The 72,089-nt window shown below is 41.0% G+C and overlaps 2 protein-coding genes and 1 pseudogene across 2 annotated transcripts; 2 read left to right on the top strand and 1 right to left on the bottom strand.

Moving 5' to 3' along the window:
* Window positions 1–23,022: 23,022 nt before the first annotated feature.
* Window positions 23,023–29,762, top strand: CRYBA1 (crystallin beta A1). The gene is made up of 6 exons (XM_029212200.1): window positions 23,023–23,058; window positions 24,434–24,498; window positions 25,513–25,631; window positions 26,879–27,020; window positions 29,065–29,207; window positions 29,479–29,762. Exons 1-6 carry the CDS (start codon window positions 23,028–23,030, stop codon window positions 29,624–29,626), a joined length of 648 nt encoding a protein of 215 aa, XP_029068033.1. The 5' UTR covers window positions 23,023–23,027; the 3' UTR covers window positions 29,627–29,762.
* A 673-nt stretch (window positions 29,763–30,435) lies between these two features.
* Window positions 30,436–59,348, bottom strand: NUFIP2 (nuclear FMR1 interacting protein 2). Its single transcript, XM_029211635.1, has 4 exons — window positions 58,980–59,348; window positions 52,114–53,838; window positions 40,626–40,658; window positions 30,436–38,852 (listed from the first exon to the last, which is right to left on the bottom strand). The coding sequence occupies exons 1-4, from the start codon at window positions 59,257–59,259 to the stop codon at window positions 38,800–38,802; spliced, it is 2,091 nt and encodes a 696-aa protein (XP_029067468.1). The 5' UTR covers window positions 59,260–59,348; the 3' UTR covers window positions 30,436–38,799.
* A 5,235-nt stretch (window positions 59,349–64,583) lies between these two features.
* On the top strand, window positions 64,584–65,356 carry LOC114889578 (annotated as a pseudogene).
* Window positions 65,357–72,089: the final 6,733 nt, after the last annotated feature.

Here is a 72,089-nt window from a genome sequence, read left to right as displayed (position 1 = left end):
GGGTAAACAAGATGCTGTGACAGGCTAGAAGTCAGGGAGTAGAGCAAAGATACCGTATCATAGGAAATAGTGATGCCCCAGCCAGCCAGCCAAGGTCATGTAACAAGGACCCTGCAGAGTCAAGAGTAGTGAATCCCCAGGTTTTCAGCAGCTACAGGCCTTATCATGCAAATCAGTTCCACCTCCAGTGTGTCCAGCTCCTCCTCTGAACTCAGATCTTCAGGGGTTGGGGGACACTGCTGGGTAGACTTCTCTGGGTGTTCCTTGGAACCACACAGATCATAGAGGCCTGCAAGAAGAACCAAGGCCTGGAAGGGTTTCCAGGTCCATATCTTAGGTATCTCTGCCCGCCCCAAAGCCCTAGAACACAGGGCCAGAGAGGGGCACTGCTGGCAGGGTTCTTAAGCTCCTCTAGTTCCAAATCAGTAGTACAGATTCTTCCTTTTGCCTCAGCCCCCCATGTGGCCTGGCACAATACCGTTACTGATCTTTTCTGTGTCAAAAACATTATTTTGTTCAACATGGATTTTTTTTTTTGCATCAGTTCAAATTTTTGAAAATATTCCAGTAAAATATTCTTTATCTTGATTAGTGAGGTTTTTAGCATTCCTTAAATTTTGTGCCTGAGGCTACTGCCTCCCTCACCTCATTCTCACCCCAGCCCTCCTCACTGGGTCCCCAGCAGGACAGTCCATGAGGCACATGTGAAGGCAGAGGTCACAAATGGAAGCCCACAGGCTGAATTCTGCACATAAATGTGTTTTGATTGGCTAGCACTGTGTTTTCAAAAATGTCTTGATTTATAGCCAATTTTTTTTAAGTCAAGAGATTCACATAAAAATCCACATTTCTGGTTTCTTTTGAAACCTTCGGTGATCTAGCAATGCTACATACCATGGTCAATAGCTGGCGGGACCTGCTTAGTGGTTTTCTGTTTAGAGTAGGGGGTGCTGTCCAATTTCCCTCAGCCACACTCACCCGGCTTCTCCTACTTACAAGACCCATCTGATCTCCTGTGCAGTGGTATGCTGGAGCTGGCTGGTACCCATTCACAAGAGTTGATTGTCACATTTCTAGAGTCAGTTGTTGAGCCATTATAAAAAAATTAAATTATATAAGCTTACAATTAAGTACATTAAATTGAAAACAAAACTCAACTTCCTAATGACTATTTTTACTATTATGTTTACTATTTTACTAATACATTTTACTATTATCTATGCTCTTGAGGTTATTTACATTTGTTGTGCCTATATGGTGGACATACTATATATTGGTGTGTTACTGCATCTCTTCCCAACACTGTGTTCAGTTTTGTCACACTGGAAGCATGAAACTGGCCACAGTAGGAGTATTTACACCATGGAAATCGGCAAACACCATAAAACGGGGCTTGATTCATTGTGTTGATGATTGTCTAGACTTAAGTTTTTTGGTTTTATTTTTTGGCCATGCTGCAAGGTATTGTGGGATCTTAGTTCCCTGACCAGGGATTGAACCCAGGCCCCCGGCAGTGAAAGCTCCGAGTCCTAACCACTGGACTGCCAGGAAATTCCCTAGAGTTAAGGTATTGATGGAGAAAATATTAATAACATCAATAAACTTAGTGTGTCGCATCTGTAGCTGTTACATTATGATTAGCACAAAAATTTGAGGAACTAGTCTTTCAGTATTTGAAAACTACCATGCAATTCAGCAAGGAAGTTGCTCAGTCATTGACTAACAAGTGAAGTTCAGACAAAAGAAAAAATCTTTATTGTTTCACTTTATCTTACGCCTTAACTTCAACAAAAATATCAACCAACATTCACGTCAAAAGTACACCTGTTTATCAGTTGTAACCTGAGGCTGATTACTGATACAAGCGGCCCTCAAAAATCAATGAAAGCATTTTGTGGGAATGAATTGGCTAAATGGAATTGACCATAAAGAGTATTGTATATTTTGTTATTATTTCTAAATTGTGTGCTACACATTCTTTATACAAATAAAACATTTTAATAACCTTATGTGTTTGCACACATCTTTCCAGGGAGCCAGTTTTTAAACGTTTACCAGCACACCCCTGTTGGCATCTGTTTGCCACTCTTGCTGTAAAGTTTCTGGGCTAAGAAGGCAGTTGCTTTCTCTTCTGTTTCTCCTCAATTCTTTGTGCCACATGGTCCCAGGGTGGGCACCCAGGAGTCCCCCAACAGAAAATCTCTCAGAAACCACCTTCCTTCCAGCAACCACCTGCTTCATGCCAGCCTTCTCACATGTGCTCGTATCAAAGTCCTCCAACAGCTAATTGAGATGGACGTGATTATCCCCATTTCACAGATGAGAAAACTGAATGGCAGAGCCAGGATTTCAATCTAGGTCTGCTGCCTCCAAAGCCTGTGCTCTTTGTACCATGCAGCCTCCCAAAGGAGAGAGAAACATGATTTAGAGCAAGCAGGGCACAGGAGAAATACCTATGTATCTCTCTGATCCCAGATTAAAAACAATGCCATTGAACCTGTACCATAGACGAGGGCTGCCCTGGAGCCTTCTCCTCCTTCTATCAGCAAGATATTCCTTCAGTCAATTCTAAATCCTTATTATGGCTCTGGATTCTGGAGACCCCTAGAGCCAGGCCCACAACTCTCTTACCTGGAAGGGAATAGTTGTTGCTGAGAGGTGGAGGCTGAAAGAAATCTGCTGCCTGCTCCGGGATGCTGCAGACCAGGAAACACGCAGAACATGGGCTTTTGTCCCCAAGCTGTGGGGGACTTGCAGGAGGAAAACTCAGAAAAGGGTGCCACCAAAGCTGAGACCCACAGTGTGTGTTCTTTGTGTTCAGAATCCTACACACTTGGCACAACTGAAGCCACGAGTATCCCCCTACCCTCCAGTGTTCAGGACCAAGCTGTGGCCATGGCCTGCCGGGTTCAGGAAATTCCCTCCTCAGGTATGGACACCCTGACGTAGTCACCCATGCAGAGGTGCAGGTGAAGCCTGGCTTGGAAACCACCTGGCTCCCAGGAGTGCTTGGTTGGCACTGACAGGAACGGATCAGGAGCTAGGGCTGTTCCGTTCCCAAGGCGGAAGTTCCTACCAGTGAAGCTCTTTTCTCCCAGCTTGGTGGAGGGGTCCCGGGGAAGCTTGGGAATGACGTTTAGGAGTGCCTCCCCAGGAGAAAGCCCTCTTCCCCAGAAAGACTTCCCAGTTTGTCTGGCCTTCCTGATGTCTCTCGGCATCTGAGTCTGAAATCAGGGGCCCCAGGCTCTATCGCTTCTTGTGTGACTTGGGGCAACTCACTCCACCTCTCTGGTCCTCATTTGTTTAACAGAACCAACAAATATTGGATGGCCAGGGCCAGACTCAGGAACATCACATTCCTTACCTCATTCATATCTTCTCTCCGACCCTGTGAGGTTAAGATTAGGATCCCTACGTTGTAGCAGAGGAAACAGAAGACCAGAGACGTTAGGTAGTTTAGCTGGGATCACTCAGCTAGAATTCAAACCCAGGTCTAGGTGACTCCAGCTCCACAGGTTCCTGTCATAAACTATAAAGTACTTGACACAGCATAGCAGGAATGACTCTGTTCTCTACTGCAGGGTATAAGAAAAAGATGAACTTTATATCTGTATTGAACCATAGAGTTTAGTTTAATCCCAGGCCATTTTAGCTTCCCCTTCCCTCTGCACACAGGCCTCTCACTGTTGTGGCCTCTCCCGTTGCAGAGCACAGGCTCCGGACGCGCAGGCTCAGCGGCCATGGCCTACGGGCCCAGCCGCTCCGGGGCATGTGGGATCTTCCCGGACCGGGGCACGAACCCGTGTCCCCTGCATCGGCAGGTGGACTCTCAACCACTGCGCCACCAGGGAAGCCCTGCACCAGCATTTTGTCAAGGTGTCCCAAGGCAAGTGTGCAAGCGCTCAGCCCTCTATGTCATCTGCCTCTATGTCAACTGATTGGTAGAACCGGGCCATTGGTTGTCCCACACTGGGTTACTGCTGAGATGTCCTTTATTTCTTGGCTTTCTCTGTTATGTCCATGCCAGGCTTGAGGGTCCAGGGTTCTTGGCAGCCAAGTTCCCATCTGCCCCACCTCCCCAGACCGCCGTTTCCTTTTTGCTGCCCCAGGCTCCAGCCCTAGTACACCGCAGGATCCCTCTGGCTAAGACTCAGGGCCACCTACAGAGTCATCCTTTCCTCTCCGTCTCTTCTCCCCCTTAGCCTGGAGGAAGCGTCTCCAGTTTCTGAAAGGAGCCCCACTCCTCTCAAACACCCCATCCGGCTTTCACGTATGATATTTTCCTCAAATATTCAGTCTCTATTCAGAGGTCTCTCTATTCCCCTGAAGACTAGATTTCTGGAGATGGAGGCCAGAAAGCAACTTTATTTCTGAGGTGTCATCCTCTGAGGCAATGAGCACAGGACAACCCAGCTCCTTGAAAAGCAGGAAGTGGTGGGGATGAGGTGTTAAAAATACCAACAGGAAGGAGAAAAAATGGGTAAGATCTCAAAAAATTGTACATCAATAATCTTGTACAAACTTACTATTCTTTCTCCCAATTCCCCTTTCCTTGGGGGCAGAGATACAGCCTTTCAGGGCTTGGTACTAGTAGTAGCAGTAATAATAATAATAATAGCTAATATATTTTGAGGCTTTTTTATGGGCCAGGCACTATGATAACTGCTACATCTATATTACTCCATTTAATTCTCATAAAAATTCTGTGAGGCAGTTCTTATTATCTCCATTTTACACATGAGGAAACTGACCCTCTGAGAGCTCTGCCCCAAGTTCTTACAACCTGTACGTGTGGAGCCCAGTTCTCACCCAGTTTTCCGACTCCAGAGACTGTGCAGCAACCACTGGGCCACACTGTAGTTGGCTGACCAGTATCACTCCGACTGCCCACTCACCAGCATCAAGAAATATTGTATACAAGCAAGTCAGGCACCTCCTCAGGTGAGGATGTAATGGAACTTTGGTGTGAATGGGTTTCACCTGCAGAAGCAGGAAGTTGGCGGGGAAGGAGGTTACTCCCAAGGACCAAAAGACCAGACTGTAAGTCCTTGGCCCACCTGGAAATGGGCTCCCCAGGCCAGACTCAGAAGCATTGCCTGGGGTTCCAGGCTGGACCCACCTCCAGCCTGTCTTCCCTCTTGTCTAGAGGATGCTGAGAAATCACTGCCCTAATCCAGGGTCCCCTCGTCCACCCAGAATGTGGGTACCAGAAGTGGTGCCAGATGAGGCAGGTACCAGCAGTCTGGCCCCGGGAGGTGAGGGGTCAGCCTGGGACCAGAGCTGCATGTTCCAGGTCCAGCTGCTCCCTGAATACACACACACACACACACACACCAGAGTGACAGACTGTTAATCTTCCCCTAATATGAGATTCCTTTTCTTCTATAGTGATAGAACTTTTTATTAATAGCTAGGCAGTATCTACCCAGAATAAAGACCTCATTTCCCAGCCTTCTTTTCAGGAAGGGTGGTCATATGACTATTTTCTGGTCAATGGATGTACATGGAAGTGTAAGTGCAACTTCCAGACAGGGCTCAGCTGGGTGATTTTCTTGCCCTTTGTGCCACTGACTGAGGTCACCTGGTGGTATTCAGCCGGTGCATGGGTTGGCTTGGAATGTCCAAGTCAGCTTCACTCACATGTCTAGCATCTTGGCATTGGCAGGGGCAGCTTTTGGTGAAAGGCTCAGCTGGGACAGTCAACTGTAGCACCCACGTGTGGTCTCTCGAGCATGATGGCCTCGCAAGAGTTGGACTTCTTATGTGGCAGCTCAGGGCTCCACGAGAAAGCGTTCCAATGATCAAGACAGACACTCCGTGGCCTTTCACAACCAAGCCTTGGAAGTCACTTGACATCACCTCTGCCTATGCTATTGGTCAAAGAAGTCACAAGCCCACCCAGAGTTGAGGAGAAGGGTCATAGACCTGCACTTCTCAATGGGAGGAGAGTCAAAGAATTTGCAACTTTGTTTTAAAAACACACCACCAGCCCTGGACCACTAGGTCTGGACTTGAAGTCAGAGAAAAAAGAAACTTCTATCTCATTTAAACCACTGTTATTTTGACTCTCTCTCATGCACAGCTGAATCCAACCCCAACAGACACACATATATACACAGACATATTCACAATATGCACAAGACACAGAGGGTGGGGGTGTGGGCAGATACTGAAATCTCACAGGATTAGGAGTATTCATTTACTCACATTTAGTCATTCAACAAACCAAGCTCAGCAGATGTCTTTCCCCAAAGCTCTTATCTCACTCCATACTTCCCCCGTCATAACACTTTCCATAACCTATTGTAATTACCCATTTATTTGTCCATATCATCCTTGCTCTGCTCATCTCTTGGACCATCTCTGTCTTGTTCATCATCATTCACTTATCACCAAGCACAGAACCTCAGTAAATATTTTCACAGGTTCATATTTTACAAACAGACAGTGGGTGATGCTTCAGACTGCTGGGGTCTGGAGATCAAGTGGAGAGAAGTGACACTGGTTAGGAGTCTGCATGGTGCCTGGAAATGATGAGTTCCCGGACTGAAGTGTCAAGCAGCTTCAGGGGGATGAAGTGAAGAGAGAGCAGGAGGTGGGACTGCCAGGCCTTGGTGATGACGGGTGAGGGAGAAGCAGGAGTCAAGAGTGGCACCCACAGGAGTTCCCTGGTGGCCTAGTGGTTAGAATTCCAGGCTTTCACTGCTGAGGGCCCGGGGTTCAATCCCTGGTGGGGGAACTGAGATCCTGTAAGCTGTGGGGTGCAGCCAAAAAAAAAAAAAAGAGTGGCACCCAGGTTTCTAATCTGAGTAATAGAATAATAAACAGTGGCATTGTTTGCTGAAAGAGAAAAACAGGAAAGGGAGGTAGAAGACTCAGGGAAGGTAATGAACTCAGTTTGGGCTATCTGCATTTCAAATGCCTGGGGGCCGTCCAGGCGGAGTCATGCAGGAGGCAGCTGGACACACAGAGTTGGACAAACCCAAAGACCGGTAAAGACATGAGCACACATTCAGAAACATTTCCACTTGTGTGCGTTCATCGTTCGTTTAAAAGTGCTGGAGGAAGCAGGGTCCGGAGCAAGGCCCTGGCATGGAACTTGGTAGACTCACACGCCCGTCTCCACCACAACCTGATGTGTCATCTTGGGAAGGAGCTCTGCCTTCCTGGCTCATAGTTTTCTGCTGTGTTGTGAAAATGGGAGGATTGTTTCTGACGTCTCTTTCCTTCTAGCTCTCCTGGGCCACGATTCTTAGTGAAATATTTGAAGGTCTACGACTTGCAGGCTATCGCGCTAGACATTGACCCCAGTCCTGCTTCTCACACACACAAAAAACAAATCGACAGCAGCAACGAAAAGAAGCTCACCTTCAGGAGGAGGGTGCCAGGTGAATTGCATTGTATCCCTGCACCCAGTTCTCTGGCCACTCAGTACTCACACCTGAATCCCACCTTGGCCTCCAGGCTCCTCCAGCCATTCTTGGCCTAATCCTACCCCAACAGCTGTTTTCTTAAAGACCAACTAGGATTAAAAATTATCCTAATTCCTCACATTTGTGTCACACTTTATATTTCTACTTTCTCAGTATAAATGATATTTATTGCACAGGAGCTATGTGGTAGGCAATGTGCCAGGCTCTGAGGCTCCAGGATGAAGAAGACATGGGCTCTGCCCTCCTCACAAAAGGCAGGGAAGAGAATTAGCAATGTAATCTGATGTGATACAATCACACAGGGGCTTGTAGGAACCACACAGGGGTGGTATAGGTGGTGTGTGTGTGTGTGTGTGTGTGTGTGTGTGTGTGTTTACGAGGATCCTCAAACCCTGTGAAATTTTCACAGAACATCGGCACTAGAAGGGATCTCACAGACCACTTAGTCCCACTTTCTCATTTTATTTGTGCAGAAACTGAGGCCCAGGGAAGTTAAGTGACTTGCCCAAGGACACACAGCTGGTGAGAGCAGCAAAGCCTACACTGGAAGCATATATCCCAGACTTCTTCCAGGTCTCATCCACTGTGCCCTTTCCCCCTCACCACACTCCCCCCTAAGATCATTCAATAATAATGATATATTTTTTAATTAATTAATTAATTTTTGGCTTTGTGGGTCTTTGTTGCTGTGCACGGGCTTTCTTTAGCTGTGGCGAGCGTGGGCTACTCTTCGTTGTGGTGCGCAGGCTTCTCATTGCGGTGGCTTCTCTTGTTGCGGAGCACGGGCTCTGGCACACGGGCTTCAGCAGTTGTGGCACGCGGGCTCAGTAGTTGTGGCATTTGGGCTCTAGAGCGCAGGCTCAGTCGTTGTGGTGCATGGGCTTAGTTGCTCCGTGGCATGTGGGATCTTCCCAGACCAGGGCTCGAACCCGTGTCCCCTGCATTGGCAGGCAGATTCTTAACTACTGAGCCACCAGGGAAGCCCCAGTAATGATATTTTAAGCTTTATAAGTGCTAAGACACTGTCCGGCACCATGCTAAGCTCTCTACATGAATTGTCTCATTTATTACTCACAGCAACTCTAAGAGTTAAGTCTGGTTTTATGATCCCCTTTTATGATAATATTGAGTCTTAGTTTAATTGACTTGCTCAAAGTCACCCAGTTAACATGTGAAAAAGTCAATATTTGAACACGGGTAGTCTGAACACAGAGCTATGTGCATGAAAAAAAAAAAAATCACCTGGTGACCTTGCTTAAGGTACAATTCCTAAGTTCTACCCGTGGAAAGTCTAATTCTATGGGTCTAGGGTGAATAAGCTGGAGCCTGCATTTTAGCCATGCACTCTAGGTGATTATGATTTGGTGGTCCTTGGACCACACCCGGAAAAACCCAATTCTCTTGTATCTTTTTTCTAAATTCAGAGTTTTCTGACAGATCCCTCTCTTCCCCAGGGAACTGGCTTTGGGAGAATGAGGGTGCTCTAGGGACAGAAGTGTGCCCCCTGGTGGTCAAAGATTAGAGGCCAGGAGCTGCAGCCAAGAGGGCCCCGGGTCAACATCACAAATGTGGATTTTTCTACAGTTCTGTTCAGCCAATGTTCCTGAGGTGCCACTATGTGCCAGCACTGAGCCAGTGTAACTCAAGGTACACTCGACAGAAGCAAGATTTCTGGGAGCAGAATTCTTCACGGTGACCACTCGTTTTTACCCGCTGATACAAAGGCATGGATTTCTGGTTGCAGGTGGGCAAATTTCATCTGCTCCAGGTAGTCATATCTGACAGTACATGGCTCTGTATTTTAGGTCTTTAGGGAGGTGCAAAAGAGGTTTTTGAAAAAAGCTGAGCCCACACTCTGGCAGGAGGATGCAGGAGCGTATTCGCTGTTCAGAGTGAAGAGGCCAGCCTTTGGAGTTAGGCTGCTGCAGCTCTGCTGCTTCAGGCTCTGGGGTCCTGGGACAGTTCTTTCATCTTCCTGAGTTGCAGCTGCCTCACCTGAAACATGAAGCCATAATAATGCCTACCTCATAGGGTCGTGACAAGGAGGAAACGGCTTCCTGGAACAGTGTCTGGCACATGGTAGAAGCTTGACAAACTGTAGTGTTTTTGATATACCTTGTAGTTATATATCATAAAGTATAAAAGAGATAAACCAGGGCTTCTGATATCGATCTTGATTTATTCTCCTTGAAAAGGAGCAGTAGTAATTCTCAATCCCGTGTAATTGAGAGAAAAGACCTACTCTAGTGCCAAATCCTCTAATATGTGCCCACAGATGTGAAAACTGCTCCACACTGTTTGTGGGAGTGTAAATTAGTACAACAACGTTGGAAAATTGTTTGACGATGTCTGCTAAAACTGAGCATATGTGTGACCCAGCAATTCCACCCCTAGGTATCTTCCCAAAAGCAATGCTTCTAGATCTTAACCAAAAACATATATAAGTATGTTCACAGCAGTACTATTTATACTATATTATAATACTATTTATAATAGTCCCAAAGTGGGAACTACCCAAGTCTCTATCAATAGTACAATAGTACAAAGGATTTAAAAACTGGTATTTTCATAGAATAGAATACCATGACCCGGTCTGGAAAGATCCCACATGCTGCGGAGTGGCTGGGCCCCGTGAGCCATGGCCTCTGAGCCTGCGCGTCCGGAGCCTGTGCTCCGCAACAGGAGAGGCCACAACAGTGAGAGGCCCGCGTACCGCAAAAAAAAAAAAAAAAGATTGTGTAATTATTAAAATAAAAGAAGCAGAATGTACACTTTCAAACCAGTGGAGGAAAAATAGATAATTTAAAAACTCAGTCAGAAGGCAGGAGTGAAGGGGGAAATGCACAGAAATCATGATAAAAAAAGACACAAAGTGAGATTGTAAATTGCAGTATATTCATAGTATGGAATATTATATAGTCCATAAAATGAGTGAACATGATCTACATGTATCAATATGGACAGATTTCAAAAATATAATGTTGAAGGAAGAAAGGGATTTGCAGAATTTATATGTGTTATGTACATTTATGTGTATACATTTTATATGTACATTATGTACTTTTTTTTACAAAACAAAAAAAATACACATATATTTTTATAAGCATGTAAAAGAAATATACAAACATAGATGGGAAACATCCATAAGTTCAGAATAGTGGTTGCTTCTGAGGTGAGATTGAGGAGAATAAGACTGAGGGAAGTACAAAGGAATCTTCAATTTTATCTGTAACGTTTATTTTTTTTAAAAGACCTGAAGTAAATATGGCAAAATGTTCACTCTTGTTAATTCTAGCCAGTAAGGCACAAGTTTTGGATATTGAAGTCTACTGGGAAAGTTCTTCCTTACTCTTTAGGACGTCACAGGAAGCCACTCTCTCTCTCCTGATGGATGGGAAAAATGAAACACGTGGCCCCAATTGCTACTGGAAAACATCCAATAATCATGAAAGCAACCAGGCTTACGATGAAGCCAGTAGAATAAAGATGGAAAAAAACCCCAGGTCATGGGCTTCCCTGGTGGTGCAGTGGTTAAGAATCCACCTGCCAACGCAGGGGACATGGGTTTGAGCCCTGGTCCGGGAAGATCCCACGTGCCGCAGAGCAACTAAGCCCAGGCACCACAACTACTGAGCCTGTGCTCTAGAGCCTGCGAGTCACAATTACTGAGCCTGCGTGCCACAGCTACTGAAGCCCGTGTGCCTAGAGCCCGTGCTCCGCAACAAGAGAAGCCACCTCAATGAAAAGCCCAAGCACCGTAACAAAGAGTAGCCCCCGCTGGCCACAACTAGAGAAAGCCTGCGCACAGCAACGAAGACCCAATGCAGCCAAAAATAAATAAATAAATACATTAAAAAAAAAAACAGCAAAAAAACCCAGGTCATTGAAACATCACTGGATCAACCAAGCCTGAAGCTTACCTTACTGCATTATTATTATTATTTATTTATATATATTTTTATTTTTGGCTGTGCTGGGTCTTCGCTGCTGTGAGCGGGCTTTCTCTAGTTGCGGTGAGCTGGGGCTACTCTTCGTTGAGGTGTGTGGGCTTCTCATTGCGGTGGCTTCTCTTGTTGAGGAGTACAGGCTTCAGTAGTTGTGGCGCATGAGCTTAGTTGCTCCGCGGCATGTGGGATCTTCCCAGACCAGGGCTCGAACCCGTGTCCCCTGCACTGGCAGGTGGATTTTTAACCACTGAGCCACAAGGGAAGTCCCCTTACTGCATTATTGTCTGTTAAATGAACTAAATAATTTTCTTAGTGGCTAAGCCAGTTTGCATTAGGTTTTCTGTTACTTGCAGCCAAACTTATAATAACTGATAAATGGGATTGCAGAACTGGGGACATATAGAACTATTAAGGAGGTAGAATTAGCAAGATTCAGCCAAAGGTTGGATATGATGGTGAGAAGGAGAGAGGAGTCAAGATTGATCCCAGGTTCTGGCTTGGATAACTAGGTGGATGGTGACACCATCTCTGAGACAGCGAAAATCAGAGGAAGATCAGGTTGAGGGGTAGGAGTGACAGTGGAGATCATCTGAACCGCTCGGCTCTGTTGGGTTTGAGGAGTCTGTTGGAAGCCATCTAACTGCAGATGTCCAGGAGGAAGCTGAATACTCAACACTGGAGTTGAATAGTGAGCAGTGTCTCCCCAAAATTCATGTCCACCTAGAACCTCAGAATGTGACCTTATTTGGGAATACAGTCATTACAGATGAAATTAGGTGAACTTAGATGTGGTCATACTGGATTAGAGTGGACCCCAAATCCAATGATTGGTGTCATCAAAAATCCATGTGAAGACAGAGAGACACATGGGGAGAACAGCATGTGAAGATGAATGAAGGCAGAGACTGGAGTGATGCATCTACAAGCCATGGAAGGCTGAGAATTGCTGGCAACTACTGGAAGTTACGAGAGAGGCATGGGACAGTTTCCGCCGCAAAGCCTCCAGAAGGAACCAACTCTGCTGACACCATGATTAAAACTTCTGGCCTCTGGGGCTTCCCTGGTGGTGCAGTGGTTGAGAGTCCGCCTGCCAATGTAGGGAACACGGGTTCGTGCCCTGGTCCGGGAAGATCCCACATGCCGCGGAGCGGCTGGGCCCATGAGCCATGGCCGCTGAGCCTGCGCGTCCGGAGCCTGTGCTCCGCAACGGGAGAGGCCACAACAGTGAGAGGCCCGCGTACCGCCAAAACAAAACAAAACAAAACAAAACAAAAAACTTCTGGCCTCTGGAACTCTGAGAGAATAAATTTCTGTTGTTTTAAGCCAAGTTTGTGGTTATTTGTACAGTAGCCCTAGGAAACGAATACACAGAGAGATGTCTGAATTTGAAATATAGCTCTGAGGGTTATCAGAATAAAGTGGTTGTTGAAGTCTTGGGAGTAGATGAGATTAACTAAGGAGAGTCTAGAATGAGAAGAAAAGGAGGCCAAGAACAGAGTCAGGAAGGCTGACCTAGAAGGAGCAGGAAGGGGAAAGGGAAGAGACTGAGAAGATTGAGAAGCAGCAGAAAGCGGTCACTCAGACGGAGGTCAAGGGAGAGTTTCTAAAGAAGGACACGTTCAACGAGTCAAGTATTGTAGACAGAGAAAAAAAAGGGTCCGTCGGATGTGGCAATATGGAAATCACTGGTCTCCCTTGCCAAAGCAGTTTTGGAAGAAAGGCAGGGACAGAAATAAGATTGCTGTTTTTGAAGACAGAGAGGGAGGTGAGGAAGTTGAAATAGTTACTTTTTTTTAAGGCCTGTGGTTATGAAGGCAGAGAGAGAGTAGGTGACATCCAGAAGGGGAAGCAGAGTGTTGGAGGGGGTAGGTTGGGGTTTTGTTTTCAGACGAGGAGGCTTAAGCATGTTTATAGGCTGAGGAAAAAGAGTCAGTAGGAGAGAGGTTAAAAATTAACATGACATGGAGACCAAAAAACAGAAACAAATTCCATCACTGATGCAACCAGCAGACATATGTAACTTCCAATCAGATCTTTGAAACAAAAAGTGAACAGGAGCCTTTAAGGAGGTGCAGTATAACTCACCAGTCCCTGTGTTTGGGCTGTGCACAATGACACAAAGAGTGCAGTATGACTTCCAGGAGGGGAAATTGAACCAACCCCAGCAAAACACCTACAGTTACTGATTTTTAATAATTCCCAACCAAAAAAGCTGGCTGACCACCTTTTGTCATATAATGAAATTTACAGTTGACAGTGTTCACCCAGCCATCCAGACTTTCCAATCAGTTTTTCCCAGTGCACTTTTTCTTCAATAAGAAAGGACATCCACAGATCATGACACATGTAGGAAAAGTCTCCAACATAAAATAATAGTAGTAATAAACAAACAGAAGTAAAGGAACCTGAAGAGAATAGAGATAATGTAGAGAGATGAAGAAACTTCAAAGAAGCAAAAATACCCACAGGGAGATAAAAGAAAATACTGCGTCTATGAAACAAGAACGGGATGCTTTTAAAATGAAACAATCAGAAAACAAAATTGGACTCTTGGACATTAACAATGTGATAGTTAAAATAACAAATTTGGTAAAAAGTTTGTGGTAGACAGAATAATGGCCCTCCAAAGATATGTCCCCATTCTAATCTCCACAGCTTGTGAAAATGATCTTACATGGCAAAGGGACTTTGCAGATATGATTAAGGAACTTGAGATGGGGGACATTATGCTGGATTATCTGGGTATATAATCACAAGGGTCCTTTTGAGGGAGGCAGGCAGGAATACCAGCGTCACACAGAGAGAGATTCGAAGATGCCATGCTGTTGGCTTGAAGGAAGGGGCCATCAGCCAAGAAATGCAGGCAACCAGCCTCTAGAAGCTGGAAAAGGCAAAGAAAGAGATTCTCCCTGAGAGCCTCCAGAAGGAGTGCAGTTCTGCCTCCAGAACTGTAGGATCATACGTTTGTGTTGTTTAAGTCACTGTGTTTGGGCTAGTAATTTGCTATAGCAGCAGTAGGACACTAATATAGAATTAAAAGCTAAGATCAAGGAAATCTCTTAGATGTCAGAACCAAAAGACAAAGAGACATAAAAATAGAATAGGAATATAAAAAAAACTAGATTATCAGTTCAGGTGGTCCAATGTCCAACGAATAATAGCTGCAGAAAAAGAAATACATTAAACAGAGGTGAGAAAATGATCAAAGAAGTAATACAGGAACATTTCAGAGAATTGAAGGACCTGTCTTTTCTAAAAGTTGAAAGAGTCTACTAAATGCCCACAGAAATAAAGGGAAAAAAAGATTTTACCAAGGCACAGCCTCAGGAAATTCAGATCACTGGGAATTAAAAAAAAAACAAAAAACTTCTAGAAGGAATGAAAAAACATCTCATACAGGATGAGGAATCAAAATGGCATTATACGTCTCAATAGCAACATTGCATGTAGAAGACAAAGGGGAACCGCCTTCCCGATCTGTAGGGTACTAGTGCTCTATACGCAGCCAAACCTTCAATCAAATGTGACCATACAAAAATACATTTTTAGATATTTTGACCTTAAAAAATTTATGTTCATGTGCCATTTCTCAGGACACTGTTAGAGAATGTGTTTTACTAACACAAGAGGGTAAACTATGAAAGAGGACACAGATTCAACCCTGGAGCACTGGCAAGGGAGTTCCCAGGATGTCAGCCAAGAGAGGTCTCTGGGCAATACCTATGCAGTAGCATAGACAGAAACTTCTTCAGTCTGGAGCAGGAGAACAGAGGCTTCTGGATGGAAGTCTCCAAGGGGAAAAGATGCAGCCAATAGGAGGTTCTGATAGGTTGAGCATGTAGGACATTGTATTAAGAGGTATTTCATGAAGATGCAAGAAAACTGAAGCTATGACAAAACTAGGGAATGTTTAACTCCAGGGAAAACAAAACACTGTTCAAGAAAGGAAACGTTATCATGCATTACTTGGTCCAGTAGTAAATAATATTTACAAAGTCATAGAAACTAATTCACTGAATATGGATTTAAGCAAAATTTGTAATGGATCTATAGGACAGTGGGGAGGGGAAGAGAGCTAAAATCCTGTCTGCCAAGATAAGAAATCAGTATATAATGTCTAGAAATCAATGAATACCAAAGGAAAAGCTAAAAGAGTTGAAAATGGTAACCTTTGAAAAGCAGGGTTCCTGGGTTTGTAAAAAATATTTATTGTACAGTTAATATATGACTTCTTCAGTTACATATACTTTTGTAGTAAAATATAGACATTATTTTTTAAAATACTAGAAAAGAGAGGGCTAATCGATTAAATAAAATTCCTAAGAAGACAGAATGATATGTTATCCAGGACAGGAAGTGGTGAACATCTGGGACTGGAGGTGAAGAGGTGAGTCCCACCTGGTGTGGAAGTAGATAATGCTGCAGGTACTGTAGGTTCCAGGGTCAGGAAGTTGGGGAAATCCATGCCTGATGAAATAGGATGTAAGTTCTCCTGCTGGGGGTAAAGGGAGCACAGGTGGGTGAGCAGCATGAAGAGAGCAGCGAAGTAACACACCCATGTTACAGGATGTGAACATGGACGTTTTGGCTGAGACATTAGATGTTAGAAACCAAAGTGAGGGGACTTCCCTGGCAGTCTAGTGGTTAGGACTTCACCTTCCAATGCAGGGGGTGCTGGTTCGATCCCTGGTTGGGGGGAGATAAGATCCCATATGCCCCACAGCCAAAAAACCAAAACATAAAACCGAAGCAATATTGTAACAAAATTCAATAAAGACTTTAAAAGTGGTCCATGTTAAAAAAATATATATTAAAAAAAAAAAAGAAACCAAAGTGAGTTATGTGACAGAACACTATGCAGAAATTTCAAAGGAGGTGTTTGAGAACTGATTTGATGGCTCTTAACACTTCCTTCCGACACCGAGGTTGTACAGTTGGAGAGATGAGAGACAGACTATGGAGAGAGTTTTTTGAGAAGCTGTGCTGTGAGCCCCATCATCCTTCAGGGAAGGAGTGAAAGAGCTTCACCTTAGGTGAAGGCTCCAGGGTCTCCACTTAGAAAGCCTGTTATGTGTCCCTGCAGTTAGAAATCTAAAGGTCAGAAGTTGAGCTGGGCAGTTGCTGAGGGATGAGGCAAAGCAGAGGAGGCTAAGTAAGAATCAGCCTACATTCTAGAATTTGCTGTGGTAAAGTACATGTAGTGTTTCCTGAGGCATGGCGTGGGTCATGCCTCAGAAGGAACTGGGATGGAGCTGGAGCAGATTCAGTCCAGCAGAACTCTTGGAGGATTGACGGGTCCTCAGCAGAGTAAAGCTAGACATAGACCACCTGGGGCCTAGGGACTGTAGAAGGAACAATAGACAGAGCGGAGATGCACAGAGCTGGGTCAAGGTTACTGCAGGTGGTGGTGGTGGCGGCATGGGGGGGGCGGGGAGGTCGGCGTCTCCCAAGAACCAGTAAGTGCCCACAAGACGGGCAGTTTTGAAGATTTGCTGGGCACAGAATGTGAAGCCATCTTATCACAGGACCATCAGGTAAGGAATGTTCTGCTCTCCTTCTCCCATTCCCTCCAATCCTAGAAGGATCAGAAACCAGTGAGTAAGCAGGAGAAAGAAAAAAGAGTGCCCTTAACCTGGGCTCAGGCTTTCTGCCTAACGCAGGTCCTATCTGGGGTAGCAAGGAGAAGACACCTTTGAATGGAGATTGATGTTTTGGTTACTATAGTGGATTGAACATTCTCACTTTAACTTGAGACTGTCTTTTATGATTTAAAGTACATCCAACATTTTATTACCTAAAAATGGCCACTAAAAGTCTTGGGACTGCCCAAGTTTACATCCAGGGCAAGGGAAAAAAAATTAGCCCCAATGGAAAAACATAATGAGGCAGAGGAGATGAAAATAAATGTGCTTTTATGGCTACTCTATATGAGTCATGCTGTTCAAACAAATGAAGGGTGAGGGATTCCTATAAACAACATGGTAAAGAATATAGATTTTGGAACCAAAGAGAATCAAGTTTGAAATCTGATTCTGTCACTTCCCAGCATTGTGACCTTGGGCAAGTAACATAAGCTCTCTGAGTCTGATTCTTCTACTGTAAAATGGGGTTAACTAAGCATATCTTTCAGCGATACTTGGGAGGATTAGATAAGATAACATTTGGGAAAACACTTAAAAACATATAGATTCTCTCCCGTTCTCCACTCTATCAAAGGATGTTGTAGGGTGGCTGGTGGGACGGGGTATGCCAGGGAAGTGATCATGAGGATGGTGACTTTCTTTTTTTTTTTTTTTTTTTGCGGTGCACGGGCCTCTCACTCTTGTGGCCTCTCCCGTTGCGGAGCGCAGGCTCAGCGGCCATGGCTCACGGGCCCAGCCACTCCGCGGCATGTGGGATCCTCCCGGACCGGGGCACGAACCCGTGTCCCCTGCATCGGCAGGTGGACTCTCAACCACTGCGCCACCAGGGAAGCCCGGGATGGTGACTTTTTTACACTGTCTTCTCCAAAGGACAACAGAGAAGCAGATTGGCAGAGGGGTATCACCTCTGGATCCAGACAAAGGTGGAAGGAGACCGGTGTCGGCAGATCAAAAGCAGGACACCCCGTTCCATTTGAATTTCTGATAAACAGCAAATAATTTTTTAGGATAAAAAATGTTTAGGACCTATTTATACTTCAAAATATTAATTGCTTATCTGGAATTCGAATTAACCTGGGTGTCCTATGTCTTTATCTGCTAAATCTGGCCGCCCTAAATGAGACACAGAGTTGAACTACTTGGCTGTAGTTGAGAGAATGGGCTGAGTGCCACCCAATAGGATAAGTCCCATCTTTGTTCCTATTTTTCTAATAGTTTCATGGGGTTCCAGTTGAGAGGAAATGACAAGCTGCAGTATTGAGAAATTCAGTAAGACGGAATGGAATTGAGATGCCCTCCAGCTAGTTACACACAGAAGAAGCAGGTTAAGAGGCTGGGCCCTTAGAACCACAGCACTCCCTAGCAGGCAAGCGAGCATCCGTTTATGTCTGGAAGCAAAGGGATAGATGAACACAGAAAGAGCTCAGAAAGAACCAGAGACTTGAGATGCCTCCCAAGTTCTCTCCTAGCGCTTACGCCTTCTCAGGCCCAGCCAGGCCCTGGCTCTCCTACTTGTTTAAAGGTGTAGCAAGGACTAGGGCAAAAAAGGTCCCCCCGAAGCAGCCCCTCATGGGGGAGGTAGGTGCTGGCTGAACGCTGACTGGGCCCTTTGCTTTGTACTCATCCTGCTTATTCCCAAACAACAGAAGTGCTGCTCAGCCGCCTGGTCAGCCCCATTATGCTCTTGCCAAAAAGTGCTGAGTCCAGGGGCTGCCCTGGCCCCATGACCTCACCCCTCTCACCCTGGGCCTCATCCTGTGAGGCTCCCTGGGCCCAGAGACAAGGTCAGGGTGTCCAAGCCATCCATAAAGTTCTTCTGAGCATCTACCATGATTGTCATGTAGCCTTAGTGCTGGGGAACCCAAGGTTCAAATCGACCACATTACATTTGGGGACTGTCTCATTCTCCTCAACGTCTGTCATCACCTCCACATCTAAAAGCCCCTCCCACTGGGTAGACAGTTGCCCCACCTGTTCATGTGATGAGCGTGTGGACTGAGAACAGGCTTCACAATCCCTGTCCCCGTAGATCAATGCCCTGCAGAAGGTTAGACTGACAGAATGCGCTGTTAAAATGGAATAGAGAAAACTATTGGGGAAAAAAAAAAAGAAAACGGAATGAATGTGGTCTTTTTGAAATTCAAAGACAGTATTTTTTATCGGATAAATGTTTCTAAAACTTTGTTGCTTGTTCCCACTCATCTCTATGAGAATCTGGCACAAGATAGAATCTGACTTGGAACAAGCTATAATAATAGTTACCATTTATTGATGGTACTGGGTCCCAAAGGCTACCCTAAACACCTTCATTTCCCTTCATCTGACAGCCGTGGGTCAGGTAGGTATTATCATCCGACTTTACGCCAGAGAGGCAGGGCTGCCAGTAGGAAAAACTCTGTGCTTTCGAATCAGAGAGACGTGCATTCAAGTCCCTGTTGGGTTCCCTGGCCCAGAACTTGGCCCCTCAGATCTTCAGTTAAGTCACTGGTAAAATGGGTATCATAATGATCTACTACATGGGGTTGTTTTGAGAATAAAGAAGGTAGTGTCTGGTTCACAGTAAATGCTCTGTACACTGTAGTTATTGTTATTAAGGATGAAGAGGAGAGACCCAAACCCAGCTTGGGAGAAGGGAATACAAGCTGGTTGCTCTCTTGGTTCCCACTCCTGGAGTGGCTGTGCCCTGACTTTCCTGGAAAGAGACAGCGGAGGGAGTTGGAGCTCTGAGGCCATAACCATCATGGGGCAGGTGAAGCAGTAGTTCCAAACAATGTCAGGGGGGGGAATCCTGTAGAACTTGGTTAAAAACCATATTGAGGGGACTTCCCTGGTGGTCCAGTGGCTAAGACGCCACACTCCCAATGCAAGGGGCCCAGGTTCAATCCCTGGTTGGGGAACTAGATCCCACATGCATGCCGCAACTAAGTTGATCCCAGGGCTTCCCTGGTGGTGCAATGGTTAAGAATCCGCCTGCCAATGCAGGGGACGCGGGTTGGAGCCCTGGTCCAGGAAGATCCCACATGCCACAGAGCAACTAAGCCCGTGCGCCACAACTACTGAGCCTGCGCTCTAGAGCCCCCAAGCCACAACTACTGAGCCCATGTGCCACAACGACTGAAGCCCAGGCGCCTAGAGCCTGTGCTCCACAACAGAGAAGCCACTGCAAGGAGAAGCCCGAGCACCGCAACGAAGAGTAGCCCGCGCTCTCCACAACTAGAGAAAGCCCACGTGCAGCAACGCAGACCCAATGCAGCCAAAATAAATAAATAAAAATAAATTTATATAAAAAAAAAGATCCCGCGTGCTGCAACTAAAGGAGCCCACACGCAGCAATGATCCCATGTGCCGCAACTAAGACCCAGCGCAGCCAAATAAATATTTTTTAAAAAACACTGCGGTGCTATTTGGAAAGCATGATGGTTGCACTGGAGATTTGGTACTCCTTCTCCAGCTTCCTTGGACTTAAGGTAATTGAGGAAAGAGGACAGAGGACAGGCTGGGGATTCTTATGACCCCAGGAAAATTGGATGGATATTTGTAAATTGTTTGCACAGTGACCTTGATCTTCCCCCTTACAGTGGTTTTGTTCATGGGTTTGGGCTTTTCAATCAAACGTAAAAGCCCCACTTTTCTGCAAAAATTAAAAATTGGCTCAATCAGCCTGCATGGCTCTAACACTTCAGTAGTGTGTAGAGCTCCCAAATTGAGATGCTGAGCATGTATGAAGCACAAACACAACACAAGCAGGTCGGTTGTGGCTAGGGTGGTAAGGACTACGTCAGTTTCACCTCTGCCCCCAGAGTCACAAAATTCCATCATTGGATGTCGTTCATTCATTCAAAACATATTTACTGCGCTTCCCTGGTGGCGCAGTGGTTGAGAATCTGCCTGCAAATGCAGGGGACACGGGTTCGAGCCCTGGTCTGGGAGGATCCCACATGCCGTGGAGCAACTACACCCGTGAGCCACAACTACTGAGCCTGCGCGTCTGGAGCCTGTGCTCCACAACAAGAGAGGCCGCGATAGTGAGAGGCCCCCGCAACGTGATGAAGAGTGGCCCCCGCTTGCCACAACTAGAGAAAGCCCTCGCACAGAAACGAAGACACAACACAGCAAAAATAAATAAATTAATAAACTCCTACCCCCAACATCTTCTTTAAAAAAACAAAATAAAACAAAACAAAACAAAAACATATTTACTGAGCTAAGAGTTTTGTCCAGAGCCAAAGATATAACAATGAACAAAACTGAGTCCCGGCCATCATAGAGGATGGCGTCTAGCAGAAGCAGCAGATAATTAAGCAAACAGTTTCTTTATCTTCAAAAATAACTTTGTTTTGATAGAAATATGTCCACATTGTTCAAAACTCAAAAAGTACAGAAAACTATACTATGAAAAGTTTTGTCCTATACTCGAACCCCAAGTGCCCAGTCTCCCTCCTTGGAGCCCAATATTTCTAGTTTCTAAAACAATTTCTAAGTGTGATCCATGCAATCATCGGTAAGTGCAGGGTGTCATGAGAGCACTTGGTGGGGGTACCTAAGCCAGTCCAGGAGTTAAGGAATGAATGAATGAACAAATGAACAAATAGGTGTTTTCCCAAGACCCCAGTTCTGAGGAGAAAGAAAAGGAAAGTCGAGGAAGAATCACCAGCATGGACAGCTGGTGCCTTAAGCCCTCGCACAGCCACCAGCCGGCCACGATCCCCAAGGCGACTCTGTTCTCGCCAGCCATCGATCCAGATGCCATCAATTAATCAAGCAGCAGAAACATCCTAGGGTGGCACATCACGCTTATCATCAGACCAGTGCATTTGGAATGTTCTGCCTGACCTGCAGACACTTATGTGTATACCAGAACTAGCCCCTGGATTTTTGGTTCTGAGAAAAGGGGGCTCAGACAAACCTGAGTTCCAGGCCAGAGAGATTGGCAGAGGGATTGGGAGAACTTTACTAGGAAAAGTTTCTTCCTCTCTCCAAGCTGCTATGAGATTTTCTGCAGGATCTGTCACCAGAAGGAGAGTAGGATAATATGTAATAATAAACCTACGATGTGTCAGGCAGACAGTATCTCCTTTTTGGGGGTTGAGAGAAGCTGAATAACTTGCCCAGTCACCCACCCAGGGGGAGTTGGGATCTGAACTCACATCCGCCAGGCTCACCCATGGCACCCTCCACCCATGGCACCCTCCTCCTTCTCACAGTAGCTGTGATTCTTGAACAACACATCCTCCCCTTCAGGGCTCCTGGGGAGGCCCCCAATCACCACACACTCTTCTCACCAAGAGCCCTGAAATTCCAGGGAGAAATCATTTTACCTGTTAGGGTACCTTGGGCCTGTGAGACTGCTAAGGGCCTAAAGCAATATATTTTTTAAAAACCTCAAAAGATTTATTGGCTCCAAATTTGAAAAAGAAAGCTGCGAAATTAAAATGAATATTTAATAACATAGCTACAGAGAGAGTCCTGTCTACTAGCTGACCATAACTGAATTCAACTCTAGCATAGTTATACATATAAATATGGTATAATGAAGATTTCCAAGCACACACTGAACCATTTTTTTTAAAAATAGAGTTCAGAATTGTAATAATCCTTTGCATTTTTAAACAACCACCACCAAAATGTATATCCTGTATGAGAAGGGAGGTGCGTTTTGATGTGTTTGTTACGACATGGGGTCTTAGAAGGTCCTGGGGTGGCGAGAGGAAAAGTAGGGGACAAGATGCACGCAGAGGCCTGTCCTCACCTCCCAGCTGCTCTGAGAGCAAGTCCACAGCAGCCAAGGCCTGCACAGCCAGCCTTGCCCACAGCAGCAGGGCCTCTCTGGATTTCTGTATCCCAGGTTTAAACAAAGCCCTGAGGGATGCCCGCCCAGCAGGCTGAGCCACCAAAGCTCTGGGATCAGGGGGAACAAAAGCAGAGGGAAAGCAGAGTGCTGACAGGGCCGGAGGGCATCAGCCGCAGGGCTATAAAGAGCAGGGCCATAGAGGAAGTGGCACCAGATGGAGACCCAGACTGTGCAGCAGGAGCTGGGTGAGTAAGGCCTTGAGGGGTCCTTCCTTTCCTTCCCCTGCAGAAACATGCCCAGAAGGGGGACCCCGTCTTCCTGCCTTGTGGTCAGAGCCTCTGAAGATGGCTGGAGAAGACTGGGGTACTCTGGGGGAGGTAGTCTCCTCTTGCCACCCCAAGAGGAGTCACTTACATGACAATAACCACTGCCCTAGCAACCACGGCTGGGAGGGGGCATGGGGCCCCAAGAAATGACAGGCTCCTGGGGCATAGGGAGAAGGTAGGGGGGCAAGAGCTAGGAAGTGCTTGTTCAGAGGTTCAGAACGGAAAGTTACGTCACAGTTTACATGCATCAGTCCCTGGGCCAATACCAGCCAGAGGGAAAAACTATGAATGGCTGTTCTGAGTTAAGAAAATTGACGTCCACCTGCCTGTCTTCTTTCTTCCCTCCCTCCTTGACCTCTGCCCCCTGTCCTTCCCGCCTTTACTCTTCCTACCATCTTTTTCTGTCTACCTCACCTCTATGAGCCTCCTCACCTGTAAAATGGGGACAATGATAGTGCTTCCCTCATAGGCTCATTGTGAAGATGAAATGTATTAATGCATGTAAAGCATGTAGGACAGGGCCTGGCATAGGGTGGGCCACTGTTAAGTGTTAGCTATTATTATCATCCTCTTTTCTTCCTCACTTTCCTTCGGTAAGTCTTTCAATGCCACCCGTCCCCCTCCTCAAACACGCACCACCCCAACATGGGCTCAGCATGGTTCTACATCAGTCACTCTGGAGACCCAGGCCCTGCCATGGAGATGTTCACCCAGGACATATTCAATAGGAAGACAGATCAGTACTGTGATGAGCGCTGGAAATGAGGAAAGAAAGCAAGTCACCATAGGCTGGGGAAAGCAGCAAAGTCTCCGGAGGCAAGACCAAGGCTGGGTAGGTCTAGAAGGCAGAGAAGTAGGGAGGGAATGGCGCATGGCTGTGCACAGCTGGTCCGTTTGAGGGCTGTGAGAAGCCAGGTGACAGTGAGACCACGCACTGGTAATGTGAAGTGTCTGGACTAGATGGCTGCCAAGGGGTTTATACTGGGGTATGTAAGACTGAGGCGACGCTGCCACCAGCAGCGGGTGCCTGGAGGCAGGCAAGAGGACGAGAGCCACGTTTATCAAGTGGTCATGGCATCTGTTCAGTGCTCTACCTGCGTTATTGCTTCTAATCCTCACAATAACTGCGCATAGAAGTTTTACCAACGGAAAACAACTGAGGCTCGGCTAGTGAGAGGCAGAGCCAGCGTCCCAACCAGTCTGTTTACTGGACTTCAAGCCTCCTTTACTTCGGCCTGTGCTCCTCTTCCCTCACCCCAGAGACCATGTCATTGGTGTGTGTTCTGTCTTCCAGAATCCCTTCCAACCACCAAGATGGCTCAAACTAACCCCATGCCGGGGTCTGTGGGGCCATGGAAGGTAAGCCCATCGCTATCACAGGGAAAATTGAGGACTCCATCAGGGCAGGGGGCATAATACCACCTCAGAGCAGGCCTCAGAGCTGTGCTTTTCCATGGGACAGTGACCGACCAATAAAACACCAGCTTGTAGGGAAAGGGTTCACCCAAAATCCAGATGCTGTCTCAGGAAGGTTCTTCTCAGGGTGCCCCATTCGGACAGAAGAAGGATGACCCCGGAAGCCCATGATGGGTGGGAAATGATACCTAGTTTTCTAGGTCAATTTTCCTCCACACCGCTAAAATCATCTTAAAATAGAGCAGCCCAAGTGAATTATGACATGGAAAAACTGAGGGCCCAGAAATGAGGACAGATTTGCCACCAGATCCCAAATAAATGGTTGGACTATGGTCTCCTGACTCCCAACGTGAGGTTGGTTGTAACCACTGCCTGAAGCGGCTGATCCTCAGCCACTGTTTCCCTCAACACCCTTACCTTCCTCACTGGGTCAACTCTTGAGTCCTGTTCACAGCTTTGGGAGTCGTCCTCTAGCCAGGTTCAAGAGCCAAGTTCTAGTTCAAGGTATGAAAGGGGTTTATCACAACTCTCCCTTTACTCTTTGGGTTTCTATAGCAGGTGTGGCTGGAGAAGCTAAGAAATAATTCACAGGGAGCCCCTGGGTCTCCCAGATTCCTGGCTTCTGGGCCACACTTATGCAGGAAGCATGGTGGAGTAAGAGTCCACAAATCATTGGTACGCCCACTAGGTCGGCTATCATCCCTGGAGGACAATTCCTGTCAGAAACGAATCCCCACGCCTCATCCCGACTGGGCATGTGAACACCGCCAACCAGTGCTCTAAGTTCAAACCCCTTCTTAACCCAGTCTACGCTAGAAGAGACCTCATCAGGCCTCCTGGGCTGTAGCTAGTGATGGAAAACACAGGGTCAGACACAGGTTAAGATGTTGCCTGGGCCTCTGTTCTTCCTCATGTACCACTTTCTAGCTCTGTTTTCCCATTTTAATCCCATTTCAGATAACCATCTATGACCAGGAGAACTTCCAGGGCAAGAGAATGGAGTTCACCAGCTCCTGCCCAAATGTCTCTGAGCGCAGTTTTGACAACGTCCGGTCTCTCAAGGTGGAATGTGGCGCGTGAGTATAGACCTCAGCAGAACATCAGGCCCCTTATTTCTGGTCCCTTCAGGCATGTGACCATAAAGGTGGAGATCAGGGAAGAAAGATGTTCCCCCAAACTCTAATCATTTCTGGGAGAGAAGCCTCCATACTTAAGTAATCTCAAAAACAACAAAAGTCACTACATGCATAATTTAGTAACTCAAAGCTGGAAGGAACATGAGGTTCTTAGTGGCTTGGTATTAGATTTGGGGGGGATTAAAGAAATATATACCATGGGGTGGGGCAGTGATGGTAATCAGTTCTGTGCTTCTGGAGCCCAGAGGCTTCTGCCTGGGATTCCCTCAGAATAGCCACAAGCCCCTTGAGTTTTTCTTTCCTACAGAAAAGAGAGAGGAAACTATCAAGCTACAGCTTCACAGCTAACTCCCCTCCACGTCCCAAAGCAGACACTGTTAGCTAATTTCTCTTTGAAAAAAGGAACTCAACTCCAGAGAGTAATTGTAGTTCCTAGCTAGTCTTTCAGGAGTTTCTTGGTGGTGGTTAATCTCCTTGGCAAGGAAGACCCTCTCTTGTCTTCTTACTCTTGGCAAGTTAGTTGAGGCCTTGATCATCAGCCCGGAAACACAAAGGCAAGGACTCTACTTCGGCCTAGGCAGAACTGGCCGTGCATGTAGGTAGGTTTCCACAAGTTGCTCACCCCCAAAATTGAGCTCTTCAACCCTTAAAGTAAAATTCTTTAAGGTGTCGTCAGTAATTGAGACCTGGTTGTGAAAAGTCAGTCCGAGGTGTTTTAATAAATAAGGTACAGGTATATATAGGTACGCAGGAGAACCCACAAAGCGACAAGGAAACAAGAGACCAGTCATCCATCAGCTGCCTGCTCATCCCTTTGCTTCCTTAGAAAGAAGTCAATAGGTTTGGCTGGAGCCAAAGCAATAGTCAGTCACTAGATCCTGAACCTGGAGCTCCAAGTAGAGAACAAGGTAACTTGGAAAGGAAATATAATTTTAGACTGACTTTGTCAATATTCATTACTCAGGCCAGTGAAGTACACCTCTTCAGTGGGTAACCCCAAACAAATATATTTACAAACCCACATAGTGCAGCTGCCATTCTCCACCTCTCATGACAAAAGTATTACTTTGTATGGCTTTAATTGGATATTTTACCCCACTGTTAACATCTAAAAAAAAGATGCCTCCTCCATGAGGCCATATAAGCTCTGAACACCATGAACAAACACCATTACTTGTCTTTGGCAGCTGGATTGGTTATGAGCATACCAGCTTCTGCGGGCAACAGTTTGTCCTGGAGAGAGGAGAGTACCCTCGCTGGGATGCCTGGAGCGGGAGTAATGCCTACCACATTGAGCGCCTCATGTCCTTCCGCCCCATCTGTTCAGCTGTGAGTCCCTGAAATTTTCATTTCTGTGCATGTGGGGGATGGATAAGAGAGGGTGCATATGGACTGACACTTATGTTATTTCCCATCAGTTATGCTGAAATGTGGCAGGAAGGAAAAAAGTATAAAGAGAAAAGAAAAACACTGCTCCCTTAGTTTCTAAGTTTACCATTTGATTTTTTTCTCTCCTAGATGGTATTTTTATTAAGCTAAAAGTAAGGGCTTCTTATAGGTGTCAGGAAGCGGATACTCAGGAGCCCAGATCTTCAGAAGTGCAATAGGATAATTAGTGAGAGCACTTACCATGTAATAAAAGTAAATCCTGGGCCAGTTAAATTTCAGTGTATCATTTTACCTAGAAACAGGGTAATGCTGAAGTAACCCTTTAGTACAGTGCGATGACTGAAGAAGTAGGCAAGAGCTCCAGCACCTCTTATCTTTGATTCCCAACTTTCTTGTTTCTAACACTAAGCAATATTCAATTATGCATCAGAATGGGATGCTTTTAGTCTTTTGGAGAATTCAAGCAGAAGCAGGATGACCTTGAGGGGTGTGTTGAAAAATGATCCCTACATTGGGAGTAAGGCTAGGCTAAAACCCTTTCAAATGTTCATCTATATCATGTGATCTTCTCATGATTTTAGCTGTTAATTATCTCATCTTAAAGTCCTACCAAAATTCAAGCAGTGGAAATGGTAAACTAAACTGTTCTAGAACTAAAAGGTATTCAGTATTTCCCTATCTGGATGTGTTTTCATCTCACTTTAACTCCGATTTTTTCCCTCTAATGTATTGATATAATTTACACATAGTGAAATACACAAATCCTAAGTGTATATTCTTATGAGTTTTGAAAAACATGTATACCCATATAACCAACACCCTAATCAGATAGAGAACAATTCCATTGCCCCATAAAATTACCTGGTGTCCCTTTCCAATCAATTGCTCCTTTCCACTTGCTATCACTAAGGCTAGTTTTGCCTGCTTTTGAACTTCATAAAGGTTAGTCTCTGCCTTAATGCCTGTGTAGTCTTCATATCCCCTACTGGACATTTACATTGTTTCCAATGCCATGCACACACACAAACACTTAGGCACACATGGACTTACTTTTCCTATCAATTTGTGGGATCTTTTCCACATTACAATTAATCCTTTGATTGGCTATGTGTTTCAAATATTTTTCCTGCTGTCATAATTTTCCTTCATTGGTCTTTCGTTGTTCCAAAGTATATCAGTTATTTGTACATCTTAAATGTTATGGTATTGGGACTTCCCTGGTGGCGCAGTGATTAAGAATCCGCCTGGCAATGCAGGGGACATGGGTTCGAGCCCTCGTCCAGGAAGATGCCACATGCCGTGGAGCAACTAAGCCCGTGCGCCACAGCTAATGAGCCTGCGCTCTAGAGCCCGCAAGCCACAACTACTGAGCCCACGTGCCACACTACTGAAGCCCGTGTGCCTAGAGCCTGTGCTCCACAAGAGAAGCCACCGCAATGAGAAGCCCGCCCACCGCAACGAAGGGTAGCCCCCACTCGCCACAACTAGAGAAAGCCCGCGCGCAGCAACGAAGACCCAATGCAGCCAAAAATAAAGACCTTAAAAAAAATCTTAAATGTTATGGTATTAAATTGGATTAAACAGGATAACCCAATTTTTTTTTTTTTTTTTTTTTTTTTTTGCGGTATGCGTGCCTCTCACTGTTGCGGCCTCTGCCGTTGCGGAGCATAGGCTCTGGACGCGCAGGCTCAGCGGCCATGGCTCACAGGCCCAGCCTCTCCGCGGCATGTAGGATCTTCCCGGACCGGGGCACGAACCTGTGTCCCCTGCATCGGCAAGCGGACGCTCAACCACTGCGCCACCAGGGAAGCCCAGGATTACCCAATTTTTAAAATCTCTGTATTGCCTGAAATATTTTTACAATTAATGATCATGTACTTCCTCCTGTAAACCAGGAGTTTTGAGTTTGATAAATGTGATAAAGAATTACAATGACAGCCTTAACACCGGTACTAAACTTAAAAAAAAAATTTCTGCATTATAGAATCATAAGGAGTCTAAGATTACCATCTTTGAGAAAGAAAACTTTATTGGACGACAATGGGAAATCTGTGATGACTACCCCTCCTTGCAAGCCATGGGTTGGTTCAACAACGAAGTTGGTTCCATGAAGATACAATGTGGAGCGTAAGTGCATCTCAGTTTTTCCTCCCCCAGACATTCCTGTATGGAAGGATTTATGTTGACTACTCTCATACCTTTTTTCATAATCAAGGTTAATTTTCAGCTGGTTGTACGTATCTGCTCACAAACGGTGCCTGGCGTATTTAGGATGGCTCTTGTTTTCTAAGCCTAAAAGCCTTCCATATCATTGTGTCGAGGAAAGAGGCTCAGGTTTGGGGGTCTTGACCAGGTTCCTAACTAGTTTTAATAATCCAATCTGCTTTGGCTTTCCTAGCTGGGTTTGCTACCAGTATCCTGGATACCGTGGCTATCAGTATATCTTGGAATGTGACCATCATGGAGGAGACTATAAACACTGGAGAGAGTGGGGTTCTCATGCCCAGACTTCCCAGATTCAATCAATTCGCCGTATCCAACAGTAGTGGATTAGAAGCTCCAAGTAACAATTCCCCAAGCACGAGTCCTTGCTAAGCAATCTAGAATGAATTTTATGTTCTGCTCAGAAACTGCTTCCAAATGTTAGCTGCTGAAATCCACAATAAATGTCATTTAAAAAAACCCAACAACTTTGTAGACTGAATTAACTACGATGCTTTATAGAAATCACATTTACATGTCTGAGAATCTTAAAAGACAAGCTTCAGTAAAACCCCAAGTTCCCTTTTGTGTCCTTGCAAGTCACTTACCTGGCCAAGGACAATGATTCCCTATTTCAAAGAACATGAAAGCATATAACCCAAATGCATCAGTCTATATAGTGACAGACACACTTTTGGTAAATGTTTTTTCATCTTTTCTAACCCCCACTCTAATGTTGATGTTAGCACTGTTTTTTTTTCACTTGTGACAAATCAATGCTAAACAAACTTAGGAAGTTTCTCAAATATGCATTGCCATATTGCTTAACTGCTTAGCTCAATTTCAGTTTCTTATTTCAACTGGAAGAACATAAGGCTCAATGTCATGACAAAAGGCAGGATAGCTGCTCTCACAACCGATTTTTCCATACATATGGCAATTCTTAAGTACCTTAATAACCTGTATGATTAGAAAAAAACCATGACCTATGACCATGCTATATTTAAGACTTAAATTATTTGTACATTTGACACTTTGAAAAAAATATTATCAATGTCATGATCTTAACTTAGTTTTCAGTAGTTTTTTTGAATTAAAGCACACAAAAGATGATAACACAAACACCTCAGAAACTTTAAAATTTTTTATTCAACAATGTACACTTATTGTCTCTTAATTTGATCTACAAATTTCTCAAGTTTTTTTTCCTGATAAAATAAGTAAATCTGGGTATGGATGTAGAGTGTTTGTAATTTGTATTTTTAAAACACTGAACATGAAGTAAGACACCAATAAAGGAAGATCATCATGTAACTGACACTTCCTCAGAATCCATGACATCAGAAACAGCTATGGCAAATACCTAAGCATTTAGCAAAAGGGTAAATTTCTGGCCACTGTTCTTGTATCTAGAAAAGGCCTATCATTCTGACTGGTCAAAACAAACACTGAAAAAAACATTTTTTAAATTGGGAGATGGAAGGAAAAAAATCCTCCAACATAATTGTAGCCCATTAATTGTCCTTTCCCCCAGATTAAGAGGTAACTCAGCTCCTAAGTGCTGATGCACACAAGACACAGAAATTACTTTGCTCCTCCAATAACGTTCTAAGACTGAACATGTGAACCACTGACAGATGCTGAGTAGCCATAGACATCAAAGATGATGCTATACTCCTGCATTCATGCCTTTTAAGGCCATGCATTATGGGCCACCTTTCACATCTTGATTAGTAGACTTAGATTTTAACTGTCACTTTCAGTGAAGGTATAGAAGGGTTTTGCTGTGTTTTCAAAGACAACAACATATATTAAGAGCACACTTGATGATAGAGAAGTAATATTCTTCTATACATAGGAAAAAGCTATAAAACAGAAATATTTCTTTTATATCTAGGAGCAAGGGGAAAATACCATTAGTATTATCTCTACTTAAACATATTAGCCTCTTCTACAAAGGTCCGGAAGAGAATATAAAACAATCTTTTAGAAGATGATCTGACAAAACCTGGCCAGTACATCTACACCACCTTTAAGTACACATACATGTGAAGTAAAGCTATTTAGTACATGCAGACTGCAGCAATTAAACCAAATCAGCTCAGTTTCTAACTTGTTCTAATCAGCCTGGGCAGTTTTAAAAAGATACACATCATCTTTAACCTGTGCTTTGATCTTTAAAGAATTGAATGATTCTTATCTCAAGTCATTCATTCATTCAGTAAACCAAATTTATGCTAAAGCAAAGGTAAAAAGTCTATCCTACCTTTAAACCAGGTTTAGAGGTTTAACATAGAATTGTCACAGAACTCCATGTGGCAAAGGTCCTTCCTTCACTTCAGTTTCAATTACTTCCCATTTCTGTTTGATCAAATCAACGAAAATTTCATTGAAGAGTATCCAACAGTTTGTAAAGCTGATAAAACTGCCGTTTCAAAAAAAAGCCCTTTAGTAGACATGAGTCAAGCTCTCATTTTAAACCTGTTATTAAAATAGGTGCCAATTTTCCTCTCTTCTAGTTCCACTGATGAGCTAGCCCAGAACTCTAACTTTGAGCCATGTTTCTAAACATGGTAAAGCTAAGAGCAGCAAAGTAATAAGGATAGGTCACTTTTGGTAATGACACACAAATTAAACTTTCAAGACATGTGCATAGCTTTATTCATCTACTTAGATCTAACCTTTTCATGGAGCTTCGGCAAAATTCGAGTGTGCAAAATGCATTTCTAAAACGTAATGCAAGCAAAGCTTTTCACATTTACACTGGCAGGAAATACAGAGAAACTAACAAGTCACAGTAGGGAGAGTTCAGATTTTTTTTCTTTTTTTTTTTTAATGACAGAATTGCACAGTTCATTATTTTGAGACAATTGTTGCAAACATAAATATTTAAAATTTTCTAAGCAAGGTGCTTTAACAATAAAAAATTTTAAAGTTGGAAAGAGCCAATAACTTGGATCATAGCTCACATAGAATTCCAAATGAAAGTGGACTCCATTATCTCCCTAGATTTTGCAAACAATGCTTTTTATAACACTAAAGGAAACAGCAAGCTGAAACTTCTTTCAAAGCACACAAGAAATGGTGTCATCACATTACTTGAAGAAGGTGCTGAGCGGGGAGGGAAAGAAAGTGAAGAATCCTTTTACTATTTCCCACTACAGAACAGCCACTAACAGACTAAGAACCGAAAAAAAAAAAAGAAAAAGAAACAACCAAAAAAGTAAATCAAATCACTTCCCAGTTTATAAAATAGTTCCAGTTTGTGACGAGATCTGTAACTTTAAACAGAGAGCACCAGTTGGGTGATAGAATGAGCATTTCATACTGCATAAAAATTAGTGAGGTGGTAAGAACCATCAACTATCTCAGGCATTGTAACATGGCCTTTCCAATTTTTTTTTTTAATATACATGCAAGGCACATTGATATAAAAATAGATCTCTGGCCAACAAATATATTAAATAAGCAAATTAAAATTTTGGCTTTGCAATATTGGCAACATCAAAATATAATCAGATAGCTTTGGACCACATCTCTCTCTCATATTCTTCCACCCCATTTGGTGTTTTTCCTCCATCATATTGGGTTCAATCTCTTTCAAGTTTGAGTATGTGCTTGAGAAATGACTTTTCCTCTTGTAAAGTAGCATAAGTTTATCTTTCCTAAGTAAAAGTATGCTAGAGAAGCAGAATAGTTGGTTTTGATTGATTTGATTAAACTAAATCGGATTGGCTTGGGGCAACATCATTTCTCCTCTGTATACAAACAAAAATAAGCTCCCAGTATATATAGTAGACAATTGTTTTCTTTCTAAAAGATCAGCAACAAACCAATGATACTACTTCCTTTAAGCCATTCTTCCCAACTCCTCTTTTTGAGGCAGAGGGAATAACAGAAGCAAAATTAAGATTTAAAAGATTTTCAGTAGTAGAAGACATTTTAAGGCCAAAACGTGTAATACTAACAGAATTTGTATTTTCCTAAGTTAATGTCCTTCATAGGCCAATACCATAAATAATTTGTACTGATTCCCTCCCAAAGAGAATTTTTAAATTCATTCACTTTTGTTAGTGGCTGTGCTACAGGAAAGGTATCAAAGCAACCTATAAAGGTATGGTATATAGTAATGTAAAAAGTGCATCACATTCTTGATTTTTCAGTTTCTCATAGCAGCAGCAGGATTAATCCAAGACAGAAAATAGTTGTATTCTCATCCTAAAAATGCAACAATACCTAATGAAATGTATTCAGTATCATGAAAGGATCCTCCTTCATGGAGGATAAAGGAAACAAACAGGGGTAAACTAAAGGCATTCATTCATATTTACATATTAACCACTTTTGTTAACACCAAATCTTTACACCTAGCAAAAGAAATATTTAAGAATAAAGCAGACATTACTAAAGCAGTATCCATTTTTGGAGCCTTTGTTTAGCACCTGAGGAGAAAAGGATTTATGGAAAGCTCTGCAATTTACCTCAAGTTGGTTTTGTTGGTCTACAGAGTAAAATTTTGATATGCAATCAAAGTGAAACTGAATTGGAAAATAAATGTCTGTAGCTATTTTAATAAGGCTGCAGAAAAGGGATACTGCAGTACTATAAAATGGCTTTAGAACTCTGGACATAAACAAAATCTTACGGATAAATAGGGAAGTCTGAATCAGCAAACCCACTTGTGAGGATGGCTGTTCCATAGGTTTCTAGCACATAACTGCTACTTGACACTCCCAGTAATGCAAAAGCAATATACCATTCATGCTTCACCGAGTGTTTTTATTGTGTAGACAACTTAAAACTATATTTATTCGTAAGACCCTTCTTGAGTAGCAAAATGGTGTGAAATTTAGTTTAAAACTCGGTAAATTTTGAGTGAAGTGAAATTTTGCTTTTGAGTGAAGCCAATGATTCATCATTCTTTAAACCAACCCAGGGTGGTCCTGGTTCTCACACATCTGAACAGATTGATGTATATTTAAAAAGAAACATTTTAAGATACTTAAAGCAGAAGCCCATCTTTCTCAAAATAAAAGAATCCTGGTGCTCTGTCAATTAATTACATTAATGAAAATAAGATCAATATTAAGAACTAATGATAACCTAATGCATCTCTGCAAACATAAAGCAGTTATTATTCTTTTAGTCTTATCCTCTGCCCCTCCCCTTTAAACAAATATCAACATTTTTGGGGGAAAAAAGCTGAGCAAATTCTACCCCTTCTTTTAAAAATTCAACAGTAAAATTATGGGTAGGACTATTAAAAGACACTGCCTGATCAGAATCTACAACTGGTGCAGCATTAACAGACCTGATCATAATATGTATTTGTCCCACTATAGTGTGTTTTACACAGTTAGCACAGGTATACAAGAGGGATCATGTGTTATTTGAGGATACGGCTCAGTGGCATAACTATTCTCATAATCCTTGGAAAGTGTAGACTTTTAATCTATTTCTAGAACTTGAGGAAGAAAGCCTTGAAAGAATGACTTCCTCCTTATTCAAAGTCCTCTTATAAATTTCCTTGACTGTGGCCATTTGGTACATGACATACAATTTCACTAAAAAAGTTTACAGCAAAAAATAAACCATTAGATGCCTCCAACTGGGTTAGCAACAAGCCTAACAACCAAGTACGGAACTACCACTGCTATGTAATGATTTGTGAAAGAAGCACATTTTGTACTGTGGACAACACTCATTGAGGTTTGTCATATTTTCCCTAGAAACGGCTATTTGAAAAAACAATGCAGCACGTTTTTTCCTTTATAAAATTTTTTCAGATTCTGTGATGATTAGGGTAAGCAGATGATTAAGGAAAACAGCAAAATTCTAAACCTCTCCAGCCATTTACTTTAAGGAAAAACAAACTGCCATTAACAAATTCCTAGTTATTGTCTATCCACTCCTAGAAAGTAGAGGAGGAGGCAGGGCTGACTACAGATGCTGTAAATACATTGTATGTGAAAGCTCATTATTACTGAAGTCAGAGGAAAGGCTATGGAATTAACTTCAGTTCAGCAAAGTGGGGTGAATGAAGAGAAAGATAAATACACCCTGTCTTTTGTGGGGAAGGGGAATTATTCAAGACATCTACAAGAGAGTGGTATGTGACACAGACACCTACAATCAAGACAGATTTAAAAAGAAATCTTCACCCTTAATTAGTATCTTCATAGCTATTAAAAAAATAGGTCATGATTTCATTCTTAGTGCCATTTTTCAAATACTACCCTTTTAAGGATTAAAACCACCTGACTTTATTCTGTGTAATGAAAACAAATGGCACAAAATAAATACAAGTTCATTCTCTGAATACTAATATAATGTCTTACACACATTCATTTACTAATTTTTAATATCTCCTTCTCTCTCACACACACACTCAACAAACACACACACAGACACACACCTTTTCAGTCTTTATAATGGAGGGATGTTAAAAATCCCCTCTAGACTGTATTTGGTTTATGCTACAGTACTAATACTCTGAGTTGAAGAAAAATTCTTTATACCAAACAGTAACACATCAATGTTATTTAAATGTGCTAAATTAATCACAGCTGAAGCTTACACAAAATAATCAGAAAACATCAACTCTTAAGATTTTTCTTTTTTTAATAAGTGCTCTGTAAGGAATTGTGTGAGGACCTAAGAAAGATTGCGACAAGTAGAGTTAAGTGTTACCAAACAGCACAAAGGAGACATGTCTCAAAGTCCTGCTTGTACCTAGGCAAGTAAGTCCATTAACCCAATGCCCCCAAAATACTGACAGTTAATTATGGGGCACTAGGGTTCCAGAAGGTTAAGAGACATCCCTAACTCTATACCTCTAACCATATAATCAAGGAAATTTCAGTGGGGAAATCAAAGTGAAATGTTGCATTGTTTCATTTAGAAGTGAGACTCAAAAACCTTTGGACAGACACAGAGATGGGGTACATTCTCTTTTTGGCTTCTCTAAACATGGAGGCCTGAGGGATATGGAAGGGAAGTAGGAAAGCAATGACAACTTTCAAAAGGTATTTTCAAGTAAGTGTTGCTTCTAAATTAAAAATTCAGATGCGGGCTGTTTTTTTTTTTCTTTTAAAATATATATTCATTCAACCTCTGTATATCACAAACCCAGAAAGTTTCTTGTGAGTTGTGACACAGAAGAGCTTTCAAATTCCAGGTAAGCAAAATGGATGTTTAAAAAGAGGGTGACAAGGGGAGAGGGAGAGAATCTGGCCCTAAGGCGACAAGTGGTTACACAAGGCAATTGAACACACAGCAGAACTTTAAAACCTGTAAAACAAACTGGAGCCTTTTTTTTTTCCTTTAATCAACCTTGTATCTTTTTTTTTTAACCTTTTGAAAATTTTTATTTAAAAAAAAAACACAAAAACACAGACTTCTTTCACTTCAGTATGTGGTATGATGCATTTTCCAGTTTGTTCAATGCTTTAAAGCTCAAGGATGCCTCTGCTTTCAATTGTACATGGGCCTGAAGCATCCTAGCTTTTGGCAAGCAGGCAGGAGACTCAACAAAAATCAAAATAGAACAAGGCAGACTAAATGCAGGGCACATCTGTAAACATATTATACATTTGCAAATTACAATATCTGTAAAAGTGATACAGTTTACAGGGGAAATGAAACTATCTGGAACTGGCCTACCACAAGTTTCTGAACCTGGACTGATACAATAAGTTATTATATATATATATTATGTATAAAAGTTTTGTTTACATCAAGTGGAATTGGCAATCCATGCTTATACTTTTAAAATCTAAGCAGGGCAGAAATCCAGACTATAAAGATAATTTTCTCTACTCTATGCTGAGTCCAACAGCTTCTTTCACAAACTACTTGTTAAAAGCCTCAAACAATCAACAAAACAAGAAAACTCATCCATACTACAGTCGCTCAAAACTGGACATTTCTTAAGCAAAAGGGTTGAGCAGAAGTAGTTACTTTCTCCCCAAATACCCCTGGGGATCCAGTCTACTTTTATTAGAAGACTACATCTCTCTATATAAATGCCCTGCTATTTTAACCTGTATTTGACATACATGGATATACTAATTTCTATGTGTGTGTGACGCAATGCTATGTCAGGCCAGAGAACTTGTTTTTACGCCACTAACACCACCCAATCTTAAATTGGACCCTTAGTTTCTGCACACACAAAAAAATTTATTTTAGCATGCTATATACAAGCTGCAGTGCAACAGGATGGTAATGTGATGATAAGACAGGGCTAATGCTCTTCTTTGCCCAAAAGAAAATTTCCAGAATTTCACATTATTTTCTTTAAAAAACCCATTTGCTCTAGTATTAAAATATATTTATTAAGATATAATCAGAAGCTAATAAGCTCAAAAGTATAGTCTGAATGGAAACACACCTTCTATAGGCAGGGTTTATTACCTCCTCACTGGCTAAAAACATGAAGTTTCATAGTTTTCATGGACTTTTTTCTTCCCCCTTTAGATTATTTCTGAGAAATTAAAAGAGAATTTACAGAAAGGTACAGAAGTTTCTCTTCAGATGTTTGATGAAAAACAAGAAAAACAGCACATTTAGTGTTAGTGACAGAGAGCAAGTCCGGAGCACCTACAGTTGAAAAGCAGAATATATTTTTGCTCCCACTTACACAATTACATTAAAATATGGGCACAGGAGTATTTTTCCATATTAAATATCTAAAGCCAATTGTTTGTTCTGTAACTTTTCTTTAAATGACACTCATGGATTCTTTACTTATTGAAGTCCAATATGTAACCAAAGCCAAGTGAACTATGTACCACCAACTATTCCAGAACTGTAGAACTTCAATGCCCTCCCCTATCCCCACCCCACAAAAAAATAAAAGGAAAGAAAGAAAATATTTCCCCAACACCCCACAGAGGCTGCTTAACTCCTGGCAAGACATGCAAATCATATTCTCTAAAAAAATACACCCCTGCAAACTTCAAGGCATTTTATCCAGCATTCTCGCAGGGCTCATAGTATAACCAAAAGATCAAGGGAGGAGTGGGGAAAAATGTTGAATCATTCTGGGTTCCCCGTGATTAGTGTATCACTTTAGTCACAGAACAAGATACAGAGATCTTTTAAGTGGATTTGCCTTTCCAGTGGGTCATTTGTTGCCCAAGTTGATGACAGCAGGAACTTTAGAACCACGCTTGTTAATAAGTCCATATTCATTAATCACTTGCATTCACACTTAAAAACGAAAACTAACAAAAGAAAAAAGAAAAAAAACTATTCAGTACCAGAGATTAAATAACCATGTGTAGTCTCTTGAAATAAATTTGATTCCTTAAGAAGTCTAATTACTTTCAGGTGCCTTTTTTTTTAAATAACTATATATATATATGTATATATATATATATTTGTATATATTATCCTGTGATTCTACTTATGGTTCCTCTGCTGCGTTGAAGATCTAGGAGCATAAAAGCCTTGTGTCCCCCATGAACGGTGGCTCTAATGCTGCAGAAAGGTTACAAATAGGCAGTCTGGTCCTTCATTGATCTGGACTATCCATGGCTTCATTGTAAGTGATTATCCTTTTGGGATCTGGAGGGAAGTTTAAAAAATAAACACATAAATAAAAACAAAGTCTGAAATCCCCAAATGCCCATGTTCAAAAAACAAATCCCAAATAACCATCATCATGTAAACTCCTTTTATGAAAACACAATTTAAAGGCCATTTCCTCTTTGTATCAACACATGTGTGATTCACTTTTTCTCAAATAAATCCACCTCAATGGATTCCCAGCATAAAGGTCCTCGAGCCAGTGAGGGGCCTCAACACCTACACGTTAAGAGGGTTGAGTTCAATTAACCAGGACAATGTGCTTCTCCTGATTATAAAAGTAGCACATTTGAAAAAAGCAGACAAAGGTTAAGTCATCAATAATCCAATACTAAAGTAAACACTTAGATTTATTTTCTTTTGTTCTTCTCAGCAAAATGAAGTCAAAATTTATTTAAGAAGTGTGGATTGTCTATTAAGGAACTGTTCAAGAAACACCTAGCACCAAAAATTTCAGGTTAAATTAAAGCAAAACTACCAGTTCAGTCCTAATTATTACTTATTTCTTCCCTCTAATTTCCCATAGCACCACCAGACTTTATTCTCAGCAACAGCAAAAACCTTTGGATATCCTAGGTTGAAGTATAAAACAGTCAGAATGTGTCTGGGCAAAGACTCCAGTGTTATTTTAAATTGCCATTATTATCTGTATGCTCCCCTCTTCTGGAGAGCAATGTTTTTATTACATACTATGTCTATCTACCCTAAGAACTTTTTGAAGTACACATGCTTTAATGAAAATAAAACTTGTCAACCCAATAAAAAAGTATAAAGGCCTGAAAATAATATCGAAGAATTCAAGCTCACCTGAGACTAAGAATCAATCTAACTTAGTCCAGAAACAATATCCTTTCTGGAACTCCAAGGGACATCCATTAGCAGCCTGCCAGGAAGGCAACGCTCAATTCTTAATAGTTAATAACCATTTTAGAGTAAAAAACAGGTAGGTCTACTTCTGCAGGGTATATTTTCTAGTCTATGTTTTAAATGTGTGTTTGAATAAGGAGGTACACAGAAAGCAATTCAAAATAATTTAAGAGCTTGCTAGTTATTTTCAGGTCATGGCTGTGTTAGACAAAAAAGACCTGGCCTAAGAATAAGAGAGAGGATGGAAGAAGCAATGCTGGAAAATCGGGGAATCTTACTTTCTAATCCGGACACTTTCTAGTTTATATAGTAACCCCTCTGTGCCTCAGTTTCCTAATTTGTAGTAAGAAAACAGAATTTCTAATGCCTTCAAGTTCTGAAATTCTAGGACTTTCACATTCATCTGAAATTCACTTATTTTAACTAGCAAGGTGGATGGCAAGTGGGATCCAGCCCTGTAAGTGGGCTTACAGGGCTCTGAAAGCCAAAATCTATTATTAGTGACTGACTCTCCAAACCAATACTCACTTTATTTCAGGTATCCCACAACTAACATATTTTATTGTATTTGGAAATAAAGCACTCAATAATTAAGATATGCAATTTTCAGTTTTTTGAAAATTCCAAATTATCCAGATGTGGGTTATCCACTCCCTCTGCCCTCCTGCTACTCACATCTTGTTTACGGGAGTGAAGGAAGCTAATCTGCTATTCTGTAGATTTCTAACCTTCTTTGCAGAGAATATACAGCCCAAATAAGGTTTTTAAAACAGCTAATATTTTTATGAACTATGAATTTCAGTTCTTAGGCTACCCTTTGTCTATCACACAAATACAGATAAAGACTGGCCATAAGGACATTTTAGGTAACCTAACCATTCTTACCTTGCTTCTGCAAATTCCAAACAGATTCCATTTCTGCAAAGAAGGAAAAAAAGGATTATTTTTATACACCAAGTTTTGTAGAGCAAGGTTTAAAGCTATGCTTTTCACTTTAAACCTAAAAAACCTAGATGGATTATTGCTGGGCTGGAGGTAGGGCTGGGTTCTATGAAACCCAGACAAAATATTCATATTTTCCTTTAATTCTTGAGAGTGTCATTGAGATGGCCTTAAATGTTGATTACAGAAAATCAATTATTACCTGAAATCAAATTGCCAAGAGAACAATCTGTCTGCACAAACAGTAAAGATATGCACATGCATGCTACAGATAAAATGATTTTTTGGTAATAGCTCATTGTTATTAAAAAACACCAAGTATTTTTTGTCAACCCATCATCCTTCAACAAGGTGCCGACGTCTTCTGAATGAAGCATTCATCAAATTTAATTAAGCTTGACACTTAAAATGCCTTATTAAAATTTTACTTAACTCTGTGTTATAGGTAAGTAGTTCTCTCCTACAAACCCAACCTACTCTTCTTAACCCATAAGGTCAAAATGTCAATCCATACCTATTTATTAATAACACACAACCCTTATCTGTTCCAATTCCATTCAAATGTGATCATTTACAATGTGCCTATTTTAGTATCTTAGAATAAGGGAAGTAGGTACATGACCAAACTGTAGTGACATACAGAGAGAGGGCAAGAAAAACTCTACCTGGAAGTGTAAGAAAAAGCTTCACAGCAGGGATATTTGAAGGCTTGAGGAATAAGACAGTAGACGACTATTACACCACAAGAACCTAAGAACTGTTCCTTGAAAGGAGATTAATGTAAACAAAAACTACTTAGTAATAGGAATGACCTATAACTAACACTGAGAATAAGTGCTCTTCCACGGCCCTATAACTACCATTTTGAAAAGACAAAAAGGTGATTCTTATTCTGTATAACTGGACTGTCTGTAACTGTATTCTATAATTTATCAGCAACCAATTATAGTTAAGGAAAAATAAAACTGGAGCTCATTAAGATCAGATACATCTGAACATGGGTTATAGTTAAGGTACAATATAATAGCTCCCCAGGGCTAAAAGGAAGTAAGTGTCTAGATCTAAAATTATTACTTTTTATGTGAATGGATGGGGTCAGGGAATGGTAGAATCACATTCTCCCTGCCCCTACCCCATCAAACTCACTTCTAAAAAACCTGCTAAGATTTTTTGAAAATTTGTCAGAATTGGATGTTTGGAGTAATGGGTTAATTATTCAAAATGATCAAAGAATTACCCAGATAAAATCCCATTCAAGGTATCACAGCAATTCCCTGATTAAACAAAGACTGGGAATAATGCACTGGTTGCCACTTGGTCCAAGAGCTTAGATGGATGCTATGGCCTTTAAATTGCTGAGCAGATGCCCATCTAAAGATTGGCAGGAAAATTCCCATCTCCTAGGAGGTCTAAGGAGAGAGAATTGCAACCAGTCTAATCTGGGGAAAAAAAGAAGATATATCAGGAAAGGAATTCTAGTCATGGCACTCACGTATCTATCACTTCAATATAATTTCTAATCCCACTAGTTTCAGGCAATTAGGAGTAGCTGCAATAGTCATTAGAGCTGTTATCTACAAACTTCTGGATCTCAGAATGGCTTACTTTAAGAAGTCCAAAGATAAGCCTTCCTTTGGTTGACCTCACTACAGAAAAAATTAATCCGACCACCTTTCCCCCTTTTAAAGTACAGAAATCTCCCATTTTGCAACAGATAAATTCCTGAGTTGTGTATACACATATTACTTGATGCTCATTATTTAAAGTCTGCTTAATGCAAAGATACATCTATATTTAGTTGTATGTTGAGAAAAGAAAAGAATAGAACTTTTCATTGTTATAGCCCACCTATGCTATAACATTTTCCTTTCTCTTCCCAGCCTAAAACCTCAACCTGCCGCTGCCCCACCCTGTTTTTTTGGGGGGGGGGGGCGGCGGGAGAAGGGCACTACATTCAAGAGTCACAGTAGCAGCATACTATTGTACTTCTAAAGCTGAGTAAACATACACATTTAGAATAAAGACAAAAATAACTATTTGCAAACATCCCATTTCTTTAGTGGATTGAAGACATTTCCTTAGCTTCAACCAGGACATTCAGCTTTACATTCTACTCTAATAATTTTAAATTATTTCTGGCAAGAAAATTTTATTACCCTCAAATATGGGCTCTGGAGTAGTGAATTTGACTATGACTTCTGAGGAGGGAAAAGGGATGCTGACTTAGTTAAAAAATTAGTCATGGGCCAGCCTAGCTTCCAGCCAGGAAATCAGCATTATCTGCAGTGTTGTACTGAGAAATGAATGCAATTCCCCTTCCTGCTATTTAATATCAATTACTTCTATAACTAGTAGCAACTTGATCTCCTTGACTAGAATTTAATGTTTCCATGAAACTCCAAGTGAAGATGAAAAAGAAGGGGAAATAAATCAAATATTGTTTGCAGGATTATATGCCATGCTTCAACCACTCTAAAAAGACTAACAAGAAGCTAGTGACAGAGAATACATGGGAAAGAACTGAATGACATTTTGCCCTCTTTTAGGTTACAAAAGTTTGGATTCAGACATTAAATATGAAATGAGTTTCTGTTTAACTTTATAACAAGAGAAGCTGAACAAGTATAAAGAAGCCTACAGAAGGCACCTTCAACTATACAGAATCATAACATAGCATAACATTAATCTTTTTACTTTTAACACTGCCCTCTTCTACATGCATGCACTCACACACACACACGTCTAACTTCCCAGTTCTTTTAAAACAGGAATCACATCACCCAATTATGTAAACAGTTATTGAGAAACAGCCACAGGGCCAAACTTGGTAGGCAATTTTGTCATGATTCTATCATTTAAACTACCACCACCCAAATTTGAAATTTTACTGTATCAAAATTTTAAAAATTCAAATATTTAGTAATGCCACTCAAATGAATAAAATGTAACATTCAATTTTCTAAAGCAGACTACCTTCTATGTAGTTCCCTATCTCAAGGCTTCCTGTAGTAAATGTCCAATTACCTACAACTTCTTAATTCCAAGTGGATTAAAAAGCACTACTTAGGGGATAGGGATATAGATGCAAAAACAGAAAGAAATGCTCTGCCTCTGTGAGCTTAGTAGAGTAGGTAGGTAGCTTTTCTAGGTAGAAGAAACATCAGCACAAACAAAGCTTGATGGTACTTTAAACAAGGTGTGCTAATTTAAAGCAGTCAGCCAACTGGGTTCTACATATCACTTGTTTTTGCAAATAAAGTTTTACTGGAACAGAGCCACGCCCACCGCTTTTGTGTACAAGGCTGAACCAATAACAACAGAGACTGGCTCACAAAGCCTAAAATATATACTATCTGGTCCTTTATAAAACAAGTTTTCTGACCCAGGCTTTAGCAGTCACAGGTAATTTAGTAAGTCACTAAGAGGAAAAGATTTAGACGAAGAACAACACTATTCAGGGAACAAAGCTGAAAGTCATCAAGAAGGAAAGATTTAGACAAAGAAAAATGCCTTTTTGCTATTTTGGGGAAAGAGCACAAAGCATTCATAAAGAAAAGTTTGTTATTTAATTACATCGGTGAAGGGAACCTACTGAAGAAATATGAGGTTATTAACTAAATATTAGGAATGATTCCTCAAGGCAGCTGAAGAGGATGGATGAAATGACAATACAGAAAAAGAGCCCAGTAAATGTTACTGCAGAAGTAAAGAATTTAGGACAGTTGTATTAGAGATAGAAAAGAATGGAGATGTTAGAGAGGATCCATATAAACCTAACGATAAGGGTTGTATTTGTATTGTATGTTAATTCACTGAGAGGGAAGGCAAGAAAGAAAGAGCAGGTTTTGGGAAAAAAATGAATTCAGTTTTACAAACACATAATTGGTGTGATGTTGAATTGAATATACGTGGTCTGAACTCAGCATAAAAGCAGCTGAGAAGTCTTAAGCTTAATTCACAGCAACAGAATTAAATGAGATTACCCAGGAGTTCAAAAGCATGAAAAGGGGACTGAAGGAGCACCAACATTTGAGAAAAAGAGAATGATACCAGGAAGGTTATATCAAACATACAGGAAGTAGGAAGAGTGGGTAGAGTTAAGGAAATGGAAACTAGAGAATTCAGGGAGGGAGTGTTCAACTACTGCAACTCTTACCCAAAGTTAAGACATTTGTAACTTTCTAGTTACCTATCCCCTTTTCTCTAGCCCAGTGCCACTGCCCTGGTTCAAGCAGTGGTACCCTATGCACATTTCTGAAGCTGTCTTTTAACTGCTCTCTTATGCAGTTAACTGAGCCTCACTTTCTATTTTCTACACCATGGTTATAATTCTCTTCCTTTAAAAATATAAATCTGAAAGTGACCACACTGCTCAAAACACTTCAATGGATTCCCACTTGCCTACATGGAGACTGGTTCTGTGTATGTCTCATATAAAATTTATTTGTAGGGCGTCCTTGGTGACGCAGTGGTTAAGACTCTGCCTGCCAATGCAGGGGACGCAGGTTCAAGCCCTGGTCCGGGAAGATCCCACATGCCACGGAGCAACTAAGCCCATGTGCCACAACTACTGACCCTGCGCTATAGAGCCCGCGAGCCACAACTACTGAAGCCTGCACCTAGAGCTGGTGCTCCGCAACAAGTGAAGCCACTGTAATGAGAAGCCCGCGCACCGCGACAAAGAGAAGCCCCTGCTCTCTGCAACTAGAGAAAGCCCGCACGCAGCAACAAAGACCCAAAGCAGCCAAAAATAAGAAATGAAATAAAAAATAAATTTATTTCTAGCATTTTACACAGTGGCTGATACATTAATAAATAAATTCAATGACTAAGTTAAAGATTTAACTTGCACCATTCACCTTCCTTGAAACAAACTGAATAACTGGCAATCTTCAAACACTATTTCACTTCCACCTAAAATATTCTGACTCTCCTTCTACAAATAAATAAGCCAACGTTCACTTCTTTTTTGAATCCTGACTGCCCTCATCCCCTGACCCCACCCACTCACCTTAGCAGTTTCTCTATATTCTAAATGCATTTTTCTATAGAGTAATCACACTAGTAATAAATTTCTTTCCATATGTTTCCCCATCAGACTGAGTTCCTTAATAACATGAACCCTCTCTTTTCATCTGCTTATCACCACACACAGTGCTTGACATAGTAAATAAATATTGATTTGAACCGAATACTACTCATAAATCAGTCAAGGAAGTAATAATATAGAAAAGTAGTTTTAGGTAGACCCATTTGAAACTGCTATTATTCAACCTGTTTTGACCTACAAAAACAGCAATTTCGTATGGTTCAACCAAATAGATTAATCTTCTAATTCTAAAATCCTTCAAAGAAAAAGACTGAAGAGGGTTAAAGCTAACTAAAAGCTTAACTGTTTGCCTTTAAAACTGAAAGATACTACTGTCCCAGTTTAATAGAACATTTTAAAAAAATCATTTATAAACATTTTAAGAAGCACGTAATGGCTCCCCACAAAAAGAAATCATATATAAGGCAAAACAAGCTGATTCCCACAAATGAGAACCCCCAGATCAATTTATCAGTAATCATGCCTTCCAACCCCTTATTAAGACATTTTAGATCAATTTCTGTAAAATTCTGCAAGCGTGGTGGCATAAATTTAAATTCTGCTTTTTCTCTAGTTTAGATTTACCTGTCTTTTGATGATTTCTGGCTATCCCAACACTGTGTTTTGCTATCCTGACTTCCTCCTTCTCAACCAGTCACTGTACCTACCTACCTATTCTTTTGCTTGTCAGAAATTTCTCCCCACCCTTTTCTTTTTCTTTTCATTTTGACTATACCCATAAAGAAATACTGTACATTTTCAGGTAAAGTTGATTAAGGTAGTTGTTAAGTCACCACCTTTTCAGTAGATGCTTAATGAACTCTTCAGTGTATCAATCTCAATCCTACATTCCCAATTTGGAGCAACACCAACAGACAACAGAATTGTCTGGACAACCTCTAAATACACACAATCGAAACTTGGAGCACTTATTCTATTCTAGATTACTTTTAAAGATTAAATATCAAATTCAAGTTGCTTACAATGAAACTGCTACTACTATGATAGTAATAGACAATTTCTGTTTTTATAGCATGGGTGATTACTTCCCTCAGGACTTCCGCTAATGAAATCTAGGGGTTAAATTTTAGCTTCTATTAAATTCCTTACAAGTTACCTTCCAGATTAGTAGCAAATTACTGTACTCATAAAGCAGAATTAATGAGAAATCAAGTACCCAGTATGGATGTTAAAATGGAAAGTCACTGGGAAAAAAGGATCTTACACAATTATTAAGAATTACTTGTCACATACGTTACTATATGTCCCATATTACAGAGAAGGGAAAAAAGGACTCTTCCCAAATATAGGGTATTCAGCTAGGACTGAAACCAAACTCAAATCTGCAGGTACCTATTAATAAGATTATTAGAAAGATAGCTTTGATGGCACAATTATGGAGCAAATGCAATACAGTGAAAAGGCTTATTAAGCACTGTTAACGGGAGAAAATTTAATATTCAGATCTTTTTGTGAACAAATATATAAACTGTATGTATAGTTCCCATCAGTTTTACGGATCAATTTAATTAACCATAACTTGCCTCCTCAATATCCTGTTTCCCTTGGGAGATTGGGATTGACATATATACACTAATATGTATAAAATAATAAGAACCTGCTGTATAAAAAAATACATAAAAATTTAAAAAAAAATCCTGTTTCCCATTATCCTGCGGATGTAGAAATATTTATCAGTTCCCTCTTGCCCTTACCCAATCTAAAAACTTTAAAAAAATAAATGTTTGTTCATTTTTGGATAAATAATACATTCACATGACTGCAATTTCAAAGGGGAAATCTTTGTTACTTCTCTGCCGGGACTATTCCAAGAGTCTGACTAATCTTTTACTTCTAGTCACCGGAAAAATGGCTTCTAATCGACTCTACAAATTGGTGCCACATTAATCTACCCAAACAGAGATCTACAAGTCAATTGTTTAATACCAACCCAGTTTTTACAGCAGTTGAGTACAATCTGGTAACACAAAACAAAGGCTGATATACTTATTTTATAAAATTAGAAAACCCAGGCCTAAAAATGATAAATGATTTGCCCAAGTACATAGGAATTAGGAATAGCATTAAAACCCCTGTCTTTTGTCAGTTTAAATTACTTCCATTCTACCAGCCTATCTCCCTGATATTCAGTGGCTCCCCCTGCCTCCAGATGGAAATTAAAAACCTCCATGATCTGGCAGGAATTTACCTTCCTTCTCTTTTATATCCCCTCACCACATCCAAAATGGATATCTTCCTACCTTACTTGTTTTCCAGCTTTTCTGTTCTTTATCTTTCTGTTCTCTGTATTTCCATTAAGTCAAAAATCTTACCCCCATCCATCAAAATCCAGTTTAAATGCCACTGCCTCCAGGAAAACATACCCTGCATTTACTCTTCCTACCTTTACTCCAGTAAGAAACTCTCTCTCCCCCAACTAAAATCTCTTATTTTTATCCTTCTTATGACATTTAAAATCCTTGCCTTAAAACTTGTTTATTGTTTTCTCCTCTACTGAAGTTCTTTAAAGGAAAAGACTCATCCTGTGAAAGCAAGTCTTCCACAACTAGGCCTATGGTAGGTACAACATTAAGAGGAAAACAAATTATTGCACAACTCCTTAGAAGTACAGAAAACTGTGACAGAAAAGGAAAAAAAAAGAATTAAGCTGAGGAAAGTTCTCTATAGACCTAGAGTCCCAATCCTAGTCGGCAATTAGAACCACCCAGTGAGTTAAAAATTTTTTTCAATCCAGGACCCAACTCAAGTGGATCAAACCACTTATGCCAATAACCTGCCACCTGTGGACGTAATACACAAACAATTTTTTTAAAATTTCATGCAATAGCCTAGAGCTGCCTTAGGAATATTTTATACTAGACAGCTTTCATTTTGACTCACCCCAACCATCAAAAATTAAATCTTACACTATTTATCTCCCCTGCGTCTCTATGTGCTGGGTAAATTTTATCAAATCAAATTATTTAATGAATACTCCAAAATGTCAGCATTTTGAATGCTTAATATCCTTTAGTGCAGTATTAGCCAGGCAAGATAAATTAACTGGTTTAAATTAACACATTAACCACACAACTCACACCAATCAATGTTACTTCTTGGCTTCAAATGACTTTAGACCATTTCAAAACTAAAGATATCACCTCAGAAAGTTAGGATCTAGTATTCTAAGCCTTTGACAACAAATCAAAGAGTTCTACTAACTAAGCATTCTGAGTAATTACTTTGAAGGTGGCAATGGTTTTATGTCTTGGGTATGTGCATTAAAAGCCATCACTCTAACATACTCAAAGTATCAATGAGTAAAATGCTGACACCTGGAATTTGCTTTTAAAAACTCCTAAGAGTGTGGAGGTGGGTAGATGAAATAAGAATGACAATGTTTTCTAAATGTTCAAGCTAGATGATGGGCACATTGGGGTTCACTGTACTATTTGGCTCCATTTTTAAATATACATAAATATATTTATATACTTATATATACTTAAGTTTTTCATAATCAATTAAAAAATTATCACTTTAAAGTTTTAATTCAAGTGTCACTTGAGATAAATAGGAGAAGAGGACCTACCTCTTAACTTAAATACTGGTACTGCTATGTCATGGTACAATATTCACCCCAAAACCACAAAGATTAACAGTCTTATTTCTTAAGAAAAGTTAGTAGCATATTTATATCAAAAGCTATAAGAAAAATCCCAAGAACAAGAATTCCCATCAATTCCTTTTTTATGCCTCACTGTATCTTCATTTCACATCCCTCAACTAAACATTCAGATTTTTAAAATCTGCAGTAACTAATGTTTAAGACCACAGGTAATTAATATTTAATCTAAAAAATGTGCCATTCCTGTCAAACTGACATAATGCACCCTCCTACCTACTATTTCCAAATAAAGTTGCTGAAGGGCTTATTTTTGAAGTTAGGAAGTATGCACAGAACTTCCAATTCTAACTTCATTCAACTTACTCAGTACTAGTTTACTTTTGAACACTTAAAGATCATACTAAAGGATCAAGAAAATAATACAAGTGCTCTTTCAAAGGATAGTCCAATAAGCCCCACTGATTATTGCCTCTTTTAGAATTTTAGAACACTTGAAAAAAGGGCAAGCCTTCCTTTAAGAAAAAGATCTTCATATCTTCAAAAGGTTGTGACCAAAACAAATTCAAATAAAAGAAAAATTAGTGACCTAATGGATTTGGTAGGAATTCAAAGAACCTGCCACTTTGGGACCTAACTGAACTGAATATTACCTGTTTGTTCTAGGGAGGAAAAAAAAAAAATCAATACCAATTTCATCTCAATAATGTCCAATTACAAAACTCAAACTGATGTACTTTACTAAAGCAAATCTTTCAGTTACATCAGCAAAAGTAAGTACAACTGCATCCATGTAGGGGTATTTAGCTTATCTAAATACCATGGATTTCATAGTTAGTTAGCCCATCTATAGGACAAGTGCATACACAGAATACCTAAGAATAAACAGGAGTTAATACTGCCATTTAAAAAGGCCTGCATTTCTCCATAATAAACATCATACATAATACCAACAACCAAGCTCCCAATGGAACAACTTGTCCCAGAATTTTTCCAGGTTGTGGGAGAACATAACACAACCAGATATCTTCTCAGGCTCACACAACCACCACCAGTATAAAGTAAAGATTTCCCAAGTACAGCGGTCTCTGGAGGGCAGATGGCACAGAAAATATCAAAAACACCCAACTCCCCTGGCAGAATATAACATATAATTAACCAATGTCTTAAGAAACTAAGTATTTCTTTTTTACCCTAACTTTCCTAAAAACATCCAGCTCTTGATTAACGCGTATTTACTTCCGAAGAGCAGTGCTGGAGAAAAGTGTAAACAGGTAATCCTATCTGCCAGGATTTCTACTCCTAAACTCCCAGAAGGCAATTCTACTATTTACTCCTATTTTTTAAAGGAAGAAAAATTTAAAAGGATATCTGCTTATTTTACTAAATGTCTTACAATCTGCAGCTAAAGTATGGAGACTAGGTAATTTGCTTAGAAGTCACATAAATAGCTTTGTTATTCATCTATGAGGCAGTGATTCTTCCAGGGAGAATATGGTAATTACCTTATCCCTATTATCTGATATGCTATCTCTTCCCTGCAGTTGCAAATCATTGCCTAAATGAGCTACTGTTAAAAATGGGACTGTGCAGTATATATTACGCGTGTGCATGCACGCATGGGGTATGGATTTCTGTTAGGGGAGGTGGGGGAGGTAGAGAAGGAAAACTGAAAACCACTGTTCTCCAAAGCACAGAGATACTTGTAACATCATTTGTAAACATCATTCATGAAACAAAAAACATTGTTTTAAGTGGGAGTTTGGGATTAGCATATGCAAATTGGTATATATAGAATGGATAAACAACAAGGTCCTGCTGTATAGCACAGGGAACTACATACTCAATATCCTGTGATAAGCCACATTGGAAAAGAATATGAAAAACAATGTATATATGTATAACTGAGTCACTTTGCTGTACAGCAGTAATTAACACAATACTGTAATTCAACTATACTTCAATAAAAAATAAATTTTAAAAAACGGCTACAAAAATACTGCAAAAACAAACAAACCAAAAAAACATTATTTTAAGGATTTAAATTAGTTATGCCAAATAGCAAATTTTTCCTTAAGACACAAATAAGCCTTATCCTAAGAAGGTTATTAACATGGAGCTTGAAAGATATCTGGTTCTTTTTTAACATGGGCTTTGGGGCTGTGACAGGTGCAGACTCCCAAGAGCCTGGTCCATACAATGATGATTGTACCTGCCATTGTAGTTTGATTATTTTCTAGTTACCTTTTAGCACCCGTTATTCCTTCTTATAAGAGAAAAAAATTAGTTGACACTCCACCTTTTTGGACTCCTCCAAAACACTGCTCCTACTCATTTTAAGCAAATTAGAACAAACAAGTGAGCTCACTAATAAAGCAGCATATGATATAAAAAGCAAAGGAGAGGCAACACCTGTTCAAAGGAAAAATTTAATATTCCTTGAACAAAAGGCAGGAGGTCAATTATCCTTGTCTATATAAAAAGAAACACTTTTAAGTTGGAAAAGTGAACATTCCTTCTAAACTTTAACCATACTGTTTTCAAAGACCCTGAATTAGAGTCTGATATCAGCTGCTTATCAACATTGTTATTCTCAACTAAGCTCTGGAATTCTTAAAGAATCTCATAGTAGCTTCCAAATTTCACTCTTAATACAACAGGCAATAAATGTATATTAAAATGACCAGTAAGAACCTTCATATAGGAAACAAATAAGTTACCTTTAGTGTGATATACAATAGCAGCCCTCAGGTCAAAAGAACCCCAGCTATCATTCCTTTCTAGGCCTCTCTGGTATCTCTGTTCTTTGGCGGAGCCTAACAAAGTGTTCGTAGGAGACGCCAGAGGATTTTGATTTTCTATCTCATAGTCCTTTGAGAGAAACACTAAAGCACCTTGACTACTGGTGTCTGCTTTTTGCAGGTCACCTATATGACTGGGTTCCAAGGATAAGGCTCCACTCTCACTAGTAGTCCCAGATTTTAGAATGCTACCCAGAACTTGAGGACTAGTCCGTTTTTCCAGCTCATAAGCCTTGGGAAACACAGGATGCTCAGTTCCTGAGGGGATTATTTCAGCACCCTGTGAAACCAAAGTGGCAGGATATTCCCCTTGAAATGTCACCTCCATCACTTTATGATCTGATGATTTCCCAACAACAGTCTCAGGGCCAGCACTGGGCTCATTGATAAATGATAAACCCCACTGATTCTGGAAGATATCCCCCAGGTTTTGCTGATCTGTCTGAGAGGGTAGATCCACTTGTGCTGTGCTCAACAGCACAGTTTGCATATTTGAAGGGTAGATAAAAAGGCTGGACTTAATTTGTTCAACAGCTGCTGAAGTCAGACTCATGTCTTGGAGAACTGAATCAGTCCCAGAAGAGATGGGTGTTAGAGTATTAGCAGCAGTAGTTAGCAGTGGCTGACCCCCAGGAGAATACACACTTGCATCAGTCCCTGCTAAAACTGGCCCATTAGAGAAGCTGGCCGAAGTAACAGATTTCAGCGCTGACATAGGGACCTGGGATAATCGACTTGAAGATTGGGTCTGAGTTTCCCCAGTAGATGACGAAGAGGATGAAGATGAAGATGGTGACACGGAAGAGTTCTGTACAGTTTTGTTGAGGTTTTCCTTAACTTTGCTTGCATAACTTATTTTAGGAACTATTTTAGCACTGCTATTGTCCACTGGAAAAACTGGGGGTGGTTTAAATAGGGTCCACGAGTCCTCTTTGGAGGCAACAGCAGAAGTATGCTTTCCTTTGGGCCGATCATCAAACTTTTTGCTGCTCACACCAGGCTTAATATCAGAGCTTTTCCTCAGCATATCACCCACAGCAGGTTTTCCTCGACTTGGTCCTCCAGGCCCAGTTTCATACTTCCAAATGGGCTTTGAACCATCTACTCGATTTCCCTTTTGTTCACTGTAGTCAGGCTTGAAAGTTTCAAGTCCCTGTTTTAAGGTTGGGACATTGGTCTCTTGTTGCATTATTTTGTCCTGCACTAAATTAAGGTTTTCACAACCCTTGGCACTATTGCGCCTAGCTTTCCTTTTTTTAGGAGTGGTATATCCGCTCTCAGACCCACTACCATCATTATCTGCTCCTTTGCCCATATAACCATTAGCAATATAGCCAGAATTATTTGTTACAACACCATTTGGAATTGCTACGGTATCAGTCTTGTCTACGGATTGGTTCTCTCCGGATTTATTTTCATAAGACTTCCCATTCTTTTTGTCCATACTGTTTTTCTGAATGAAATTCCTGGTTTTAATTCCTGCTTTCCCAAAGGTGCTGGACTTTACAGTCTGCTTCAGATTAGTGTCTACAACTTGTTGGTTGCCATTGAGGACCCTGGAAATAGGGTTGGTGGCTTCATCAGAACCCAGGTTCTTTAAAGATATTTCTCTTTCTCCAGCATTACCATTTAGTTCACCATAGCCTAGGGAAAAAAAGGTTAAAAAAATTACAATATGTACATAACACTTAACAACTATTCATTTACAACGTACTAGACACTTTGACTTCAGCTTTATGTTATTATTTCATAACTCTATGAGAAAACACTTGTTAGTCCCATTTCACAGATTAGGAAGTTTACTAAGCAAGAGACAGAACTGACCTGGTATCAAACCAGAGTCTAAGGTCAGAAAGAAGATGACATCTTAAGCATAATATCTCTCACCTAACAGGATCAACCTTCCCATCATTCTCACAAGGCTGTTATAAAATTTCCTTTATAGGGACTTCCCTGGTGGTCCAGGGGTTAAGACTCCATGCTCCCAATGCAAGGGGCCCAGGTTCAATCCCTGGTGGGGGAACTAAGATCCCACATACCATAACTAAACCCTGCGTGCTGCAACGAAGACCCAATGCAGCCTAAATAAACAATTTAAATATAAACAAATAAGTAAATAAAAGTTCTCTACAATTAAGAACAGAGCTACCTTCTGGGAAAAATCAAGTTATACTGATACAGTAAATCTAAGTATTAAAACAAAATTAAAGATTCCACTTCTCTGAAACCATAAATGGCTGGTGGTCGCCATAAGCAGTTCCTATTGCATTCTGTGAAACAAAAATCTAACACTTGTGAACTTTTTCAAAAGTGGTCTTGGGCTTCCCTGGTGGCGCAGTGGTTAAGAGTCCGCCCGCTGATGCAGGGGACACGGGTTCGTGCCCCGGTCCGGGAAGATCCCACATGCCACGGAGCGGCTAGGCCCGTAAGCCATGGCCGCTGAACCTGCGCACCCGGAGCCTGTGCTCCGCAACGGGAGAGGCCACAACAGTGAGAGGCCCATGTACCGCAAAAAAAAAAAAAAAAAGTGGTCTTAAATTCATTGACACTTCCCAGACATTAAATCATACTACTACTGTATGAAACCCAAGCACCTATGTACTAACTCTTATAGATACATTTTCTTCATTTTATTTTTGGGTAAACAGACTCTCAGAGAAATTAAGGGACCTGCCCAAGTCACAAAGTGGAAGAACTGGAAAGCTGAACTCCAGTCTGTCTGGAACATGGTTTCCCATCACTATGTCATACTGCCTAACCAAATGATTCAGTAAGATACTAACAAAACTACAATGAAAGGTATCTAATTTGAAAAAGTGTTATGGTATTCAAGTTTAATTGAAGAACTTCAGTCACCAGAATCAGCTTATTACTATAGGTGATTCAGCCGGGTCAACAACTTTTCTCACTTCCTTACTAGTAAAATAGCGTTACAACTTATCTACCTTACTGTGAAATGTTCCCTAAAGCATCTTGAGGTCAAGTCATTAGAAACAGATACATGATCCAAGAGAAGGATGGATAAAGACACACACTCACACTCATTTAAGGCAGCTTTTCAGGGGGTGGGGGGGAAATCCAATAGTATTTCGTATTCCTAATATTTAGTATTCCAAAAGGAATAAATAATTTGTCACTCTCATTCATTCTCTTGGGCCTTTAGCCTGTCAAGGCTAAAAGGCACATGAGCTTGTATATTCTTGTTTTGAGATTTGTTTTAATTTCCAATATGGTAAATATCAACAGACATAATCCACATCAAAAGCTCTTTGTATACTTTAAGAGTATAAGGGACACTATGATTTTTTCTAAGGCCTGAGATCCATTGTTTTAAAAGAACTTGATGTGAAACAGAACAAGCTGAGAAGATTCACAACACTGTTTACTATAATTTTAAGTCACTCCACATCAGAGAAATGAGCAAATTATATTATATAAAATTTCAGGAAATAACTTAAGAAAACATACTTAAGGCATAATCATTCTCGAGATATAGTGGCACAGAACTTGTTTCATGAGAGAATATATTTTGTAGAAGTTCTTAACTTCTGTAAAGGTACATTTTATTTTTTGGCTGGCTAAAAAAGCTATGATAGCCAATCAAATCAAACTTTTGGTGGAAAAATTCTATGAAACAGCAGAGATCACTGCGCTTAGGATGTTTTCTAAAAGGTTCTTATTTTTCTCCAGAAAAGCAGAAATTTCGACAGAGACTCTCAACATTTTTTAACAGATACAAGTTTACCGGTGCACAACTCTAGACCAATGAGAACTATATATACCATTTAACATACTAACAGGCTAAAACAAAGGCTTGTACCGTTGGGCCAATTAGTCATAACTTTTCAGATCTCAAACACAAGCAGTCTTAAACACAAAAATAAATAAATAATCCAAAGTCCAAACTAGTTGGACCAAAGCCAAGACTTTAAAATAAAATTTTTCCTATTTAGTGGCTCTGATATCAGAAATCACCAACTTAAAAACCACCCAGAAGCCACTATACTTCTGCCCCCCAAGTTTTAACGACAAAAAATATTTCTCATTTAACCATATAAAAATTTTCCCATGGCAACTTTGTTGGTTGCAAAAAGTCTGCCGAAGAGACATTTTCTTTTAAAAATTTAGGTATTGAAAGAAAATGTAAACACTATAGAATTACTGAGAGAAATCAAAAGTCTCCAAGTGCTTTTATTATTTAGGGTTGCCATGCTAAAGCACCTAACCCTACTTCAAAAGGACTCAGCAGAACTGGAGTTCTGATAAATCTAGCTTTTGGATTAGTATCTGAAATTACCGAATGAATTTGCATTTGTCCCTCTCTTGCTCCCTCTTCTGGATAAAGAAAAATTGTTACTCTTTACAGGTTTATGGGTAATGGGTCATAAAAGCCCACCTCCACACGTTACAGACACATTTCAAAAATCCTCACAAGTTTTCTTAATAAATTAGCACTACGCATGCTGAAGCAACAGTGGTGTGACCAGGCCACACAAGAAGAGCTGCTCACCCCAATTGTTTACATTCTCTCAGAACTGCTAAACCCAGTTTCCCCTATTTATTCCCTTTCAGGACAAGACAAACTATTATAATTTGAAGGATGCCATCTTGAATGGTTCAGGGGCTGCCCCCATAAGTAGAGAGGAGTCCGGCAGGAGTATATTAATACCTGACAGACAAAACTGAATTTTCCAATCTGAACTGTAATACTGCCTTATAGTCCAAGTAACCATAGTAAGATTTTTTTCACCTGAAGTTGAAAAAACCTAACGTTAAAAAGATCTAGTATTATATAGTTTCTAACAGTTTTTAAACTGTTCCAAATCCTTAGGATTAAATACTCAACAAATTTAATGTTCATTTCTACTGCACACCATCAGTCCCTACCAACCCCCAAAATGGAAAATCTGACATTCCAATTTCACTCTTCAAGTACTATTAAATCTGCAATAGAAAAGCAGTTTTTCTCCAGTTCTCAGTAACTGCTTATATCAAATTTGCGCAGGATTTAACATTCATTCTCCTACCGTTTCAACTTATAAAGAACCATTATTTTTTTTAATCTGCGTGGTTATAAACTTTTAAGTTCATTTCTTTTCAAATGTTTTCTAAAACGACTTTTCCCCTCAATTTAACATTTGTTACAAAGAAGAGTTTGGGGATCCATATCGGTTTTATAATTGGAAAACACCTTTCCTTTCTAACATGGAAAAAAAGTCTCCTCCCAGGCAAGATGGTAGTGCACCAACCTCATGGATGAGCCACCTCGGTTCACCCTTAAGGGCAAGAAAAAGGGGTCAAAAAAACGTCGCCCTCTCTACCATTCAATCAAACATCTTTCTAATCTCTCTCCTCAAAACCTCTGCCCAAGCCCGAAAAATAAATGTTGGGGTGGTTGGAGAGAGATAGAACAAGGTTTTTTTTTGTAAAAATGAGCTGCTAGAAGGAAAGGGCCCAAGTGAAAGCCTGAGAGGCGGAGTCGTGAGCGAACCTGGCAGGAGACGAGGTTCCTGTGGCAGAGAAACTCGTGACCGGGGAGCCTGGTTCCCGCTGGGTACCCCACCCGGTCTTCAGGCACCGCCTCTACCCAAAATGTATCCCTCCCGCCCCCCCGCCCAAGCCCTCCTGCCCCAGGAGCGCTCGCGGCCGCCGCCCGCGGCCTCCTTCTCCCTCAGCCCCGCTTCGAGGCCGGCTCCCCGCCCCGACCGCCCGCGCCTCCCGCCGCACCCGGGAGCGGGAAATGCGGCCGCCAGCACGCGGGGCCCGGCGCAGGCCGCTCCCCTCGTGGCCGCTTCCCTCCCCCACCCCAACCGCCCCCGCCCCTCACCCCAGGGACCCGCCCGGGGCCGCGCGGCCGCCACCGGGTTACACAACCCGGCCGGCGACGGGGGGAGGGGCGGCCTCGGGCCGGGGGCGGCGGCGCCCCCGCAGGGCGGGAAGCGAGGTGACGCCGGGGGGGATCCCCAGCCACCCGGCTCGGCCGCGCCGTGCGCCCCTCGACACTCTTCCCCCTCCGCTCTTCAGTGGGCCGGAGTCGGTGACAGGAATCGGCTTCCAACATGGCGGACAGGAAGCGGCCCCGCGAGGAGGAGAGAACATTCCAGCCGCGCCGGCTCTGGGGGGAGCGGGCCCGGGGCGCCGGCCTCGGGGGGAGCCGCGGGGATAGGCTGCAAGGTGCGGTGCCCGAAAGGGGCGTCTAGGGGTGGAAATGACCCGAGAGACGAGGGGTCCCAACCGCCCCCCCAGACGGGGAACCCCAAGGCCACAGGTGGGCTTGGGGTGGCGGGTGAGGGAGGACACTTCCTCAACTCTGCCCCCCTACCCTCTCATCGCCGTACGCAAAAGGGTCTCGCGACGCCACCCGAGTCGGAATTCGCTAGGCCTTCCTGAGTTACACCCGAAGGACTTTCCTGGGGGGGCGAGGTTCACCCCCAACTCAGGGCCCCCAAATTAGGGTCCCTCCGGGGCCGCAAGAAAGTAAACGAGAAAGGAATATAAGGCTAGACTTCCAAGGCCGACCCTCCGGGTCTCCCTCCAGTCCGGGCCGGGAAGGTCACACTGGCCTGGTTGGGCCTCTCCCATGCTGAGGAGAAGAGGGCGCTGCAAACCCCGGGGCCCAGCCCGAGCTTTCGGAGAATGAAAGGGGGCTTCCCCAGACCCGCAGGACACGGACACACACGCACACACACCCTGACCCTGTCCGCGTTTCCCCGATCCAGCCCCACCCCCATCTCCCCTACCCCCCACCTCCATCCCCCTTCCCCCATTCGTCCTCCCTCCCGGACCTGTTTTCTTCTTCGGCGTTTCCTGGTGCTGCTGGAGGGCGTGTTTCTGCTCATGTTTCAGCGGCTTTGGCTGGGCCTTGGGGCTGCCCTCGGCTCCATGCTGCAGGTATTGGTGAGGCTGCTGGTGATGGTGGTGGTGATGGTGGTTGTGGCTGTGGTTGTAGAAATAATAATGGTGGTGGTGGTGCGACTGCTGCTGCTGTTGCTGCTGGGGGTGATGGTGCGGATGGTGGTGGCTGTGATGGTGCTGAGACTGTGGCTGGCTGGGCTTCTCCTCCATTGAAAGCGGCTGGGACTCTCTAGCTGAGGCTGCGGGCTGCTGCACCGTCAGGATCTGAGACTGCTTCTCAGGGCTCACTCAGTATATCTGAGCGCGTCTCGCAAGCGCACTGGTTAACCGAGCGATTCTGCGAGATTGGCAGCCGCACCCCAGCAATCAGGAGCCACGCTGTGCCTCTGGCCCCGCCCCTAGCCCAAATCCTCTTTCCTTCCCCTTAGCCACTGCCTGCTGGCCAACGCCACTTACCCTATGCAACCTTACAGGGCCGGGCCTTCAACGTCAGCACTATGGCTCTCTCTTCTGTCGCTTTCTCTCCTTCACTGCGCAGTCTGCGAACGGCACTTTCTACACTTCTCGCCCGCAAGCTAGCTCATGTTGAGGGCAGCAGATTCCACTGGCGATTCCACTGGCTCTGGGAGCCATCTGTTGGTTTTGCATCTCCTAGAATCTATTGGCTTTTTTTTTTTTTTTTCTAAATCCTTTTCCGGGTAACCAGAGGGGAAGCTCAATTCCCTTAACCCTGAGACCACTAAAGGGGCAATACAAAAAGAGGAAATAAATACATTTTAAAAAATACAAGAGCTTCGCAATCCAGTAGATCATTTTGTATTCTGGATTCATTTTGCTTTGTATTCATATGCTAATCTCTTCCTTTCCACGAAGGGATTATAGGATTCCACAATGGGGTATCTGTGTAATTTTCTAAAAGAGCACAAAGGGTTTAAATCATTGTTTCTTTGTAGTTGGAGGCAGGGAGAGTGGGAGGAATGAAAATCTAAAATCTACACTGAAGTAGGTTTTTTTGTTTTGTTTTGTTTTGTTTTAACGCTGCAGGTGAGGTCAACTGTGGAACTAAGAAGGGTTTTAGAATGTGAAGAGTTTCAAGAGAGAAAGAGGGTGAAAGAGCACTTTAAAAGTTAAGTTAAAAAAATTTTTTTGCATATATGGAAAATATTGGAATTTAAAGAAATACTCGGTTGCATTTTCTAATATTGATTTAACTTATCCTGCATTATCACATCACAGCCTGATTTTTAAATGTTTAGTCAGGACAGTGGTTACTCAGGAAGGAAGAAAACGGTTGTGATGGGGGCACAGGGGTGCACTCTGATAATATTTTATTTCTTGACCTAGTTGGTGATTACACATATATTTGCTGTATAATTATTTCTTAAACTGAATATGTATGTATGTATAATACATTTTTCTCAATGTATGTTATACACTGGATTTTTTAAAATTTACCATAAAATACATAAGATTTACTATTTTACTCCTTTTTAAGTATGCAGTCCGGTGTCAGTAAGCACACTCACACTGTTACGCAACCATCACCACTGTCCACCTCCAGAACTTTTCATCATCAGAAAATGAAACTCTGTACCCATTAAACAATAACTCCCTGTTCCTTCCTCCCCCCATGCCCTGCTAACCGTTATTTTATTTTCTATCTCTATGATACCTCATATAAGTGGAATCATACAATATTTGTCCTTTTGTGTCTGGCTTATTTCACTTAGCGTAATGTCTTCAAGGTTCATCCATGCTGTGGTATGTATCAATATCAGAATTTCCTTCCTTTTTAAGGCTGAATAATATTCCATTGTATGCATATGCCACATTTTGTTTTTCCATTCATTCAGCAATGGACATGTGGATTGCTTCCTCAGTGTATATTTTACAATTTTTAAAAGTGGCTTGAATTCCTACAGCAGGACAATGTTAAAGGAACAAGAAGCTTAAAAGAAAAAGTTTGTGCTTTGAAATCAGTGAATATCAGCACAAAAGCATAATTAAAAGGTAAAAGTTTTTTTCCAAGAGCAAATGTCACTGAATTCAGACATCCATGTCCAGACTTGACTTGTTCTTTTTTTTTTTTTTTTTTGACTTGTTCTTTATAGTGAGGATTTGCGTTGCCTTGCGGAATTTTAAAGAAAGACCCCTTTGGGTAGTGGGGGAGTAAATTTACTCCATTTTGAGAGCTAAAACCCTAATAATAACACGTTGTGACAGATAAGTCCTTGCTGTTGAATAGTATTGCACCACTTCCCCATCTATTAAAGAAATAAAAGTGTTTATGGAATTTAGGATTATGTTGATAGGGCTTTATATTCTTTTGCTGACTTGGGACGTTTGGTTGAAAATCAAGACTCCCTGAGTCATAACTTCTCTTTCTACATTTTCCACATTATAGCTGCAGGCAAACCAAAAGCACTCACTCCGAGTTTCTGACTTTTCAGACCTTGGCCTGCCTTAGTTTCTTCACACACAGTCATATGAAGTTTAGGAAACTAAGCCTTGCTCTCAGATGCTCTAGTTACTATGAATGTCGCTGTAGTAGTATGGAGAAAGACCTGTGATATAATGTAGGAAAAAAATGCAGACTATCAAATTATATGTACAGTAAGATCATAATCTTATAAAAACATGAATCTTTATTTACTTATTTATTTATTTTGGCCGCGCCACGTGGCTTGTGGGAATAACTATGGAACGACAACAGTAGAATGTGTACCTTTTCTTCTTCCTGATTTTTCTCAAATAGTTTTATGTAAAACATATTTTGAGATTTGCCATGTATTTGAAAATAATAATGCCATAATACCAACCCCCCTTGAAAAGAGAATAATTGGGGGACTTCCCTGGTGGTCCAGTGGCTAAGACTGTGCTCTCAATGCAGGGGCTCTGGGGTCGATCCCTGGTCAGGGAACTAGATTCCACATGCCACAACTAAGAGTTTGCATGCCGCAACTAAAGATCCCACGTGCTGCAACTAAGACCCAGTGCAGCCAAATAAATAATTAAATTTAAAAAAGAGAGAATAATTGGGTCTACTTATTTCAAGCATTTTTATATTTTAAATGAAGCCTGCATTAAGGAAAAAAACACAACAAGAAAATATAGCATAAGTCTGGAGAAATTATGGGTGCTATTTTTTTTCTTTTCTCTATTCTCCAAATGTTCTGTTATGTAGTTACTACTTTTCATAATAACATTATTTATTTTTTTATTTTTTGCGGTACGCGGCCCTCTCACTGTTGTGGACTCTCCCGTTGCGGAGCACAGGCTCCGGACGCGCAGGCTCAGCGGCCATGGCTCACGGGCCCAGCCGCTTCGCGGCATGTGGGATCTTCCCGGACCAGGGCACGAACCCGCGTCCCCTGCATTGGCAGGCGGACTCTCAACCACTGCACCACCAGGGAAGCCCCATAATAACATTATTTTTTTTAATTAAAATAATAAAAAATTGAATCTGCACAATCCTTAAAACTCATTTTACACCATATTTTACCTACAGTCAATGTACAAAGTTGTAATGGAGAGACAGGAGGTTCCCATATAAGGTAGGCTAATGTTTTAACTATCACTGTAATCATAATACCTAATCTTTATGGAGCATTTATGATGTGTCAGGAACTGTACCAACTATTTTATCTTTGTTTTCATTTGCAATTCTTTGAGATAGATATTAAGCCCATTCTACAGATGAGGAATTTGAGGCCTGAAGAAGTTAAGAGACTTGCTTATAATTTAAAAGCCACCAAGTTTATGGTGGGGCCTGAAGTAGATTCCAGGTCAGCTGGATAGAAAGAATTTCTAACACTGTCAAAGTGTGATGTACATTTCTAAAATTTTAGTAAACCTCTAAAAAACATTCAAGCTGTATCATAACCACCATGAAGGTGGTATCTGGTTACCAACAGAGGCATATGTACTATGCAGCTAATGAAGGTTCAGGGCCACTCAACGCACAGGCCCCTCCAGGCCCTGGAGGGGCCCTAGAAATGGTCTCTTGAAAGAGATAGATATTTTTTCATTGTTTTGTAAAAATTTTTTTTAAGTAACATATTTTTGTAATTTTTCCTTAATGAGGGCCTCCCTGCAAAACCTGGATTCACCCCTGTTAATAGTCATTTTTAACAGTCATTTGGGAATCTGACTCAGAAGTGTTGTAACTTCAATAGGTCCTTTAAAAGGTTCTGGTCATTTTATAACACAGAAAAATGTTATGCTATAACTCAAGGGCAAAGAGCAAAATTATATGTATACATTATGATTGCATATAAAATATGAATTAAAGGATTGTGAGGGAACTTGAAAATGAAAGCAATAAAATCTTTTTATTCATTTGTTCATTCGCAAATATTTATTAGGTACTTTTTATGTACCAGGTCTTATGCTTTTTGTTATTTGGGGTTTTTAAAAAATCTGTTTCTCTTATTGATAGAGTTTTAGAACTTGGGTGAATACATTTGCAACACTGTCTTAATTATCAGATGAAAGTCACTTTTCACACACCTGTACTCTTACACTTTGTCTACTTTGACAGCTTAAGAGATACAGAGATAGTTAATTCTCTGGACCTTAGTTTTCTCCTCTCTAAAATATGGAGAATGGGCAAAGTAGCCTCCAAATTTCTTTCTATTCTAACATTCCTTAATCACTATCACTGCTCTTTCTTTCCATATTACTCCTTTATTTCATTATAATAGACTCTACAGCAGCAGAAGTGTAACTGATAAAAATCTAGCTTTTCAACTGTAACAGTTAACTATAACTTTAGAAATTATAATCAGAAACAGAATTATGTAGTTTTGTATAAATGGAAATTGGCTCCCTGATGATAGTTCCAGTTTCAAACGAGGCAAATCATTGGTAACATCCACTGTTTTATTTTGGCAGGGAAAGAATTTTATTCATGTATATTTCCTTTAGATCTTAATATTTTTGTCTTGAGACACTATCTTCAAAAAACTTTCAAAGGAATTGAACGGAGGTATGGGTAAATTAGGTTAGTCTTTTAATAACAAATATGATGTCTTTTCTAAATATGAAAGTTTTTTAAATGACATTTTTCCTTTATGAAAAGCATTATGGGAACAAGTTTGAGGGAGAAACTGTAGCAGAGTGGTATGAGTATAAATTTTGTAGTCAGACAGAACTGGGATGGAATCTCTATTCTGAAACTGCTTAGCTTTGTGACCCTGTGTGAGCAAATTATTTAACCTGTCTAAGCCTTAGTTTACTTATCTGAAAAATAGAAGTAATATTAGTGCCTAACTCACAAGGTATAGTGAAAGTCAAATTAGATAATGTAAATAAAGTTGTTGGGTATAGTGTTCATAACATTAGTAAGTGGTACTAGGTATTAAATATTAGTGATACTAAATTATTAAATATTAATACATAAAATTTCAGATATGATATTTCATTAAGGAAACTGAGTTTCAGAAAAATCAATTAGCAAGTTAACCAAGAATAGAATATTTTCCCAATTTTTAAAAAAATAAGCAAATAGCCCTTTTGGCCCTCTGAGCAGCACCATGGCAGTGGGCAAGAACAAGTGCTTATGAAAAGTGGCAAAAAGTTTGCCAAGAAGAAAGTGGTTAATCCATTCTCTATGAAAGATTGGTATGATGTGAAAGTACCAGCTATGTTCAGTATATGAAACATTGGAAAAACACTAGTCAGGAAAACTCAAGGAATCAAAATTGCATCTGATGGCCTCAAGGGTCGTGTTTTTAAAGTGAGCCTTGCTGATCTGCAGAATAATGAAGGTGCATTTAGAAAATCCAAGCTAATTACTGAGGATGTTCAGGGCAAAAACTGCCTGACCAACTCCCATGGCATGGAATGTACCTGTGATAAACTGTGCTCCAGAATGGTCAAAAAATGGCAGGCCATGATCGAATCTCATGCTGATGTCAAGACTACCAATGGTCATTTGCTTCATCTAATTCTGTGTTGATTTTACTAAAAAACACAATAGTCAGAAATCCAGAGGAAGATGTTGGGAATCATGACCCGAGAGGTGCAGACAAATAACTTGAAAAAAGTGGTCAATAAATTGATTCCAGACAGCACTGGGAAAGACATAGAAAAGGCTTTGCCAGTCATTTTATCCTCTCTCTGATGTCTTTGTTAGACAAGTAAAAATCCTAAGAAGCAAAACTTTGAATTGGGTAAACTAATGGAGTTTCATGGTGAAGGTAGTAGTTTTGGAAAAGCTGCTGGGGATGAGTTGAATGCTAAAGTTGAATGAGCTTATGGATATGAGCCACCAGTCCAAGAATCTGTTTATAATTCAGACATTTAATGGTGACAATAAAAAGTCTTATTTGTGATGTTTAAAAAGAATAGAATAGGCAACTGCTGTCCACTAAAATCAATAGTGCATTCAGTAGCAGTCCTCTCTGAGTAGCAGGTTCAAAGTTGACTTTCACTTTCTTCTTTTTTGCTTCTCTATTTTTTCATTGTACATTTAACATTTATACCTTTTGTTTAAAAAAAGTATTTTAAAAAAGTGAATGAATCTAACTCTCCTGTGAACATTAATCCAAAAAAAAAAAAAAAAAGACCAACAGAATCAGTATGCCATTTTGGATTCCTTTCTGAGTCTTCAGTAGACAAAATGAATTTATGTATGAATGAATCAATAAATATTTAGTTGTCAGTGTGTATAATACTCAGTTTGTTGGAGCCCATAGTTAGATGCATCTAGAAGTTAGATAAAATGTCACTCCCTGGGAATAAAACTAGTAAGACTCAACATAAACTGGATGAAATTAACCACTACTAGGGAATCTAGTCAGTGTGATTAGAATGCCTAAGAAGCTATTAAAATAAATAGTGTAACCATGGAAACTACTGTTATAGTTTTTATTCAATTTTATTTCCCTCCTTATTGTCTTTTAGTGTTTTTAAATTAGTATTTCAAAAGTTATATGATTGCTGTTGTGTTAGTTATTATTGCTGTGTAACAATTTACCCCAAACCTTACTGCTTAAAACAACAAACATTTACTATCTCACAGCCTCTGAGGGTTAGGAATCCAGGTGCTGCATACCTGGGTGCCTCTGGCGAGCATCTGCTTCCAAGCTCACTCATGTGGTTGATGGTGGGACTCAGTTCCTGGTGAGATGTTGGAGTGAAGACCTCAGTTCCTCACTGGTCATTAGCCAGAGGCCTGTCTATAGGGCAGCCCACAACATGGCAATTGTCTTTCCTCAGAGTGAGCAATAGAACAAGAGGGAGCTCTCAAGATGAAGCCACAGTCTTTTTGTAACCTAATCTCAGAAGTGAAATCCCATCGTTTCTGCTACATTCTATTCGTTAAAAGTGAATACACACCTACACACAAGGGCAGGGGATCACAGGAGGGTATGAATACTATACTTTCATTAAAGGGATCGTTGAAGGTTATCTCAGAGCCTGCCTACTGCAGGTATAAAACCATTTATTAAACTTCTTCTGCTTGCTCATATGTCATCACCTGGCTACATTCTGAATATAATCCCACATTATATATGACTTGTTTATAAGGAGAGTACACTAATCAACACACAAGTTCCTCATCATTTATTAAATTAATAAATATTTTTAAACACTTGAATTTTGTCACTTGCCAGCCTTGTGAGTGTGGCTAGTGTGATTCAGTCTTCCTAACGCTGATAAGTATATGAACCTAAACTTGTGACCAGGCCCAGGATTGTAGTCTTGCCTTGAGAGGGCCCACCTGAACTACCACAAGGCCTCCTTATGCAATAGGAATGGCAATATAAAACACCTACATGGCTAGTCAGGTTAACTTAACTTGGGTTAAGTTACTTGGCTGTAAGCAAACTTGGATGTAAGAAACATTTCTCCCAACACAGCATCAAATTCTACGGTGACAGCTCTATTAAAACATACACCTATTTACCTCAAGAACTGGGTAACTTAACATCTCAGTCTAATATCTACTTTCAGCTTACAGAAAGATAATCTGATACACACTCTCAAAATCCTTAGTTACATCTTTTCACATAAGTTAATATTTACTCTTTTACTGTATGAGGTAATAGTCACAGGTTCCAGTGTTTGGGATATGGACGTATCTTTTTGAGGGCCATCATTCAGCCCACGACAGGGCCGTTGTCTGCAAAGGATTTTTAAATAATAGTAAAATTGGCTAAATGTCAGTCCACTTTTTATTATCACCCTATGCAGGCAATTTTAAACAGAGTCAATGATAAAATACTCCCCATGGGGGCAGACCACTTCCAACACCTTCCCCCGCTCTCAGTGTGCCCATACTGAATATTCCAATATGAGCTATTCAGCCTGGCTTAACTTTTCACAGTCAGATTCTGCAAAAAACAATTTGGTGTTTCATCAATAGCCAGCCACATCCCCTAATCTTGGTATGACTGACCCCTCATCCTTCAGGAATCAAGTAAATGTCACTTACCCAAGGAAAATTTCCCTAAAGACCCTTTCTAAACTCAAAGTGCCATACCACCCCTCCCACTTATTTCCTGGATCTGTTTGTTTCTTTCATAGCACTTGCCACACTTTGCAGTTATTTTATTTGTAGGTTAATTTTTTCCCATCTCCTTTACTTGTTTGTAAGGTGCAAGTCTTGTCTATCTTGTTCTCTGAGTTATCCCCAGAACCTAGCACAGGGCCTGGCACATGGTAGATGTTCAAAACACGTGTATTTTCATTGCATTCTCAGCTTGTGTGCTACCAGTAAAGTACATTGGCTTAACATTGAACAAACTTGTCTTTCTTCGTCTCATGTCCATTACCCAAAAAGAAATAGCCACTTGTTGTTTAGGACTGGTGACATAGAGAACCATTTATCTCCATAATTCAGAAACACCTTCAATGTCATGGATCTTAGTAGAATTGTTTCTCCTGATCCAAACTCCAACTCGGACATGACCATGAATGTTTTATCCTGAAAATTCACAGAGATATTGTAAGGCCTCATCACAAAATAAAATATAAGTATGGCATTAACATTGTGAAGGGGGACCTATACATTTTGCCAGGCATCACGCTAGAAATGACATGAGTCTAGTCTGTACCTTAAACTTAGCAAGTTCCAAAGATAAATCATCAATTTCCTCTCCTAACCATATGCTCCTCTTAATTTCCTTCAGCATTACTTTTAGTGGCACAACTATTCACCTGGCTAGTTCTCCACGCTCACTCTTCAGCTCTCCTTTCTTCTCCCTTTACTCTGTCTTCCTAGGAGATCTCACCCATCTCCAAGTCTAAAATATTATCCCAGGACTTCCCTGGTGGCGCAGTGGTTGAGAATCCACCTGCCAATGCAGGGGACATGGGTTCAATCCCTGGTCTGGGGGGATCCCACATGCCGCAGAGCAACTAAGCCCATGTGCCACAACTGCTGAGCCTGCACGCCTAGAGCCCATGCTCCGCAACGGGAAAGGCCCCTGCTCCCTACAGCTGGAGAAGGCCAGCACACAGCAACAAAGGCCCAACACAGCCCAAAATAAATAATTAGTAAATAAATAAGTTTATAAAATAATAAATAAATAAATAAATAAAATATCATCCCTACAGTGTTATTTCTAATATATGTCCTCAGTCCTCTCCTCTGAGCTCCAGACTCTCAGTTGCCTACTTGTTCTATCTTAGATACATCACAGGCATTTCAGATTTATCATACCCAAAAGCAAAACTGGTTTTTCTTCTAACCTCTTTCTAACCTCTTTCTCTCTGATCTTCTCAGTCTGCAATGACACTACTATTCACCAGTGGCTTAATCCAGAAACCTGGGAGTCTTCTTGGACCCCCCTCTTTATCTCATCCCCCACAATTATTTCATTCTCAAGTCCTATCAGCTATACCCACAAATATATGCAAATTGTGATGACTTCTTTACATCTCCACTACCTCCTAGTCTAAGCTATTGGTCTCTACTTTCATGGCATTCCTCGCCAAACTCATTTCATGTCACCCTCTCCTCAACCATTGTGTTACAACCATTCACTGTATCTTTCAGTTCTCTGTACAAGTCGAGCCTTAGCACATTCTGTTTCTTCTGCTGTAATGCTTCTCCCCGGCTTTTTCCAAAGCATGTTGCTTCTCATTTTAAAACTTAATGTAAGTGTCACTTCAAAGACTCTTTTCCTCCCTGCCCTATGTAGTAAGTAGATCACTCCACTTCTACTCTTTTTTTTAAAGATCGAAGTATAATTTACAATGTTGTGTTAGTTTCTGGTGTACAGAAAAAGTGATTCTTTTTCATATTCTTTTTCATTATGGTTTATTACAAGGTATTGAATATAGTTCCCTGTGCTATACAATAGGGCCTTGTTTATTTTATATACAGTAATTTGTATCTGCTAATCCTGAAGTCCTAATTTATCCCCTCCCCCCCTTTCCTCTTTGGTAACCATAAGTTTGTTTTCTAAGTCTGTGAGTCTGTTTCTGTTTTGTAAATAAGTTCATTTGTGTCACATTTTAGATTCCACATATAAGTGATGTCATAGGATATTTGTCTTTCTCTGTCTGACTCACTTCACTTAGTATGATAATCTCTAGGTCCATCCATGTTGCTGCAAATGGCATTATTTCATTCTTTTTTATGACTAATATTCCATTGTATATATATTGCACATCTTCTTTATCCATTCATCTGTCGATGGACATTTAGGTTGCTTCTGTGTCTTGGCTATTGTAAATAGTGCTGCTATGAACACTGGGGCGCGTGTATCTTGTTGAATTAGAGTTTTCTCCAGATACATGCCCAGGAGTAGGATTGCAGCATCATATGGCAACTCTATTTTTAGTTTTTTAAGGAAACTCCATACTGTTTTCCAAAGTGGCTGCACCAATTTACATTCCATTTAGCAGTGTAGGAGGGTTCCCTTTTCTCCACACCCTCCCCAGCATTTATTTGTAGACTTCTTAATGATGGCCATTATAACTGGTGTGAAGTGGTACCTCATTGTAGGTTTGATTTGCATTTCTCTAATAATTAGTGATGTTGAGCATCTTTCCATGTGACTATTGGCCATCTGTATGTCTTCTTTGGAGAAATGTCTATTTAAGTCTTCTGCCCATTTGTTGATTGAGTTGTTTGTTTGTTTTTGTTTTTTTATTGAGTCACATGAGCTGTTTATATATTTTGGAAGTTAAGCCCTTGTCGGTCACATCATTTGCCAATATTTTCTTCCAGTCCATAGGTTGTCTTTTCATTTTGTTTATGGTTTCCTTTGCTCTGCAAAAGCTTATAAGTTTGATTAGGTCCCATTTGTTTATTTTAACTTTTATTTCTATTGCCTTGGGAGACTGACCTAAGAAAACGTTTGTATAGTTAATGTCAGAGAATGGTTTGCCTATGTTCTCTTCTAGGAGTTTTCTGTTTGTTTGTGTTTTTTTGGATAAATTTTTTTATTATTTATTTATTTATTTTTGGATGCATTGGGTCTTCATTGCTGCACTCAGGCTTTCTCTAGTTGCAGCGAGCGGGGGCTACTCTTCGTTGAGGCGTGTGGGGTTCTCATTGCGGTGGCTTCTCGTTGCGGAGCTCAGGCTCTAGGCGTGCAGGCTTCAGCAGTGTAGCACGTGGACTCGGTAGTTGTGGCTCGTGGGCTCTGGAGCGCAGGCTCAGTAGTCGTGGCACACGGGCTTAGTTGCTCTGAGACATGTGGGATCTTCCCAGACCAGGGATCGAACCCATGTCCCCTGCCTTGGCAGGCGGATTCTTAACCACTGTGCCACTAGGGAAGCCCTCTTCTAGGAATTTTATGGTATCCTGTCTTATATTTAAGTCTTTAAGCCATTTTGAATTTATCTCTGTGTGTGGTGTGAGTCTGTGTTCTAATTTCATTGTTTTACATGCAGCTGTCCAGTTTTCCCAACACCACTTGCTGAAGAGACTGTCTTTTCTCCATTGTATATTCTTGTCTCCTTTGTCGAAGATTAATTGACTGTAGGTGTGTGGGTTTATTTCTGGGCTCTCTATGCTGTTCCATTGATCCATATGTTTGTTTTTGTGCCAATACCACACTGTTTGATTACTGTAGCTTTGTAGTATTGTCCGAAGTCTGGGAGGGTTATGCCTCCAGCTTTGTTCTTTTTCCTCAGGATTGCTTTGGCAATTGTGGGCCTTTTATGGTTCCATATAAATTTTAGGATTATTTATTCTAGTTCTGTGAAAAATGTCTTGGGTAGTTTGATAGGGATGCATTAAATCTGTAGATTGCTTTGGGTAGTATGGCCATTTTAACATATTAATTCTTCCAATGCAAGAGCGTAAAATGTCTTTCCATTTCTTTGAATCATCTTTAATCTTCTTTATCAACGTTTTATAATTCTCAGCATATAAGTCTTTCCACCTCTTTGGTCAGGTTTATTCCTAAGTTTTTTGTGTGTGTGTTTTTTTAAATGTGATTTTAAAAGAGATTTTTTTTTCTGATATTTCCTTCTTAGTATAAAGAAATGCAGCCAATTTGTGTATGTTAATCTTGTATTCTCCTACCTTGATGTATTTGTTTATCAGTTCTAGTAGTTTTTGTGTGGAGTCTTCAGGGTTTTCTATATATAGTATCATGTCATCTGCATATAATGACAATTTTACCTCTTCTCTTTCAATTTGGATACCTTTTATTTCTTTTTCTTGTCTGATTGCTGTGGCTCGGACTTCTAATACTATGTTGAGTAGAAAAGGTGAGAGTGGGCATCCCTGTTCCAGATGTTAGTGGGAAAGCTTCCACCTTTCTGCTGTTGTATTATGTTGGCTGCGGGTTTGTCACAACGTAGCTTTTATTATGTTGAGATATGTACCCTCTATACCCACTTTGGTAAGAGTTTTTATCATGAATGGATGTTGAATTTTATCAAATGCTTTTTCTGCATCTGTTGAGATGATCATGTGGTTTTTGTCTTTTCTTTTGTTGATGTGGTGCATCACATTGATTGATTTGCATATGTTGAACCATCCTTGTGATCCTGGGATGAATCCAACTTGATCGTGGTGTATGATCATTTTTATGTGTTGTTGGATTCGGTTTGCTAATATTTTTTAAACT

The sequence above is a fragment of the Monodon monoceros genome, unplaced genomic scaffold (genome assembly GCF_005190385.1).
Source record: "Monodon monoceros isolate NGI ecotype Baffin Bay Population unplaced genomic scaffold, NGI_Narwhal_1 Super_Scaffold_9, whole genome shotgun sequence".
Taxonomy (NCBI): Eukaryota; Metazoa; Chordata; class Mammalia; order Artiodactyla; family Monodontidae; genus Monodon; species Monodon monoceros.
The sequence above is the reverse complement of the archived record's forward strand: the minus strand, read 5'-3'. Positions and strand labels throughout refer to the sequence as shown.

What these genes read in the sequence shown, in the direction of transcription:
- CRYBA1 (XM_029212200.1), top strand. Translation starts at nt 23,028, where the DNA reads ATGGAGACCCAGACTGTGCAGCAGGAGCTGG. An exon ending in GGTCTGTGGGGCCATGGAAG is followed by an intron (nt 24,499 to 25,512) that starts GTAAGCCCATCG and finishes ATCCCATTTCAG; the next exon opens with ATAACCATCTATGACCAGGA. An exon ending in CTCAAGGTGGAATGTGGCGC is followed by an intron (nt 25,632 to 26,878) that starts GTGAGTATAGAC and finishes TGTCTTTGGCAG; the next exon opens with CTGGATTGGTTATGAGCATA.
- NUFIP2 (XM_029211635.1), bottom strand. Translation starts at nt 59,259, where the DNA reads ATGGAGGAGAAGCCCAGCCAGCCACAGTCTCAGCACCATCACAGCCAC. An exon ending in TATTGTATATCACACTAAAG is followed by an intron (nt 40,659 to 52,113) that starts GTAACTTATTTG and finishes CCTTCTTTGCAG; the next exon opens with AAATGGAATCTGTTTGGAAT. An exon ending in TTGGAATTTGCAGAAGCAAG is followed by an intron (nt 38,853 to 40,625) that starts GTAAGAATGGTT and finishes ACTTCCCTCCAG; the next exon opens with ATCCCAAAAGGATAATCACT.